The 58,658-nt window shown below is 37.0% G+C and overlaps 6 protein-coding genes, 1 non-coding gene and 2 pseudogenes across 12 annotated transcripts; 4 read left to right on the top strand and 5 right to left on the bottom strand.

Annotated features, from left to right (window-relative positions):
• Window positions 1-10,391: 10,391 nt before the first annotated feature.
• On the bottom strand, window positions 10,392-13,748 carry LOC137714440 (uncharacterized; annotated as a pseudogene).
• A 6,906-nt stretch (window positions 13,749-20,654) lies between these two features.
• Window positions 20,655-22,284, bottom strand: LOC148692218 (uncharacterized; annotated as a pseudogene).
• Window positions 22,285-22,702: 418 nt separating this feature from the next.
• LOC137745701 (WEB family protein At2g38370-like) lies at window positions 22,703-25,856 on the top strand. Of its 2 annotated transcripts, none has more exons than XM_068485697.2 (2): window positions 22,703-23,247; window positions 24,128-25,856. In XM_068485697.2, the coding sequence occupies exons 1-2, from the start codon at window positions 23,065-23,067 to the stop codon at window positions 25,637-25,639; spliced, it is 1,695 nt and encodes a 564-aa protein (XP_068341798.2). In that variant the 5' UTR covers window positions 22,703-23,064; the 3' UTR covers window positions 25,640-25,856. The 2 variants fall into 2 exon arrangements, with proteins under 2 accessions (XP_068341798.2, XP_068341799.2); XM_068485698.2 differs by having other exon boundaries at window positions 22,915-23,247; window positions 24,131-25,856.
• An 855-nt stretch (window positions 25,857-26,711) lies between these two features.
• On the top strand, window positions 26,712-30,470 carry LOC137744762 (uncharacterized). 2 transcript variants are annotated; one of them, XM_068484556.2, is made up of 6 exons: window positions 26,712-26,851; window positions 27,738-27,833; window positions 27,993-28,186; window positions 28,491-28,688; window positions 29,621-29,680; window positions 30,114-30,470. In XM_068484556.2, exons 2-6 carry the CDS (start codon window positions 27,743-27,745, stop codon window positions 30,261-30,263), a joined length of 693 nt encoding a protein of 230 aa, XP_068340657.2. In that variant the 5' UTR covers window positions 26,712-26,851; window positions 27,738-27,742; the 3' UTR covers window positions 30,264-30,470. The 2 variants fall into 2 exon arrangements, with proteins under 2 accessions (XP_068340657.2, XP_068340658.2); XM_068484557.2 differs by having other exon boundaries at window positions 26,793-26,928.
• Window positions 30,471-32,997: 2,527 nt separating this feature from the next.
• Window positions 32,998-35,753, top strand: LOC137744744 (CBL-interacting protein kinase 2). Its single transcript, XM_068484537.2, has 2 exons — window positions 32,998-33,234; window positions 33,764-35,753. The coding sequence occupies exon 2, from the start codon at window positions 34,144-34,146 to the stop codon at window positions 35,605-35,607; it is 1,464 nt and encodes a 487-aa protein (XP_068340638.2). The 5' UTR covers window positions 32,998-33,234; window positions 33,764-34,143; the 3' UTR covers window positions 35,608-35,753.
• Window positions 35,754-35,849: 96 nt separating this feature from the next.
• LOC148692217 (uncharacterized) lies at window positions 35,850-36,296 on the bottom strand. Its single transcript, XM_088681041.1, has one exon. The coding sequence runs from the start codon at window positions 36,152-36,154 to the stop codon at window positions 35,876-35,878; it is 279 nt and encodes a 92-aa protein (XP_088537167.1). The 5' UTR covers window positions 36,155-36,296; the 3' UTR covers window positions 35,850-35,875.
• A 286-nt stretch (window positions 36,297-36,582) lies between these two features.
• Window positions 36,583-36,676, top strand: TRNAY-GUA (transfer RNA tyrosine (anticodon GUA)). The gene is made up of 2 exons: window positions 36,583-36,619; window positions 36,641-36,676. It is a non-coding gene; the product is annotated as a tRNA-Tyr (tRNA).
• An 809-nt stretch (window positions 36,677-37,485) lies between these two features.
• LOC137744785 (uncharacterized) lies at window positions 37,486-42,380 on the bottom strand. 4 transcript variants are annotated; one of them, XM_068484582.2, is made up of 4 exons: window positions 42,138-42,380; window positions 40,285-41,988; window positions 38,841-39,871; window positions 37,486-38,022 (listed from the first exon to the last, which is right to left on the bottom strand). In XM_068484582.2, exons 2-4 carry the CDS (start codon window positions 41,767-41,769, stop codon window positions 37,896-37,898), a joined length of 2,643 nt encoding a protein of 880 aa, XP_068340683.2. In that variant the 5' UTR covers window positions 41,770-41,988; window positions 42,138-42,380; the 3' UTR covers window positions 37,486-37,895. The 4 variants fall into 4 exon arrangements, with proteins under 4 accessions (XP_068340683.2, XP_068340684.2, XP_088537517.1 ...); XM_068484583.2 differs by having other exon boundaries at window positions 37,486-38,019; window positions 42,138-42,354; XM_088681391.1 differs by having other exon boundaries at window positions 40,285-42,354.
• An 11,070-nt stretch (window positions 42,381-53,450) lies between these two features.
• On the bottom strand, window positions 53,451-55,622 carry LOC137744786 (CBL-interacting serine/threonine-protein kinase 14). Its single transcript, XM_068484584.2, has one exon. The coding sequence runs from the start codon at window positions 55,226-55,228 to the stop codon at window positions 53,768-53,770; it is 1,461 nt and encodes a 486-aa protein (XP_068340685.2). The 5' UTR covers window positions 55,229-55,622; the 3' UTR covers window positions 53,451-53,767.
• Window positions 55,623-58,658: the final 3,036 nt, after the last annotated feature.

The raw sequence follows: 58,658 nt of genomic DNA, 5'->3' as shown, positions 1-58,658 counted from the left end.
TAGATGATAAGCATAAGAATCAAAATTGTGGTATCTTTGTACCTGCAAATGTTCCTGGTGCAATTGGGCAAGTGAATTGTTATGGCAGAGTTGTAGATATGTTTGAGGTTAAATATTGTGGTCCTACTAAGGTAGGAGATAGGGGTCGAGCTGTGATGTTATTTAAGTGTGAATAGGTTAATAGTGAAAGTCCACGAGGAATGAAGACCGATCAATATGGATTTACTATGGTGAACTTCAATCGATTGGGATTTAAAGAGGATCCTTTCATATTAGCATCACAAGCATTACAAGTATTTTACGTGGAGGATACAATTGAAAAAGATTGGCACGTAGTTCGAACCCAACCGAGGGATTTGTTTGACGTATTAGAGGATAGTGATGCAATTGATGATTATGCCATACCTGATTTGGATGATCGAATTCTTGATAATGAAAATTTCCATACAAGGGTTGGCGTGGAAGAGACTCATTTTCATGAATCATTACCATTGCCTACTAAGTTCGTTGATCATGCCAATACCTACAATGAGCTAACAGATGATGACAGGGAATAAATATATTAATTATTTTATGTATTTTATGTATTTTAAGTATGAATTTACTATGTTTCAATTCATATGTGACGATATTTTATCGTAAAATTATATTATCGTTTTTTATTACATATTATATACGAGTTAAATTTTATTTATTAAAATATTATATGAGATAACATGAAAAAATAAAAAAAAGCTACTATTTTTTAACTTTGGGTTAAACTTTTTTTTTTTTTAAGCTTGTTTTCTGTCGCTTTTAGCAGACGGCATTTGTCATCTGCGTCGGTTAAATTGAAATATTTTGGGCAAGAATTCTCCCGCTTATTTTGCACGCTGAAATGGATTGGGAAGAGAATTTTCAGTCAGTGTCAAAAGTGGCGTCGGTTTTAACCGACGCAACCTTTACTTACTTTGACGCCACTTGCAATCACAGTCAAGTCTGTTAGGCTCATGTTAGTTTTAACCGACGCAACGTTTTCTTATTTCCACGCAACTTGTAATCATTGTCACGTCTGTCAGGCTCATGTCAGTTTGAACCGACGCAAAATTTTCTTATTTCAACGTCACTTGTAATGACTGTCAAGTCTGTTAGGCTCAACTCGGTTTGAACCAACGTTAACTTTTCTTATTTCAACGCCACTTCCAATCACTGTCAAGTCTATCAGGGTCACATCGATTTGAACCGACACAATCTTTTCCTATTTCGACGCCACCTACTTTTCAGTCAAGTGTGTCAGACTACATGCATTTAAGTCGTGTCAGACTTAGTGCCGATTTTAACCGACCCTAAAGTCCAAGTAGTAAGTCAGTTTGTTAGAGAAGGTGTCAGTTTTGATCGACGTAAAGTGTACATATTTCGACGCCACTTACAACCAATGTCAGTCTTAACCGACGCGAACTTATTATCCATATTTAAACCCCTTTCTTCCCCCATTACTTCCGTGCTTTCATTTCCCTCTCTCGTTTACTTCATCGATTTTTCCCCGTGCATCCTTACTCCATCTTATTCTTCCATTTCAGCCTTACTTCTTCCCCCATTTTAGCCTTACTCCTTCTCTTTCCACTAACTTTTGCTATGGATCAACAAAGTGAGGATCAACTAAGTGAAGATCAACATTCTGAGGAACTCCATTTTGAAGGGGAAGAGTTCGAAGCTGGTTCATTTTTGAATTATTATTAATTTCGGTTTTTGTTTTTTGTTTAAACTAGTATTATGCTTAAACTGAAAATTTACTTTTGTTTCTTAGTTTTTTTTTTTTTTTTTTTTTTTTTTTTTGTATTAATAAAGAGCATCTCAACGGAGGCACAGACCCTTAATTCCCAAATGGACAAAACAGCTTTGTTTGTTGGATTCTTCTAGAAAATGAATTAGTGATAATTCTAGTACTTTTTCAAAATATGTAGCATGGGAGGTTAGAGATTACAGAAATCTCCTGTTGACGAGTGATTGGTGTAAGATTAAGGAAGAAGATGAGGAAGTTTTCTGGAATAGAATAAAGGCATAGATTTTTTTTTTTTTTTTACTTGAAAATAGAAGAATAAGTCAATGATTATCATAATAATTAATTAGCTTGATTTTTTTCTTATGGATGTAGGGAAATATTTTTTTTGAAGATGAAGATGTAGTAAAAATGCCTATGATCTGCCTCATGACGCTTCAAGTTGAGGAGCATGCACACAAAGAGTACAGAAATAAGTTTAAAAAAAAAAAAGGTATTATACTAATAGAGCAGCCGAGGTGCGCAGCCACTTTCCTCCTGATGTGAATCATGCATAGTGGGTTGAGTTGGTGGCATACTGGAATAGAGAAAAAACAAGGCTAATCATTATATAATTTATTTTGTTATAACTTTAAATTTATCAAATAAATTCCCTTATTTTTCAAGAGGTTGTTGAAAAAAAATAAGATTAATCTGTTGTTAAAAACAATGAACCATACAACCGATTCAAAATCTTTTGTAAGAGTGCGGCAAGAATTTGTATGGGTTGTACATTTTTAAGAAATGTTATTGGTTTTAAATTTAATATATAGTTGTTAGAAAATTTATTTTTAATATGAAGTTTGCTTTAAATTGTTTGTTTTTTCATTGACATATAAATAAAACGGAAGAAGCATGGGAAGGAAGCAGATCCTGTTACTTTTTTTCGTGCATGTCATACACGAAAAGATAAAAGTTGGATTGATGAAACATTTGAGCGCACAGGGGTAATTGATTTTTTCGTGTTAGTATTTCATTGTTATTAATTTTTATTATCTATAGCTCATTTCTGTTTATGATTGTTGAATTTTTATTTTTAAAAATTGTATTGCAAGGCAACAATGGAGAGCAATCTTCAAACTTTGATTGAGTCAGGCCAAAAAGATAATGATGAACTTAGGACCCGAGTTTATGTCGATACCATGGGTCCTGAGAGTCATAATAGAGTCAGGCCAAAAAGATAATGATGAACTTAGGACCCGAGTTTATGTCGATTTCATGGGTCCTGAGAGTCATAATAGAGTCCGAGGATATGATCATGGGGTGACTCCTGATACGGTGTCCTATGCACCTTCTTCATCTTCTACTTCAAATTCCCCAAGAAGATCATCCATGAGTTCAATGGCACTGCTAATGACTGAAAACAATGAGTTGAGAATGAAGCATGAAGCTGATGCTAAACGGTTAGCAAACCTAGAGCTTAGAGCTGAACACTCAGACAACCGGCATAATCAGTTGTTAATGTTGTTACTGCAAAGACTTCAACCACAACCACCGCATAGCCCAGGAACCCAACAGTCAGGCCAAAGTCAGCTTCCTCCTTCTGCATATCCGTGCCCACAAGGAACTCAACGATCGAGCCAAAGTCAACCTCCATCTGCATATCTGTATGCAGGCCATAATCAGCAACCTTTTTTATATCCTATGTATCTGATGCCTACGTAGTCCATGACATACATGTAGCATATATATGCAGCAGCCTCTATGTTATACATGCAGCAACCGCCTTATCAAGTGCCATTATATTGACTCGAGATGACTTCTCCTGGTGGATTTTTCCTGACATTCAAGCTAGGGTGTTTTCTGGAATGCTTGCGGGTGCTGGATTTGATGTGGACTTGACGAGGGTTTTTGGATCACAAGGAAGATCTCAAGGAGGAGAAGGATCTGGATCACATTCAGGCTCTAGGCCGGTTGAGTAGTTTATTTGGTTTGCTTTCTTGTCGACTAAATATGACCCTTTGGCCATTCTATCTTTTGTTTTTGTATGTTATATTTGTAATGTCGGATTTAGTGTTTGTTATGACGGATGAGTTTTTGTATATTATGTGGAATGTTGGATATAAAATATTTGTATATTTTGGCACTATTTTTATTGTTAATAATTTTTATTAATGTTTGTTTTGGCTTATACATGAAATTTATTATTATTTTATATAATTTTTTTTAATTACTAGTAATTGAAAACGAAAGCAGAGATAGATCTTTTTACATATTTATTATTAACAAAGGTGGTGTCGGTTAAGACCGTTAGTAATTTGCATATTTTATTTATTTAGTTGTTAGCTGGTGTCAGTTAGGATCGTCAGTAGCTTGGATATTTTAATACATCAGGGATATTTTATATGTTTAATTTTATCACGATGTCGGTTAAAACCGACAGTGGGTTGGATATTTTATAATTTAATTGCTACTTGATGTCGGGTATGACCGCCATCATGTCAGAAGCGCACGTCGCTTTTAACCAACGTAAAGTTCCGTGTCGCTTTTACCCAACTCTGCTTCGTGGCGGATTAAGCGGACAAACCGACATCGAAGTCCTTTCGTGACGCTAGCAGTGGTGTAGCTATTCCAATCCGACATTAGAGTTCTTGTCGATTTTTACTTCGCCAATGATAGCCTTTTTTGTAGTAATGGATTGAAGGAAAAGGGGAAGGCAAATGATGATTACACCACTCAATAGGAAATGGCGACCTCAATGTGATTAATGGTGGAGCAAAATGCCTTTACTGCGGAAGAAAGGAACTGTAGGCATGAAAAACAGGCCAAACAAATATAAGAAGAGATGGATGATAGGAATATGCAAAGGAACACTTCAGATTACAGTCCAATGAGTAAGGCCTATTTTGATCAAAAAAAGAGGAAAATTATGGTCAGGTGGTAGTTGTTTACCTCCGACTATACTCCTACAACGGCGGATGATGAAGATGATGTTGATTATGGACTTTAAATTTTAAGTTGTTGATTTAAGTTTTTTTTTTTTTAAATTTTAGTTGTAGTTTTTAAATATAAGTTATAGTTTTTTTTTTTTTAATTTTAGTTGTAGTTTTTAAATTTAAATAATAAATTATGTTTGGCTCTATGACCCTTTGACCCTCGGTTGGAGATAGTAAGAAAATAGAATTTTAAAAAAAATATGAAACAAATTTTGTAAATAGAAGTTTTTAGAAAAAAAAATGGAATTTAAAAAAAATATATGAAACAAATTTACTAAAATAGAAGTTATAGGAAGTTATAGAAAAAAAATAGAGTTTAAAAATAAAAGTTATAGGGAAAAAAAATTTGTAAATAATAAATAAATAAATAAAACTGTAAAAAAAAAAATCAAAAATAACGAGTGGTTGATGTCAGCTAGCCGTTGCATTTGAAAATTTGGCCTAGCATTCATGTCGGTTATATCCGGCAGGAATGCTCACATTGCTAGCTAGCTGACCGAATTGGGCCAGCCCTTTGGCCCTTTCACATTCTGTGGGGCCCACGAGCCCTCTAGTCTAACCCTCGATTGGAGACGTTTTTCGGCCCTCTGGACCCTTCATCTCCAACCGAGGGCTGGCCAGAGGGCTTGTTTTAGCCCTCTGACCATCTAAGATATTAATATTTTAATGAATAGTACATGGCCATATTTGCCTCTGTCTCCAATCAAGGGCCAAATGGTCATATGGCTCATTTTAGTCCTGTCACAAAAAACCGTCTTCAACCGAGGACCAAAGGGTCATAGGGCCAAACATAATTTATTATTTAAATTTAAAAACTACAACAACTTAAATTCAAATCCAATAACAACTTAAATTTAAAAACTACAACTTATATTTAAAAACCACAACGGTAACTGGCCCAAAAAACCAAAAAAATTAGAACTTAAATTTAATGAATGGTTTAGGTGTTTATAGAAAAAAAAAATTAGAAATTTTAAGGATTTTAAAAAAAAAAAATGGCCCAAAAAACCAAAAAAAAAAATTGAATATAACGGCTAGTTAGCTAGCCGTTGGATTCAAAATTTTTTATAAGCATTCATGTCGGTTATTTTTTGTATTTATGGCCAGGTGTAGCCAGCCCTTTGGCCCTTTCAGATTCCATGGGGCCCACGAGCTCTCTGGTCTAGCCCTTGGTTGGAGACGATTTTTGGGCTATTTTCGACCCTCTGGCCCTCTGGACCCTTCGGTTGGAGATGGCCTTAGGGTTTAGCGATCCCCTCCGCACCGTATGCATATGCACTTTTTTTTCTTCATATATTGATTCACAAAAAGTAAATTAATACTATTATTCTCATGAAAAATGGGAAAGAGATCCCTCCACTCGGTTTACAACACTCCTCCTTGAGTCTATAAATACTCAAGGTAGATTTAACATCATGCAGAAGTTGAGGAAGTCGACTCATCGGTACTGATTCTAAGGAACAACGCTTATTCTCAATAATGTAGGAACTTGCATAAGTACTAAGTCTCACTAAAAAACCCTAAGGCTATGGCAAAAACCCAAGTAGGGACAAAATCCATAGTCTAAGGAAAAATGTGTGAGAAATGCAAAGTTAAAAGAAACGTCTATGAGACGTCATCAAGGATATGACCAGCCCAAGGTGGGTGCCTCGTTAAAACATAAATAGGTAGCAAAGTATCTTCAGGATAGTGAAAAATGCTGGGTGCCTAGTGGGAAAAATGCTCCTAATCGTAGGGAAAAATAGTACATTAAAATCAGGCAAGTATCTTCAGGATACTCCCTCTGAGTTTGACACAGTTCCAAAGAGAAATAGCAAAGTTACAACTCATAAAGTTTACGCATACCAATTCCATGAACAAGCTTATGAAACGTTGTCTTCGATAGTGATTTGGTGAAGAGGTCGGCCAGATTGTCTTGTAAACGGATTTGCGTGACTTCAATCTTCTGATGCTCTTGTTGTTGATGTGAAAAAAAGAACTTTCAGCACAATATGCTTGGTGTTGTCTCCTTTGATGTAACCCTTCTTGAGCTCTTCGATGCATGCTGCATTGTCTTCAAAGATCATCATCGAGACATCAACGGCGGGATAAAGATCGCAGGAGCTTCGAATATGACCCATTACTGCTCTCAACCAAAAGCATTCCCAGGTTACTTCATGCAAGGCGAGAATTTCAGCATGATTAGACGAAGTGGCAACTAAGGTCTGTTAGTTGACCTCCAAGATATTGCAATGCCACCGATGGTACAGACATAAGCCATTTGAGAACGCGCTTTGTGCGGATCAGACAAGTATCTTACGTCGACATAACCAACAAGGCGAGAATCGACTCGAGAAGCAGAGGGTGCAACATCACTCGAGGATCCCTAGGGATAGAACAAGCCCAAATCTGTAATACCCTTAAGGTAACAGAAGATGTCTTTCTCTTCAGTCCAATGTCCACATGTTGGTGCATTATTGTATCTTGCCAAAAAATTAACAGCGAAGAAGATATTAGGTTTAATGCATTGAGCTAAGTATAATAAAGCGCCTATCGCACTTAGATAAGGAATTTCAGGCTCCAACATCTATTAATCATCCTCTTTCAGACAAAAGGGATCTCATTTTGCATCTAACGATCGAACGACGATATTAGTGCTCGAAGGCTTCGCTTTATCCTCATTAAAACAGTGCAACACCTTCTGGGTATAGTTCGATTGATGTACTATGATTCCATCCGAACACTACTCTATCTCAAGACCGAGATAGTATCGAGTCTTACTTAGATCCTTCATCTCAATTTACGACTTCAGGTGCGCGGCAGTTCTCGCGAGCTCTTCAGGAGTTCCGATAAGATTCATGTCATCGACATATACTGCAACAATCTCACATTCGAAATGTGACTTCTTAATGAACACACAAGGGCATATTTCATTGTTCACATATCCCTGACTAGTTAAATACTCACTCAGACGGTTATACCACATTATTCCATATTGTTTCAAACTGTAAAGTGAACGCCTCGGCCGAATTGAGAGCGTGTTCTGGGGTTTGGAAATATTTGAACTAGTTAATGTAAGTCCTTCAAGAACTTTCATATAGATTTCTATTTCAAGATCTCTATAAAGATACGTGGTTTCTATGTCCACCAGCTGCATATCCAGTTTTTCGGAAGCTACCAAACTGATAAGGTAGCGAAAAGTAATCACGTCCATAACGGGTGAATAAGTTTCGTCATAGTCAATCCCGGGGCATTGTGAGAAGCCTTGTGCAACAAGACAATCTTTGTAACACTTAATTTTGTTCTTCTCATTACGCTTCCGAACGAAAACCCACTTGTAGCCAACGAGCTTCACATGTAGAGAAGTAGAAATTACAGGTCCAAACACCTTACATTTCATAAGAGAATCGAGTTCAACTTGGATTGCTTGTTTCCAGTTTGACCAATCAGTTCTACTTCGACATTCATCAACGGAACGCGGTTCAATGTCATCACTCAACATGATCTCAATAGCTACTGCATATACTAATGCATCATCGACAATCATCTTATTTCTACGCCACACATCATCTAAGCTAGCATAATAGACATAAATCTCATGATTCTCGAGATGAGGATTCATCTCTTCAAGGACGCTTCCATAATCTAGAATTTCCTCATGAGTTTGATAGAATGAGTAAACGATAGTCGGATTCATGGTAGGCTCTTCGGGACCTTGGGATGTGGATTTCCTCTTCTTGGGGTGTGAATCCTTTGAACCAAGAAGTCTACCACGCTTTTGTGTAGAGGTAGATGATTGGCTAGCCGCTAATGTACGTGGATCACCAATATTGGTGTCATGGGCCTCCAAAAGAAAAGTCCGTCGTACATTTGGTACATCCATCTTTGTAGGTGTATTCGCAGCTGGAATATGTGATCTTGTCATACGCTCTAGATCGGTGAAGGCATCTGGCATGTTCTGAGCTATGCTTTGGAGATCTAATATGCGCTACACTTCAGTTTCAGACTGAGCGGTATGGGATATAAATGAGACAAAGTGGGAGTCATCCACAATATTTTGCGTCATTCTTCAGGAACGTTGACGTTCTTATCTTCCCTTAACGACGGGAAGACTGTCTCATAGAAGTAACAATCATGAAAGGAGCAGTAAACAGATTGCTTGTCAAAGGTTCTAAGTAACGAATAATCGAAGGAGAATCATATCCGATATAGATTCTCATCCTTCGCTGAGGCCTCATTTTTGTACGTAAGGGCGGCGAGATCGACCCATATACCGCACAACCAAATACGTGCAGATACGATATATCGGGTTCATATCCAGTAACCAACTGAAGGGCACTAAATGGTTGTGTCGCAACAGGCCTTAGGGGGACCAACTTTACTGCGTGCAATATTGCATGGCCCCAAGCAGTGATCGGGAGCTTGGTACGTATAGCCAACGATCGAGCAATCATTTGTAAACGCTTAATGAAAGGCTCTGCCAAGCCATGCTCGTTGTGAACATGGGGTACAAGGTGTTCAACTTCAACCCCAACCGACATACAATAGTAATCAAAAGTTTTAGATGTGAATTCTCCAGCATTATCTGATCGAATAAATTTGATCGGATAATCAGGTTGGTCAGCCCTAAGCTTGATAACCTGAGCCAACAATTTGGAGAATGCAGTGTTCCTTGTGGACAACAAGCACACGTGTAACCAACGTGTGGAAGCGTCAACCAAACCCATAAAGTATCTAAATGGTTCGCATAGAGGGTGAATCTGTCCACAAATGTCCTTCTAAATCCGTTGTAGAAAAATGGGAGGATTCGAACAAATCTTGTCATAAGAAGGCTTAGTAATAAGTTTTCCCATTGAACATGTTTGACAAGTGATTCCTTGGATCGAACCTAAACTTCAGGTTAGTGGATGCCCATGTGATGATTTGAGGATACAACGCATCGCTATTCATCTAAGATGTCCCAAACGATCATGTTAATGTGTAATTTTATGAGCGGTCCCAATAGTAGGGTCGGCCACATAGTGACACTCTATGGGGCGTATGGTTGTAGTATACATACCACTCGAGATACACTTCATCTTCTCTACAATACGCTTCTGGCCATACTAGTAGGAAGTTATGCACAGAAATTAAACTCCGTTTTCTACATGGGTTTCAGCGTGGTAATTGCTATCTCTAATGTCCTTGAAACTCAACAATGTTCTTCGAATGTGGAGAATAGAGTGACTCATAAATGGTCAAGATTGTACCATTGGACAACATTATACGTGTCTTACCGTATCCTTCAATCAGGTTAGATGGCCTTGAGAGGATTGTCAGATGTGCATTCTCAGGTATAAAGTTCGTGAAATAGATGCATTCACACAAAACTGTGTGCGTGGTTGCACTATCTGTCAGACAACTAACTTTCCCGCTAGTCATACCTAGAATGAAAAATTAATTCGAATTGGTGACATGCATAAAAGTTCTAAAAATAAATATCAATTCAAAATAATTTCATTTATTCAAGGATGGTAATTAATTAAAACTTAATATCCAAAAACAAACCACCAATAAATAATCCAAACATAAAAGGAAAATTGTTCAAAAATCAACCAAACACAAATGAGGGGTTCGGCCACTAGGTGAATTCAGCCCTATTGTCTTATTTCAACTAAAAAATAAGTCTGTCTAAGATTCTAATCTTCCATAGGGATGGTATCCTCTTGAAAGTCAGAAACCTTCATCTTTGTAGTCTTCGGTTCGCCCACTTGCACGAAGTTTGATTCAAACTTCTTACGACAAGAATGATATTCATCTACAACCTTCTTGGGAGCTTGGCAAACACGAGACCAATGGTCCTTTGAACCACAGCGATAACACATAAATGAATCCATGGTTTTAGGTGTTTTGCCATTATTCTTGAAGTTCGAGGCCTTAGGAGCGAGGTTTGGGCGCTTCTGGGCTTTGTTTCCTCCCTTGGATGGGCCTTGACTCTGTTTACCTTGGTGGGATAGCTTTTGGCTGCCCCTACCACTCCTCTTTTGGCGTTTTAGGCATTGATTTGTGTATAATGTGCTTTAGGCATAGCAGTCGCCCTAGTAGGTCGAGCTTGATGATTCTTCATCAACAGCTGGTTCTGCTTTTCAGCAAGAAGTAAAACAGAGATCACATCTGAGAACTTAGTAAACTTATGAGCTCTATATTGTTGCTGCAGGACAATATTAAAAGTAGAGAATGTCGAATATGTCTTTTCCAAGAGATCCTATTTGGTCAAAGTTTCATTACAAAACTTAAGAAGTGATCAGATTCGACAAACTTCATAATTATATTCATTCACAGACTTAAAGTCTTAGAAGCGCAAGTGCTTCCAATCATGTCTTGCTTCAGGCAAGAATATGTCCTTTTGGTGATCAAAAAGATCAGCCAAAGCAACCCATAGTGCACGTGGATCCTCCTCAGCAAGATATTCAGTTTGCAGAGCATCATAAATATGTCTTCGAATGAAGATCATAGCAGTGGCTTTTTCAGCTTCGCCAACAGGGTTGTCTGTCTCTTCTTCAATAGCAGGATGCAAGTTCTTGGTAGTGAGGTGGAGCTTCACATCTTGGACCCACTTGAGGTAGTTTCTTCCAGAGACCTCTAAAGCGGTGAAGTCGAATTTGTTCAAATTCGAAATGTTCCTATCACAAAATAAATGGACAAGATATGGTTAGTGTAATGGAGAAAAATTGATCCATACACATAAGAGTAGAACATACAGGTTCTAATAGACATGTATTGGTTTAATTTTGCATGAAAAAACTTCAGGTTTTCATGGGTGATGTTTTTAAGTGAAAATCTTCAGGTTTTCAAACAACGCATGTTTATAAGAAACTTCAGGTTTCAAAATAATTATGAACTTCAGGTTCATATATTCCTGGAGGCAAACACAAATATATACACAGAATTATGCAACAAGAATATGCAAAATATAACTTTAGGTTTATAATTATAATTGAATTAATTATTTGGACTTCAGGCCAAATTAAAGTGTGGGTGAAAAATATAAAACCCATTGGGCCTAAAATAATTAGGCGAATAAAACTTGGGGCCCAAAAGAAAAAAAATAAGCCCACGGGTGGCTTAAAAAAATTTGTCCATGAGACCTAGGCGGAAAAAATTGGGTTGTGAGTCTCGGGTAAGACTGCAAGTCCACGGGGAAGATTGGGCAGAGGAATAAGCTGCTTCAGGCAAACCCAAAAGATTTTTTAAAAATAAAAATAAAAATTCACGCTGGCCGCTTCAGGCTAGCCCAAAAAAAAAAAAAATCTTTTTTTTTTCCTTCACACAAGGGCTGGGAGAAATGGTTTGGGCCGGGAAAGCTCCAAAGCCCAATGGGCTGGAGCAAGATATCAGCAGAGGGCCGAGTAACAGAGCCCAATAGGGCTCGGGTTTTGGAACCAACACCCCAATGTGTACTGGGTGCATTTTGCCGGGGAAGAACGCCGAAATTAGTGGATGAGGCCGTGTCAGATGGCGTTTCCAAGGTCGGGGCAAGTCAAGGTTCGTCGAAGATCCAAGTGTTTTTCGATGGAGATGAAATCTCAACATCGAGGGATGGAGAACCGAATGAATTCAATCGAATTCGAGAAAAAAAAAATGAAATTCTTCTGGAATTTTGAGAAATCGTTGTAAAAACGATGGGTGTCGTCCAATTTTCACGACTGACGGTCGTGTTTCGTCGAGAAACCGATATGTGAGACCTGCGCTTCAGGCCGTGGGTCGGGGCGGTGGTGCATCAAGCGCTGTTTCGGTTCAAAGCTTGCGGCTTGTGTTCAATGTTGGGTTGGGCTTGCATGGTGTGGCCCATCGCCATGGATGGGATAATGCAGGGCACGAGTTCAAAAGAACCCTAGCTTTCCCAATCGCAATAGTTTTTTTATTTTTTATTTTATTTTTAATTCAATTCAAATATAATTCAATTCAAAGCATATTCAAAACAATAATATGTTAATTTAATTCACTTTGATAAATATACAAATATATTTGATTCAATTCATAGCAAATATCAAATTCACATAATTTAATAATTATGAATATAATGCATACACAATTTATGTAGAATCTAAAATTCGAACAACGTAAAGAAGGGTCATGCATTATGGTGAATGTTCATGCTATCAGGGCTACAAAAAATATCGAGATAAAAACTGTTGTTTTGAAAGAACCTGATTGCGTGATGATATGGATGAACTGGTTTGATGCAGAAAAATTCTTCAACGTCAGATTCCTAAGCGCAATGGTAGGAGCGTACTAATAACGTGTTGTAGCCTATTTATCTGACAAGGTTAGGGTGGAAGGCGGCAAGGAGAAGAGAGAGTGAGAGAGATGTGTTTGTAGAATTGTAGGAGAATGTATGTTATTATCCTTCCTACATTGTGCCTTTATTTATAGTAGTAAAAGAGAGAAGATATTCATTCTTCCCCAAGTAATACAAGTTGTAATAGGAAAGGATAACTAGAATCAAATCTAATCTAGGATTTACACAATCACACTTAAACTAGGAATGTTTACAACATGTATTTGCTTATCTAGTTATTTTTATACGAGTTGAATTATGGACTACCATTTGGCAATTTCCAAATAAAATAAAATAAAATAAGTAAAAAATTCTACTTCCATTTAAAAAGGGAAATGCTATCAAAAAGAAAACACAAGGTATATCAAACTTATATAAAAAATCGAACAATTTCTTGGAAATCTTACAAGATTCATTCCTTTTTCTTCTTCTTTTTTCTCATGGTTCACCTGGCCTTCGGTCGCCAACTCCCCTGTCATCAGGTCACCAATTTCCTTTGTGAGTTCGATATGTTGGGGGTGCAAGGCAGTTACATTTTCGGACTTCATTACTACTTGAAGAGTTAAACTCGAATAATAATCATACAATGAATAGAAACAGCCTTAATCAGGACAGTGTCAAGGACCACAAACAACTACCGATTTGTTAGTTCACACTTCACAATCACTATGATATAAGGACCATTCCCATAGAGGCCCCAAGGCCCCAAATGCATAGCATATCCATTGCAATAACTAGATATGTCATATATATGTCTTAATTATCATTATTTCTTCTTATACCAACCATATTAGGAGTGAATACTCGAATATAGGACCTCGAATATAAGCTAAACATTCTTGATCAGTTAAGAAGCGTGCAACAAAATTCAAGGATGTTAGTTAACGGATTTTTAGTTCAAGGATCAAATAAAAACTAGAGTGTAAGTTCAGGGACCAATATTATATGTTAAACAAAATTTAAGGATGTTAATTAACGAACTTTTAGTTTGAGGATAAAATCTAAACTAGACTAAAAGTTCAAAGACCAATTCTATAGTTTACTCTAAATTATAGGCTCCGTTACTGCATTGACGTACAAACGGCACCATCTTCTCGCTAGCGACCCGCGATTAGCATTCTATAGTAGCAGTCAAGCATGTGTTCAAGTCATTCTTTGATTTGTTAGGAAAATAAACAAGAGACAAATTTAGATTTTAAGAAACTTCAACAACAGTACGAGAGATTGAACTTGTTGGAGAGAGGTAGAAAAGCCAACCACTACAATGTGATTCCAAGGGCCTTGAGACCATGAGCCGGGGCCTATCATTTCTCCTTTTTAATTTGGCTACCATGGCCGTTTAGTTGGGCCTATTCCTAAGAAAATTACACTCCAAAATAGTAACAGAGGGTCCAGTAAGCATGTGGTTTACTTATTTTATGGTACAGACAAAATTTTTTTTGTTAACAAAGGATATTAGTTACACCCACGTGCACCCCCAAAAGCCGAAAGAAGCCCTCCATTTCCTCTTCTCTCCTTGGACTCAGCCTCGCCCCCTCGCCCCCTCGCCCCTCCCCCAAAAAAAGGCTTGGAATGCTTCACGGCAGTTTGATTTCTAACGACAAGAAGATTGAAAGTTAAAGCTTGTTGCCATATGTCATAATCTAGTGCATCTGATTCAAACAAAGTGTGATAAACCAACTGCCTGGATCAATTTGAAGGTAAAAAAATCAAAAAAATTCTAAACACACGTAAAATAAAAACACTTAACAAACTTACAAATAGAGAATTATAATTTAAAGAATAAACTTATAAGTACACACTTACAAGGCATAAAGCATAAATATATATATTTGTGAATAGTAGTCGTCATTGTCTTTGCCCTCTATCAACTGGTGGAGATGCTCTTACAATCTTCTTCTCTCCCCTCCTCTCACACTTAATCATAACTGTTTAAATAAAAGAGGAGGGAATGAGAAAGAGATTAAGAGATGAGAGAATCATACTCCTAATCGGTTAATGCAAATACAAATGAGTCATCAATGAATGAAAAGTATGAAAGGGAACCTTTACATTGATCTTCCCATGTAATTTTCATGACTTTCGTAACAGTCGCCCTTACTAAACAATGTATGTAATTGGGATATAACCAGTCAAACAAAAGGATACAAATCGACCATCAATAAATGAGAAGATTGGAATTCCAAAAACAATTCTTAAACTTCGAACTTCTTTTTTTTTTTTTTTTTTTTTAAATAAACGATATTATCTACACTAAATGGAAGAGAGTAGGCTTAGGCCGTCTCCAACCGAAGCAAGGCCAGAGGGCTCCTTTTAGCCCTATAGGCCTCCAATAAATTAATATTTTAATGAACAATGCCAGGCCATTTTTCTTACCATCTCCAACCGAGGGGCCAGAGGGTCATATGCCAAACATAGCCCTGTGACAAAAAATCATCTCCAACCGAGGAGGTCATAGGGCCAAACATAATTTATTATTTTAATTGAATTAATATGGTTACTTAATTAAACTACCTCAATAATTTTTCGATATGGAATGTCAATAATTTTTCGAGTTGGAATCTCAATAATTTTATATCTCGGATTTCGAGTGTCATGTGTCGATATGTGAGTAACTTTGCAGATTTCTTGTCAATAAGGAATCTTAATAATTTTACGTCTCGGATTTCAAGTGTCATGTGTCGATATGTGAGTAACTTTGCAGATTTCTTGTCGATAAGGAATCTCAACAATTTTACGTAGTTATAGGAAAAAACTTAGAATTTTTTGTTTTATTTTTTTTAATTTTGTCCCAAAAATAAAGATTAAAAAAATCAAATCCAACGGCTAGCTAACGCCACTCTAACTTCAACTAGCTGTTGCATTCAACTCCTGGACTAGCCCTTCGTTGGAAACTGTTTTCATGTCATTTCGTGCTATTTTCAGCCCTCTAGCCCTTTGGTCAGATCGGTTGGAAATAGCCTTAGCCTCACAATGGGCTAGCAATAATGTAGTTCAAACTCGCATTTGACGAGAATCGAACATAAGATATCTCACTTACATTATTAAACTTCAACTTAATAATGTATAAATACTTTGTGCCTCGAAACTTTAACTTATTTATAAAAATGACACTGCCTCTTTTTTTGTTCTTGCTATGAATAAAAGTTCATTAAGTGTATTTCATTAAATATTCGTTATGTTAAACCATTTTCAATATAAAAAAATCTATTATATATGATGTATAATTACAGTAAAACCTCGATAAATGAGTATTCTATAAAATAATAACATTGGTTAAATAATAATTTCCGGTCTCGACTAGGGCCAGTGTACTAAGACAATAATCTTGCTAAATGCATAAAATAATAATTTTTCTTAAAATCATTGAAATGATGGCCCAACAAATATATAAATTAGTAATTGACAAAATACATAAACCAAATAACATATAGGATTTTTATCACAAATAATCCCTGAAATTGACCATCACCATCAAGATGGTCCCTAAAATTAAAAATCAATCAATGTACTCCCTGAAAATAGGTATTGCAAATCAATATGGTCATTTCGTTACAATTCTGTTAAAAATTCTGTTAAGTGCTGATGTGGCACATAAATGGGCTTCACAAGATTTACGAGTTTTTATCACAATGGTCTCTAAAATTGACCCACACCATCAAGATGGTTCCTGAAATTGACCCACATCATCAATATGGTCCCTTAAATTGAAAATCAATCAATGTAGCCCTTGAAAATAGGTGTCGTAAATAAATATGATCCTTCTGCCACAATTCTATATAAAAAATATAAAAAAAATTGTTATGTGCTGATGTGGGTTTAATAATTAATTAAAAAATTTGTCTAAATACATTTTTGCATAATGAAATATTTGTTTTTCTTATAATAGGGTCTACTCTGAAGAGAGATCTCTTTCATAAATTCTCAAAGACACGAGGCTTAACCAAGGCCTAAGAGGGGGTGTGGAAATAGTTTTCAACCAACAATGGATGCACCTCGGTTATAACCTCATTATCTCAAGGCAGACCTCGTCATTCTTTGCATCACCAGACCATCAGGGAAGCGCCGAACAAGCTCTCCAAGATTAAGGTTATGAGGATGTTGATCACCTAAATGTTAACGGTGATGTCCCAGAAGTAGTTGTCAATGGGTCAAGCTGTCACCAAAGGTAATCTCGATCCAGGTTCAATTCGGTGAAGAGTGTTGAAGTGTGTAAAAATGGGTGTATTGAGATTATTTTTTAGAGAATAGAGAACAAATGAGGTATAGAAATGTGGACTGGGATCGGAGGTGATTGCAAGATTGGGTTTTTGGGTTGACAATTTTTTTTATTAACTATTAAATTATTAAGCCTATTTGTAATTTTTTTTTTTTAATTTAATTAGACTTGTATGACCTATTTATGTGTCACATTAGCACATGACAAAATTTTTTACAAAATTGTGACGGAATGACTACATTGATTTGAGACACTTACTAGCGGGAATACATTGATCAATTTTCAATTTCAATGACCATTTTGATGTCATTGGTCAATTTCAAGGACTATTTGTGGAAAAAAAAAAAAAAAGGGACTTATGGGACCTATTTATGTGTCACATCAGTACTTAACATATTTTTTTAACAGAATTGTGACAGAATAACCACATTGATTTGCAACACCTATTTTTAAAGACTATGTTGATTGATTTTCAATTTCAGGGACCATCTTGATGATAAGGGTCAATTTCAGGAACTATTTGTGATAAAAACCCTAAGACGTAAATATTCATATAACATGTGGAACCATGACTTTCAAACCATCAGATCATGGTTGTCAGAATGACTAAGATTGGCTGATACGATTCAGGCCATGTGGTTCGGAACAAATCAGGCTTAGAGGATGAAGATATTAGGGTATATTCCAACATAATGAGCGCTGATTTAGTGGGCGAGACTTATCTCATAGAGAGTCAATACTTGCTCTACAAGATATGAGAACCCTAATTATAATTGGTTTAGGAAATATTACATGATATTTCGGAGATCCCTCAACTAAATGAATGGTGTGTGCCATAAGTAATAGTAACAAGATCCATAGATTTCCTCCTCTAGGATTCTTTCACCAGTTAATGATGGATTTCTATTCTCATAAGAACTCCTCTCGACTAGTATAAATACCACATATGGGTAAGCATCCAAAGTATCACATAATGTGCTCGCTTGCGTACTGCTTGAGTTCTAAAATCTTTACTAGCTTGATCGTTAAAGAGTCCATAGCCCGGTACCACACCAGTGCCAAGGATCTTCACAATCATTCTTTCTTGTTCCACATGTTCTTTGACGAGTCATGCGTCGTTCACGAATTTAGTAATCTTTTTACTTTAACAAATTCTATTTTCTAAATTGAACTCTTTCTCAAAATGTGCTTCTAAAGTATATTTTATTTTCTAGGGCATTAAGTTTGGAAAACATTTTGATCTTTTTAAGTTCTTAAATTATCTTTGAGGTTTGAAGTCATATGTGTATATTTGTTATTTTTATAAGATACATGATTTTTTTTTTTTTTAACAAATGATATTATCTACATAAGGAAAAGGGATGGGCTAAACCTCACAATGAACTATTAATAATGTGATTCAAATTCGCCTTTGACGAGAATCGAACATAAGACCTCTCACTTACAAGTGAAGAGGAATACCACTAGACCATAGTATTAAGTGGCTACATGCATCTTTGTTAAAACAATAATTTTAATAAATGAACAAACCATAAAATTATGTTTTTTTTTAGTACATCGGTATTTTTACACTAAGAGAAGGGAAGTTCGGCTAAGCCATACAATGGAAAGCCTAATTTGGTATTAAATTCGCCATTTACGAGATTCAAACCTAAGACCTCTCACTTCCAAGTGAAAAGAATATCACCAGACTGTAGTACTGAATGACACCATAAAATTATATTTAAATTAATAGATATTCTTTTATTGATAAATTAATAAATTATTCATTCATTTATAAATAATAGTTTTTGTTAGTCCCAAAAGTTTTCATTTATAGAAGGGATTTTTAATCAAAATAGTCTTTGAGATTTGCACATATTATTTTGGTCATAAGATTTGAAATCAATAGAAGTGATCCCTGAAATTGTCCACCATAAATCGTTTTGATCATTCCATGCGAAGTTATGTTAAATAAAGATCAAAATGACAAATATGCCCTCAATTTAATAAACAATAGGTAAAAATGATTTGATAAAAATTAAGGTATTTTGTTCATTCTATTCTTATTTAATGGAGATTTTTCAAGGAATGACCAAAATAATTGATGGTGGACAAACTCAGGGACCAATTCTATTGATTTCAAATCTTAGGGACCAAAATAAGGAGTTATACAAATCTCAGAAACCATTTTGGCTAAAAACCTTTATAGAAGTTTCACTGTATATTTATGTAGGGTAAGCATAAAAAACAAAAATACTATATCATTGAACCAAAATGATTGAAAAAAATAAAAATTAAAAAAACCCGAAGAAAACCAAGCTGACCAAACTAGATCTAACTCTAATCGAAAACCGAACCAAATTGTGTAAGTGTCCTTAGTTCAAGACATGAACCAAATGAGTCGAACAAAATAAAGGCACTTCTAATAAAAATATTTAAGGAAAACCAATGAAAATGACTTAAAAACTTTGAGTTTTAATCAAAATGACAAAATTGTGTTGTAAGTGAATAGTACCATGAGTGACTTTTTAAAGTAAAAATGTCATTTTCATTAAAAGTAAACAATACTGGAAGTGTTTTGTTAAAACTCCCAAATATTTATGACGATAGTACTTCCGGAAGAAAAAGAAGTTTTGGCAAAGGAACTAGGATTATTTCCCCTCCTTTTTCCATCCTCTTCCATTATCTCATCTCACACTCTTTGTTTTGTCTTTCTCTTTTTATAAAAAATTAATATAAGACGTTGATATGGCTTAACCGTGGCCGTTCAAATAGAAGAAGAGGGAAGGAGAGAGAAAAAAAGAGGAAAGAGAATCCTTCTCCTTGGCAAAGTGTCTGGAGTTTTTAGAGCAACTCCAACGTTGCAAAGGCCCCCTAAGGCAACTCATTATTGAATAGCATTCAGTGTGTTGTAATTGTCTTTAATGAATAGTAATTGCCTTTTGCATCTCCACCCCTAAACTGAATAGTCATGACAATAGGCAATAAAATATTAATATTTTTATTTTATAAAATAATACAAAATAATTTTATTTGTAATTTTGAATAAACTTTTTAATCATTCTCGTTACGTCACGTGTCATTATCCGAAAAGACAAATTTTGGTGATAGATTTCGATAAGATATTTATCCAATGTCGTCATGCCAGGTGTCGTTACCTTTTCAGAATCGTTGAGGATAGATTTTCGATGAGATTTTTAACCAATCACGTCGCGTCACATGTCACAATCTGTTTACAATCTTTGAGAGTAGATTTCGATCAAATTTTTAACAAATGACGGCATGCCACGTGGCATTATCTTCAACCTAATCTTTTCTTTTTCCTCTATATAACCCACTATCCATCCTAAGAAATCACACACCAAAATCAAAATCTTTATCATTATTCATAGTTTCTGTTTCCGATTAAAAACAAATTCCCTAGTCCCTTGTGAATGGAAAATCATCACCTAACCAATTTGTGGTGCTAAGATCATCTCCTCTTGTGGTGCTAGGACCATCTCCTCTTACTCTCGCTTCCCTTGCATGCCTCTTTCGCACCGCGTCCGCTTTCTCCGAATTTCAAAAATATTTAGAATTCAGTGACTTCCCTTCTACTGGCTCATTCATAATGTCACGATCTTATTGAGCCTTTCTTTCTTCTTTAAGCTCTTCCCTTTCTTGCCTAAGTAGCTCTCTTTCTTTCTCATTAGCTTGAAATGATCTCTCAACAGCTGCAGCTTTTGCCTCCTCTCTAGCCTTATCAGCCTCAAATTTAGTCATTTCCCGCGCCAAAGTCAATTCACCTTGGCGAGCAAGTTCTTCTATATATTTTGCATAATCATTCTTGGAAGCACTTCATTTTCTCTTTGAAGCCTTCTTACCTTGAGGCGTAATTGGATAATGGGTCGACCCCGACGATTGTTCAGGGGGTGTTTCCGACACTTCTTTTGTGTTGGTTTCATGAACATGCGAGTCATGAACGAGCATAGAATGTAGAGGGGTGCTGTTCATGACAATTTCTGGACCGATAAACACAACTCTGAATTTAGGATAATCTTTGACAATATTCCAACATTCCCACTAGGTGAATGATTTGTTTTTGGTTTTGGCATTATACCAAGCTTGTGCTTGAAGTATCTACATAATGTGGGAGAAGAAATAATTATAATCAAAGTAGCTAATGTAAATTTGGGTATAATACAAACAAATAAATAATATATTGTTACATGATCCACTAAATTTTCCCCACTTCGAAGATTAGCACTAGCTTGTGCCAAGACATCTCTCCAAAGACTAAACGATTGGCTGAGTATTCTCCAACGACTGGACATCGATTCTTTGGTTATTTTCCCACCAATTTTCTTAAGATAATTGGTATGAATAAGACTCCACATTTCTCACAACTGCATCTCATTACCCGTAATCAGATCATAAGTAACTTCAACCTAGTTAGAACACAACGTAACATCTTCAATAAGCGTCCAATTCGTACCTGCATCATTAGTCATTTTGTTGGAAACCAATTGGATTAAAACTTTGAGAGAAATATTGGAATGTGGTTGAAAGTATTTGAGAAAATATAAAATTGTGGTGTAAGGTATAAGATAATGAGAAAGTATTTATAGAAAAGTAAAATCAATTTTTTTTTTAATTTTTTAATTTAAAAAAAAAAGGATTTTTTTTTATTAATTTTTAACATTTTTTATTAACTTAATTAATTTTTGCCGTTAGATTAAAAAATTTTTGAAATCCAACCATCCAGATTATGCCACGTGGCACAACGGTAATATTTCAGAATTTTTTAATGTGAATTTTTTTTTTAATTTATAAAGACGAATAACATGGACCGTTGATCTCAAATCCAACGGCTGATATTGGGGAAGGTTTGATTTTTTTTTTTTACCGTTGGAAATTCAACGGTCCAGGAAAAGTAACTGTCGAAATCCAACAGACGAGAAAGTGACACCTGGCCACCAACAGTAACATTTTTGCAGTCTGAACCGTAGACCCCAGCGCCTGAAATGTTGTCAGGGACGTGCCTCCACACGCACGTGCTGTGCACGCGCATGACGCAAAAATAATGAAATAGCGGCTGACGCCATCCTGACGTCAGCGTTGCATCACTTGGCCCTTGGGCTCTCGGGTCACCGATTCGGGCCAGGACTCTCACTTAGGTCCCCCTTCCTGCCCAATCACCCTCTGGCTGGAGCTTGCAGCTCTTGCTATTGGGTTGGTAAAGTCGCCAGTCTATCGGGCTAATTGTCCCGGTGAAGTTGCTCTTCTGAACGTTTGATGGCCATGGATAACATAATTGAGTATATCTGTGGTAGATTCGCATATCTCAAAAGCCAAGAGTGCAAGCAAAAGTGCTTTTCTTTAACGCACTTTTATCATTACCCAGAAGGCAGAAGCCCGTTAGGTAGTACTATTGGCTTTTGTTGCCGTTGAAAAAAACCAACGACACTCGATGCCCCCACCAAATTTCAAAAATCAATGCGCACATCACTCCATCCATCTCTCCTGTCCTACGTGTCATCCGACCCATCTCCTCCCATTCCCATAAGCCCCATAAATCCCAGCACTATTTCCCCTCCTCTAACCCTTCCTTACCCGTAAAAATCTCCATCATTCAGGGGTATTTTTGGAACTTCAAAAAATCAAACGTATACTTTCGTTTGTATTAATAGCCTTGCTGCTTGGGGTTGTGTCTGTCGAAAGACTCTGAACTCTGTCTACTCAGAAACCAAGCATCATTAATCTACTCGCTAAAGTGTTGTTAGGTTTCTGAGAAAGTTTCAATCTTTGTATTCGTTTTGTTGGGATTTCATTTGGGTTGTCGGGTTTGGACATGGAGACCGGAATAATCGGAGTGTCGGAGTCGGGTCTGGATGTGAGGAAAGAGGAGAGGGTTTTGAGGGCGGAGATCGATACCTCGGCCCCCTTTGAATCTGTGAAGGAAGCGGTGAGTCGATTCGGTGGAATCGGTTACTGGAAACCCTCTCAGCTTGCTAATAAGCCTTCTGAACCTCTGGTAATTCTCTCTCTCTCTCTCTCTCTCTCTCTAAACAAATAAAGATTGGTGTTTTCTTCTGTGAAATGTAGAAATACGAATAGGGTTTTTTTCTTGAAAGGAGAAAGATTACATGGATTGAGATTTATGGCTTTGGTTTTTGGGTTGACGATGAAGTTTTAGTTTAAAATGTATGTTTGTTGTGTTCTTTAATTAATGTTTGAAGCTGGTTGTTGGCTGACATTGTAAATTATAATGATCCGATTGCTTTTTCTTTGAAAAGTAGTTGAAATTTGTGAAGGAATTTGATGAACGTCAGTTTCTGTGGAATTGTGTGTGTTGCCAAATGCTATTCGTTATCTGTTTCTGCCATTTTTGGGAGTTTCTGGCTTTATGACTGATGAGCATCCCATAGGATCATCGTTTTAGTGTGGGGAAACCGGGCGTGTAAGTTTTCGATTGAATTTCAAAGCAATTGAAATATATGAAATGTGTGTCAGCCTACTGCAAAAGCGGAAAGGTGATTTATGTGTGTGTTGCTGAGTAGGAGACTCGAGGGTTTTGGTTTGTTCCGTTGGGATTGTGTCCTGATACATCTTGTCATATCTTCCGTGTTGGTTGCACCGAACTGTAGATTCATAAGTTGCAACTTTTGATTCATTTCTTGTTAGAATCATTCTGGATGGTACCCGTTTCATAAAATTACTGAACCATGACATCGTAAGACCCTGATTCTCAATAAATTGTTATCTACAAATGCACCAAAGAGAATGAATGTGTTTTTTCTTACTGTAGTTAGCGTTTTAAAGTTCAAGTTTACTTTTATTTTTTTGGTGTTTTCTATTGCTTACCAAATTGCTAAACACTACCTTATAATGTGGTGACATATTTCTCTTCTTAGCAGCGTGACATTGAAGATGTTGACGCTGCAAAACTCGAGGAGCAGGCTTTAGAGTTGGAGAAGGATCTTACATTGAAAGAAAGGGAAACGCTGGATGTTCTAATCGAACTTGAAGAAACGAAAAAGACAATCGATGAGTTGAAAAAGAAGCTACAGAATGAAGTATCTGAAGTGAATGTGACCCTTGAGGCAAATGGAGGTAACGAATACGTGACTCCTGTGGTAAATGAAGAGGATAAGGAAAATCATGGGAATGGGTTTGGTCGTTACGATTCGAGGGGCGGTGTGTGCCCCTGCCCTTCTTCAGCTCCAGGTTTAATCTTGATGGAGCTGAAACAGGCGAAAATGAACCTTACAAGGACTACTAGCGATCTTGCTGACATTCGAGCTTCTGTTGAATCATTGAACAAGAAATTGGAAAAAGAAAGAACCATGCTTGAGAAAACCCGTGTGAGGCTTACTTCAAATTCTTTGAAAGTGTTGTCTCTTGAAGAAGAGCTAAACCAAACAAAACTAAAGCTACAATTGGCAAAGGATGGTGAAACTAAGGGTGGTCCTGCTTTAGATATTTCAAAGGAGCTTCAACGGCTGAGTTCTGAGACCGAGCAGTTCAAACGAATGGCAGAAGCTGCAAAGTTAGAGGTCTTGCGAGCAACGTCTGAGATTGAACAGACAGGAACTAAGATAAAAACAGCTGAAATCAGGTTGGTTGCTGCAAGAAAAATGAAAGAGGCAGCTAGAGCAGTAGAAGCAGTGACCCTAGCGGAGATTAAGGCTCTATCATACCACAAGAGTTCATCTGGAGATTCATTTCAGAAACGCAACGAAGTAACTCTTTCATTCGAGGAGTACTCAGCATTAACCCGCAAAGTTCGAGATGCGGAGGAGCTTTCTAAGAATAGGGTGACAGATGCTATGCTTCATGTTGGAGAAGCAAATGTATCAAAAATGGAAATCTTGAAGAAGGTAGAGGAAGCAACCGAAGAAGTCAAAACCAGTAAAAAGGAACTGGAAGAAGCTCTGAACAGAGTGGAGGCTGCAAATAGGGGGAAACTAGCAGTTGAAGAAGCACTTCGCAAATGGAGATCCCATCACGGTCAAAGAAGACGTTCTTCTGTACACAACTCTACGAAGTTCAAAAATCCATGCCCGTCTAATCACGGGAAAGATTTGAAATTACGGGATGTGAATGGTCTGAATCTTGTTAGTGACGGGCCAACGCCCGTGTTGAAGCCAACTTTGTCGATAGGACAAATACTAAGCAGGAAACTGCTTTTGCCGGAAGAGGTTGAAATGGAGGTGGCCGGAAAAATCCCTGTAAAACAGAAGGTGTCGCTGGGACAAATGCTGCAGAAACAAAATGGCGATCTACCCTCTTCTGGGAAGTCCGAGCGGGAAAGCAATCTCAAGGACTGTTCTGCTAAGAGAAAGAAGTCTGGATTTGCTCGATTCTCGCTACTCTTGACAAAGCAAAGCAGGAAAAAGAAGAAGCCAACTCCAAACTTGAAGTAATTCGGCCTATCAAGAACTGACTTTAGTTGTATGTGCGTGCGCGTCTGTTTTCGCTCTCCTCCATCTCTGATTGTTCTTGCTTAAGAATTCGTTGCGTTTAGGTTGTAGTTGTTCCCAGACTATTGCATCTGTTTATTATATATGTAAACCCTTTGTGTGTTGGTTGTGAAGAAAATGTACCTACCTAATGCTAAAATTCTTCTGGAGTGATGTTTAATTTTCTTCCCGAATATGTTTGTGATACACAAGAACTAAACCCTTCCCCCGAGGTCCTGTCTTTGATTCCCTTGCTTCCAATATCGCTCGATTAGTAAATCTTACTACGAGAGATGAAGCCAATTGTGTTTTGAATGGATTATATTCAAAAAATGGTGCCAATATACAAACATATGGCTGGCAATTCACCGTAAAATCAATTGGCTATATGGAAAGTGGTCCAATTTACTTATAAGCCATGTAAAGCTCGTCATCCAATTAACGTGGGATTCATTCTCAACATGCCCCTTCATGTGTGGCGAATTTTCAAACGTAATACGTGGATAACACAACGGGGACATGGCTGTTTGGCTTCACACGTGGGACAACCTGCTCTGATACCATGAAGAAAGTTGGGGTTCCATCATACAACCAATTGGCTATATAATTAAGGAGTACCCCAACTTACTTATAAACCATGCAAGGTCTCTCCTCCCATCAATGTGAGTTTCATTCTCAACAATCTCATACGTGTTTTCTATACTACGTGTTTAATCTTGTACGTGTTTTCCATATAAACAAGAACAAAGAGAAAAAAAATCTCAAAAAACAAAACAAATCCAAGCAGTTTTTGTTTTTTTTTTTTTTGAATAAACGATATTATTTATATTAAGGGATGGATTAGTAGGTTAAGCCTCACAATTGGTTAGGAATAATGTGGTTCAAATTTATTTTTAACGAGAATCAAACCTAAAGCCTCTCAGTTACAAGTAAAAAGCAACATCCTTGTTACACGTAGGAAGGAGTCCACGTCACATGTTGCTTGGCACACACAAGCCCAACCCAGATGGGCAATTGGGTAGCTAGTTGTATAAAAAAAAGGAGCAAGGCAAACGACCACAGCCGACAATTCAACGCATCTCCCAAACGCGCACCCCCAACAAAGAAAGAAAGAAAGGAAAAATTCCTAGGCATCAAGTTTTCCACTTCTTTCTTTCTCTCTCCTCACAATCGCAGGTAAATATCTATCTATCCATCTCCGATTGTGCGGGATTTCGATTCCGGTCGTTTCTGTTCTTCCCACATCGAACATCGTAGGATCTTTACAACTTGAAACTTGTTCCTTATTTCGTTTCCCACGTTTTCTCAGCACCAACCCCCAAAAGCTGAGATTTTTAGGATTGACTCGATATCTGTCTGTCTATGTTGTTTGTTATATGTTTTTTTTATGTTTCTTTCTATGTTTTCGGCATATGCTGGTAGTTTATGTGGGTGGTTTTGCTTATTATGTTCTTCTGTTTCTCTGTCGTTGACAAATTTTATTGCTTTTGGTCTCTGATTAAGGTTGTGTGTTTTTTGGTTATTGATGTTATAGATATTGCTTTTATAATTTCAATTGGGAAAATCATCACAAATATCATTAGCTAATCCGAAGAGTATGTGTGAAAAAATCAAACTTTGAACATGTTGTAGACTTCAACAAGATTTTACCTTGCCACGCTTGGCTTGGTGAATTCGGCTTGATCAAAACTTAGGTAGGTGTGTTACAGCTCCAGTCAGTAGCGAATGGAGGGTTAGGGCCCTGACCCTAGTTGATATTAGCCTTTGCTATTCAATATCTAGCGACGCGAGACAATAGTTTCAAGCCTTTATTAGGTTAATAGGTTCAAAGTGTATTTGGGATGTAAACAGAATGGAGTCAGTAAATTATTATATGTTCTTGAGTCTTATTTGCATTTGCAGCTTAAGCTCTCTTGCTACAACTTTATAACTATATCATCGCCACTTTCTTTGTTTTTTGGGAAACTACAACTATGATCAGTTATGGTTTGTTATTGCTTTTTTTACTATGAACCCTTTATCATTGCGGCTTTCTTATGTTGTCCAATGGTTGCAACTTCAGGCACCATGGACGTGAGAGTTGGGGTTTTGTTTCTTTTTGTGCTGGCAGCTAGTTGGGCTTGTGATGCTAGACAACTGACAAACCTTGATCTCTCAGGTAAGAAAATTTACTGCCCAATGATAATGAAATATTAACATGTTTGGTCCTATCGTCTTTGAAAATCTAGGGTCCCATTTTCACCTCAATCTTGACAAGTAATTGCGTTCTTGTGCTGCAAACATAATTTTTAACTGATAGTTTTACTCTCTGAATCAGTTTCAAAGTCAGACCACCAGTTGGAAACTCAAACTTTCCAAGTTGAAGAAGTTGTTGGGAATGATAACGTGTGCACATTGTGTGAGGAGTTTGCTGAGCAAGCACTTGAATACATTAGTGAAAACAAGACCCAGGCGGAGATCATTGAATACCTACATCAGGCTTGCCATCAGTTGCGCTCATTCAACCAGCAGGTAGTCACCTTTTCTAACTTTCTAATTTTGACATAAGTTTTGTTGGAAACTCGTACACTGAAAGATGCTCTGCGTGGACAGTTGAACATGTTATTACAAATTTACAAGAAGTTTATTGAGTATTAATACACTATGAAATATATTGCCCTGAGAAGCTTTGTAGAGTTATGATGAGCTATGACGCATTGTATCTAAACCCTAAACCAAAATCATTTGGGGATGTTTAACACTATTTTTGTTCTCCCAACTCCTCTACTTTAGGAAAGAACTTCCTGAACGTTTTGTCATTTTTTTTGTGGGACAGTGTGTCACTTTGGTGGACTATTATGCTCCTCTCTTCTTCTTAGAGGTTACCTCTCTACAACCTTCTGAGTTCTGTCGGAAGGTCAATCTCTGTCAGCAAGTAGCTTTGTTTTCTTCACAATTCAAAGAGGATAGCTGTGGATTATGCCACCGTGCTGTTTCAGAAGTGTTGGTTAAGTTGAAGGATCCCGACACGCAGGTTAGTACTTGCAGTACTCTTTCAATAATAAGATGACACAATTCTGAACATATCAGATTTTGATGTGTAGAAGTTTATTTTTACCTTTTTGACCTTGCGTATCCACAGTTTTACATGTTTTGTGATAAATTATGGTTACCACTATCCTTTTGAACTTACAAGATGGAACCCTGTTCATATTATTAGATCCTCAACCTTAAGAGAAAACTTGGAGCCCTCCATACATCAACGTAAATGCATGTGTCATTTGATTTATTGCTGATATTTAGTTTGTTTGCAAAAGCTCAACAAGCTACTGCATGTGATTTGAACTTAATCATTTACCATGCATGACCCATGTTAGACTGCTGTGGTTGGGTCTAGTCCCAAAGAAACCTACCATTCTTTCTATCTACTTATTGGGAGCACTCTGCAATTGGCTTCGTGCTCTCTCCACGTCTTGGAGAAACTTTAGCACCATGCCTTACTAAAAGTAGAACGATGTTATATACTATACAAAAGAGGTAGAAACTGACCAGATATGACTTGTTAGACAAACAGAACTAGTTGAATAACAAAGCTTAGAGATTACAGTTGAAGCTTTTGAATTATTGTGTTGAAAATTTGTCGCAATTTGGGACGTACGTGTTCAGAAATGCTGCTCACTGCAAACATAAATGAGATATCAATACATTTTGTAAATAGGAGTAACATAGTAATGTTGCAAAATAACAATGAAAACTTAGGCACTCTTTACTTCAAACATTAGCAAAATAGACAACCAAGATTTCTCGTGATTGTTATATACTTATTACCTGCAAGAAATTCTTATTATTACTTATAGCTCGATACTTCTTGTGGAGATCCTTCGTCCCACTGAGTTTAGAAATATTTTATCCAACGACGCTTCATGCTACCTAGACAACTGAATTCTAATTTTTGTTTTCTGTCAGCTGGAGATTATTGAGTTACTTCTGAAGGCATGCAATTCGGTGGAGAACTATACCAAAAAGGTGAGGAAAATTAAGAATTTTAGTCGGTATCCATAGATTGTGTGTTTTACTCCAGAAAGTTGGTGTTATTTGAAGATGTGTGAGCCCCAAAATGTTGAATTAGGATATAGAAGAGTAATTTTCATGAACGGCTGATCAAATCGAAAATTTATGTCATATATGAGAATTTTATCCCTGCATGCACTAACAGATTAATCACTTCTTTTACTTATCATGGCCCTTCAAAATCTTTCCGGGGGATTTTATATTATTTTTGTTTACGACATATTTGAATAATAGCCATATAAGAGAACTATATTGGCCGGTTAAGGTTGATACAATCGGAAAATAATAGGAACGTTTCTCTCACCTGAGCTTCAGATCAAATGATATTCCTTGTTTAAAGTAGTTTTATTGCTTTAGCTCTCTTCTGATATGCTTGGATTTTTGACAGTGCAAGAGGCTCGTTTTCGAGTATGGCCCCCTCATTCTTGCCAATGCAGAGCAATTCCTCGAAACAACGGACATATGCACTGCGCTTCATGCCTGTAATTCGAACAAAGCTAGCATTACGGAACACATATCCAATCTGTCCACCTCTTAGAAACAAAGAGATACTGGACCGATGAATCCATTCCGTCGTGGCAACAAAGATATAACCTGTGTCCACTTCTTCCATTTGTGTAAAAACACTCCCAGGTGTGCCTGCCTGTGCTATATTCTATTTGTGACAGGAGACTCGACTAAACATTTATTGTAAAATATGTGCGATAAAATTCAACTGCTTTTATGAAAATGTTTGATCCTGAAACTTCTGTACCGCGTTATCTTTGACGAATTCAAATCTCTTTATCTTGGTTGGTTCTAAATCACGTTTAGATTTCAAAACAAGGAAAGTTTAGCAACTTGATAATGCTTGATTGGCCTTGGATACTGCAACAATGGTGGTAGGTGCTACGAGTATTGCTGGTTTTAAGAATGAGTAATTGCCCTTCTTCGATTATTAATGTCCAACTTGAAAGCAAACAACTGATGCGGTCCACTTATTGAATAGGGTTATATGGTTTGTCTACGACCACTGAATGTCGAAGGCGTCCATGGATAGATCTCGTAGTTCCTACGGGGTGGAGACGATGGGGTCGTTGCTAAAGAAATTAAAAAGGATTGGTCGGTTGGTTTCATGAAACTTCCCCAATTCTAGATTTCTCCTACCATTTGTTTCATATGTTAGACTTTGAAGTCAAATCATTTTCTCTTTAGATTATAGCATTCTAACTTCCAACCGACTAAGCACAATTACATTTCCATCCCTGTATATTTTGGCTCGTTTCAGCTTAGGAAAACGATTTCTTTTTCTCCCTATACACACACACTATTCATTCATGTCGATTAATATTGATTTAATTTATTCAATCGAAAAGTCAAAATTAAACGAGCTCATTAAAAAAGAAAATGAATTCGTAATTTCCCTCAACTTCTCCTCCTCCTCTTACTTATTCTTATGGGATTTTTTTTAGAAAAAAAACATAAGGACAATTCGTGACAAATTAAGATTATCCATTATTTTTGAACCCGAATGATGGTTGGAAATTTCACTCTCATCGTAGCCATGACTTCATAGAAAGCTGACGTTGGCACGATTCACTGAATTGTCGCAATTTCCTATCCCTGTGGTTTGAAATGCTTGGTTATTCATGGTTTTTGTTTATTGAAGGGACATGCATTGATTTTGTATGGACCAGCGCGCGGCCAACTCCAACACCGGAGACGGTGGGGCCCGAGGATGGGCAACCGGACGCGTGGGTTTGTGACAGGCAATCGCTGAGCGGAACGTGTAAGGTTGGCAGCCGTCGCAGTTGAAACCTGTAAGTGGGTGGACTTGGCACGTGACCTGAGGAAGGCCAAACCTCTGCTAAATACCAAAAACTGGAAACTAATTCATTAATTCCGACAAAAAAGAGAATAACAAATTAACAACAAAAACTCCCACTGACTTTCGGGTTGTCGTGTGCTGATTGGTTGCTGGGCGACACCTGCAAATGACGTTCGAACCATGAAGCTTCACATGGCCCCGCCCCCGACCTACCCAAATTGTGTGCAACTGTGCATTGCATTTGCACCCCAAAATCTCTTATTTTACTTTGATTTTTGTCGCTTAAATCTTGTTTTAATTTTGTCGTGATTAAGGCTTATGGAATCAAATTGAGTTTCTCATTTGGAGTGCTTCTCGTATTAAGAAGAATATTTTCAATTTTTTGAAAAATGCGTTTTTTGACGTGTTTTCTTGACAGCTAAAAGCGTCTATGTTTCGAAGACAAAATAAAGTGGTTGTACATCGTAAAAGAAATACAAAAGAGACTCTCTCAAAGTGGGGCTCTACATGAACTCTCCGCTACCTCATTGTGGTAGCAAAAATTTACCATGTTCAGTCTTGACGAATTTATACTACAAAACAAATAACATTTTTGATCAAGGACCAAAGCCACAAGTCTGTATCCCTGAAAAGGGTTTGTAAATGTAGCCTTCAACTTTCCAAGAACTAGTGGAGATGGGGCATTCATAGAGAGGAGAGGTGGTCGGCCATGGTAGGGTTTTGCCTACACGTGGTGGGTTCTGATTGGTCAATGTGAGTTATTCGTAAGATGGATGATGAAAAAAAATCCCAAAAATATTAATTAGGAGATAATATCTTGAGATGATGAGGTAGGTATCCTTGATTGATTGTGATAATGATTACTTACTTGTTTGGGCTGATTTTTAATCCGAAATGTATTAAAAATAAGATTTTGTAATTAATCATATCTTTAATGTCATTGACTTTTTCATGCCACGAGCATGAGAGCTTAATGTAATTGTAGTATGCTCGAACCTCCAGGGATGTTGAACTGCGTGGGAATATTTGTGGACCTTGCCTATTTAATGAGGGTATTCTTATTTAAGGAATAAGTTCAAATATCGTTTTTTGGATTTTTTTGAGATTCTTTTTGGCTCCACACTTATTTTTTTGGCATAATATTTATAATTTTAGCACGAAAATTAACATAAAATTGTGAATGACAAAGGGTTTCTGAAATACTAATATCTATCGTGTTACAGTCGTTCTACTTGTGAAGCAATGACGAAGATTCATGCTAAAGCCTCCAATTAAGATAAGTTGACTAGTGTAATGGCAGACACAAAAGTTCAGAGACATGATTAGCGCTTAATGCTTTTCCGTTTAACAGAAACGTATGTAGTTAGCAAAACAAAACAGATATTTATCTAAATTTTACAGATATTTTATCAAAGTTTATGGAAATAATGTTATATAAATAAGAAAAAGGTGGCATTTTGTAATTATGTCCCGGAACAGTGAGGGGCAGTGCTGTAATCTCAGGGAAACAAGAAGACAAAAAAAAAAAAACGAGTGAAAACAAACGATTTGGAAAATTATTGGTTGCCGTTGGAGCGTTAGGCACAGCACTCCACCCTTTTTTTTCTTGCTTTAAATCTAAAAGCCAACCACCAAGCATTTCATTCTCTTCAAATTCTCTTCATTCTTTCAACTGGGGAAGAATTTCTGCTTTAATTTCCAGGTAAAGTTCGAATCTTTTTATTCGATTCTGGTTTTCTTTCTTGTTTCTGTTGAGTGTGAATTTTTCAATTTTGTTTCTTTTTAGGTTGAGGGTTTTTGTTTTGAATCTGTTTACTGTTTGGTTTCCGAGAAAATTTGAGTTTTTTATTTTATTTTCCCTTCTTGATATGCTGAAATCTTGGAAATATGAAGCTGGGAAATGGGTTTTTCTTCCTGGTTCTTTTTGGATGAGTCTTAGTTGAATATATCGAGTTTAAGAGATGATTATGTTGCTGAATTGTGATTATTTCTTGTTGCAAATTAATAAAAACCTGCAAATTATTTATAAATTGTTGAAATACTTGGTGACGTTCACAGCTTTCAAATATGAAAGAGAGAAATTGACAAAATGTTGTCAAATACTAAAGCTTTGACAGGGTTGTTGTAATTCACTGTGAAAACTACGCATTTTTTCGAACTTAGTTGCAAATTATGCACCGAATTTAAGCATGGAAGGGTCAAAGATCTTATGTTTCCGTTGTTTTTCTCAGGTGAGAATCTGGTTTCGCGTCCGGTTGAGTTTGAGCAAGTCATCTTCCTCAGTTTTCTCTTGGTTATCAAAGACGGAAGCCAGGGAATGCTGAAAGATGTGTGTCAAGTTCGAGAACTCTCCATCTCTTATTGATGAGGTTGTAGTTCTGTTTGGGCTGCCCTTGCGTATCAATGATGAGATTGATAAAACTCGCAACGAGTTCAGATTCTATGCTCAAGTGCCCACTTCAGTGAGAAATATAGGCGGGCACATCTTGTCAAAACATGATGTCTATGAAGATGGTTGAACTTTTATATTCTTGAGAATATAGCTTCTGTATTATATATTACGCTATCAGGTAGAAGTAGCTTCTGCAGTGTACAAGAATAGTAGCTGGAAATGGAAAACAAAGGGAGCGTGTTGATGCAGCGGTTTGAATTGGGGCGATTATTAGGGCAAGGAACCTTTGCCAAGGTTCACCATGCGAGGAACCTTAAAACCGGCATGAATGTTGCGATTAAGATAATTGATAAAGAGAGGGTCTTGAAGGTCGGAATGATAGATCAGATTAAGCGAGAAATTTCTGTCATGCGACTGATTAGACACCCGAATGTTGTGGAGCTTTATGAGGTAATGGCCAGCAAAACCAAGATTTACTTTGTCATGGAGTATGTCAAAGGTGGTGAGCTCTTCAACAAGGTTTCCAAAGGCAAGCTAAAAGAGGATGTGGCTAGGAAATATTTTCAGCAGCTCATCAGTGCTGTTGATTACTGCCATAGTCGAGGAGTCTGCCATCGAGATTTGAAACCAGAAAACCTACTGTTGGATGAGAATGAGAATCTAAAGGTTTCAGATTTTGGATTGAGTGCCCTTGGTGAATCTAAGCGCCAAGATGGTCTGCTTCATACAACCTGTGGAACCCCTGCATACGTTGCTCCAGAAGTAATAAACCGGAAAGGCTATGATGGCGCCAAAGCTGACATTTGGTCATGTGGGGTGGTGTTGTATGTTCTATTGGCTGGCTATCTCCCATTTCACGATTCAAATCTGATGGAGATGTATAGGAAGATTGGTAAGGGTGAATTCAAATTCCCGAACTGGTTTTCTCCGGAAGTACGCAGGTTGCAGTCGAAGATCATGGACCCGAATCCAAATACTCGGATATCCATTGCCAAAATTATGCAGAGTTCTTGGTGCCGGAAGGGACTCGTCCAGAAACCTGTAATTGCTGAGGTACCAATGAAAGAGCCAGCCCCTCTGGATGTTGATGCAATTTTTGGAGCTAATGAAGATAGCAATTCTTCTGTGGAGTCAAAGCAAGAATTATCAAAGCCATCTAACTTGAATGCTTTCGATATCATCTCCTACTCAGCAGGATTTGACTTGTCTGGATTGTTTGAGCAGACAGATCAGAAAAAGGAAGTGCGGTTTACGTCCAACAAAACGGCCTCCACCATCATCTCTAAGCTGGAGGACATTGCCAAGCGTCTGAAACTGAAAATAAAGAAGCGGGATGGAGGGTTGTTGAAAATGGAAGGGTCCACAGAAGGCAGGAAGGGGGTGCTGGGCATTGAAACCGAGATATTTGAAATCACCCCGTCTTTTCATCTGGTAGAAGTGAAGAAGTCTAGTGGAGATACACTGGAGTATCACAAGGCCATGAAGAAAGATTTCAGACCAGCTCTCAAGGACATTGTTTGGACTTGGCAAGGAGAGGAGCAGCAGCAGCAGCAGCAACAACAAGAAGAGCCACCAGAACTCAGGCAGCAGCTGCCGCAGCAACAAGAACAAGAGCCGCCACAACTAGGGCAGCAAGAGCAACAGCCTTCTCTGGCAATCCCAGTGCACGCAGTCGCACCCTAGGATTCATAACAATCGAAGAAAAAAAGGGTAGCGGATTCGTTTGTAGTATGTCATAGTATGAACTTTGTTTGTCCATTATTGAGAAACATTAATCATTGTAGCGATTGCAAAGTATAATGAATGCAAGAATTTGAATTTTTCTTAAACCTTTTGCGAATGCAAGAATTTTCCTACAACGTGTAAATATATTACAAGCGAATTTAAAAAAAAAAAAAAAAAAAAAAAAAGAAAAAATCAATGAATAAGAGCTGCAACAAGAAAACACTAATCAAGCTGTGGAAGAAGAAGAAGATGATGAAACCAAAGTCCTCCAAAGGTAGTGTCCGCTTGCCATGTCAACGAACGTCCAAAAACCCTTTCCGGCAGCAGATGAAACCTTGGAAGACAAGGAAGGGGATGCCGATTGATCTTTAAGCGAACTGAGCAGTTCCTGGTGATGGTCAGCACAAGTAGTAGAATCTTGGAACAAGTTGTCGAGGTTCCTCAAAGCCAAGAATCCGGCGAGCACGGCGGACAAGAAGATGAGTATGAGCCTCAGCGGACACATTCTTTCCTTTCCTTCTTCTTTCGTGCTTTCTTAAATTCTTTCCTTGTATCTTTGTTAACGTTGGATTTAGAAGTTAAGAAATAAGAGCAACTATTTGAGAGAGATGTGATTGTGGCTCTGGCTGTGGCTGTAGCTGCTTAAATAGGCAATCTATGCTTCTCCTATTACAACTCAGATTTGGACTTAGAATGCAAAGTGGATGTCGAAATTTTGGATCAGTGGAGGTTTTGGGATTACCGAGTGACTGTTTATATTTATTTTATTTTTTTTTTGACCAAATATTTGACGCGTAGAATGTGTAAAAAACAACCTAAAAGGTGGCAAATGCCGCCTTACTCTTCTTTTTTTTTTTTTTTTTTTTTTTGTATTTTTTACTAATGGGATGCTACAACGTATAATAGGAAAAACTGTTGATACAACTTCAACAACCGACCTTAGCTCAGTTGGTAGAGCGGAGGACTGTAGTGGGTAAAAAGCCTGTCAGGCATCCTTAGGTCACTGGTTCGAATCCGGTAGGTCGGAGTTCCCTTTTTGTATTTTTATTTTTGAAGCATATCTTTTTCTAATTTTAGTCAAGACACCTGTCTTGTTCTAACACTATCTAAACTAGTTACTCAGGATTGTGCGGTACCCTATTGAATTCAAGTTCGATCTTCTTCTCCATACACTGGTGTAACTAAAATATTGATTCATCAAAATAAGAATTCAATAGTGTTTGTTTTCTTTTAACCTTGATGATCTTTGAGAGGAATGACCTTTTATGCATCGCAGGATGACGTTAGTCATGTGAACATGTCTCATGAGGCCAGTCAAAAGCTGGAGTGCAATGGTCTTTTGCCACATGACACTTTTCTAGCCTTCTGATCAAATGGTAACTTCAATCCAACATTTTTTTTTTTATGTAAAGTAAAAAATGATAAGAAAACCAGAAAATTTTGAAAAAAAATAATAATAATCCATTAAAATTTGACGAATGTATTTAAAATAAAATAAAAAATCCCTTTTGTTTTTTGTTGAAATAAAATTTGGACACCGCCAACTATAGCAACCTATTCTTAATTCATCTCATCTATTAAATAATTATTAAGTAATTGAATCATACGTTAAAAAAAATTAATAATCATTGCCAATGGTAACTAACACGTCTATTACTATTCATAACTGAACCCCTATAGGAGCAAAATCCACCAAAATAAACAATCCTACCACCGCATTAACCATGGTTAGGTTAGATGAGTGTCGTTTGTTCGATTCTCTAAACCGCTTATTGAACAGGGAAGCAGGTGTTGAACAACTCAGTTGTCAAAACCCCTTAAAAACGACCAGGAACAGGCGGAAAACAACTATATATAGGAATGAAGGGACTCCTTGGTTCCTCTTGCTAGTTAGTGTGTTACAAGACATCCAACATTCATATCATGGTTCAAGCAAAGAGAGAGTGAGGGCAAATGCAGCAGAATTCTCAGTAGAAGAAACACCCGCCCCTTCGCCGGGAGATAAAAAAACGAAACAAAAGAGAATCAGAAGAGCGACATAGCTAGCTGATACCTGAGCAGGAAGAAGCATGCACGTCACGCGGTATTCCTATCCAAGCTAATGTTAAGCAAACATCAACCTCCCTTATAAAGAAGAGCAGGAAGATACAATGCGTCCAGTATTTTCTAAACTATCCGCCAAAACAGGCTATTTGACCACTAGTACAGGAGGCAGACTGTTTCTCATTTTCTGTTTTCAATTCAATTCACCAAAGCGGCTGTACATTCGGATTCGGGGTGGGATACAGACCCCTGACAGGAGGCCTCAACACATATGGCTTTCCAACACCGTCCCCTGCTCCCGTCACAGCGCATTCATCCCATTCCTTTCTGCTGGAAAACAAAAACCAAATCAGAACAAAAATTAGATCACCATTATCAACTGGAAGGCATTCTCAAACAACGAATTCTATTTAACACTGAAATAAATAGCACGACAGAATAGCAAACCAAGAAAGGACTCCATGACTTGGTTAAAAGCTGCATAAATCTACTCGTTGTCCAACCATTCAAAACAAACTTATACTAGCTATTATTCAGTGACAACTTTAATTGAGTTCCAGCTTTGGGGTTGTGCCTATGGCATCAATGAAAACTCTTACCAACTTCCGTCCATGACATGGTACATGGTCAACTTCATCCAATGACAAGGTTTGGCAAATAGAGGCACCAAAACAGACAAGCCATTCAATGAAGAAATTACTCCCACAACAATATAACTAAAACATCAAGCTTTATACTGTGCACATCCAAACCCTGTCTCAGCACATTAGAACTCCAACGTCCACCCTAGTGCTATACAGGATTACATTGCAAGAACTGAAAAAAATAAGCGTAGACGTTTCCACTTGCCCTTCCTGATTCATTATTGATTCAAACGTCCACCCTAGTGTTGTACTGAATGGATTACATTGCAAGAACGGGAAAGAATTAAAAAGTGTAAACATTTTAACTTTCCCTTCGTGATTCATTATTGTTTCTAGTTGACATTCTTCGCTTCAGGCAAGAACAAATATCCCTAACCTTTACACACCACTATTACAGAACAGTAATCCCACCATAATTAATCTATAAAAGCTCTATGAAGGACATAAAAAGCAAGTTTTAGAAACTAAATTAGAAATACAGAGGATGAGGTGTGATGCACTTACTCGGACCAACCATTCGCTTGAGGCAGCTCAAATGGATGGTTCCCAGTAGCTCTGATGGGCCTCCCAAAAATCAGTTCATTCTTCGAAGTTTCATCTGGAGGTCTCAGATGAAAATGGTTTTCAGCTGTTGACAATGGAGGAAAAAAGGCTTTCTGCAACCAAGGATCATGATCACCGGAACCAGTAACAGGGCTAAAGGTTCCGCCATTCTGGCCATTTCCAAGGAAAATTCTCTGATTCTTAGGAGATTGAGAGCCAGAAACAACCTGATCTTCTGTAGTAAACAGTGATACTGATGACGGGTGCAAAAGATCATCCTTGTTTGATCTGTTCAGTTCTGGAGGTAGAAACCAGTTTGGAGAGCCACCTGCAAAACCTAGACCTTCCTGACCAAGAGGGCAACTGTTCCACATTTGCCATGTTCCCTTATCATTTGCACTTGCATCATCCAAGGGGTAAGCATGCATATCATGGGCCTTTGGAGTACTTGGGAAGCGACTAGAATTATTAAACTTTTCTCGCGACATTGGTGACTCAATTGGAGATGGCTTGTTCATTTCAGATGAAGCAGGTCCATTCTTCAATGTGCGAGGCCTCTCCAATCCCATGTTTAATTGAAAATTATCAAGTGACTCAGAAACTGGCCCAAGCAAGGATACTGGATCAGGGACGTAACATGGGTCTTCAAAAAGCTCTGGCTCCTCAGTTATAAGTTCATGATGTCCTTCCCCAATGCGAGGAAATATGGGATCAATTGCAGGTGAAAAACCTAAACTGCTGCTAGTAGATCCTTTTGGATAGGTAGTAGATAAAGCGAATGGTGATGGCAGCCCAAAGTTGATTGGATTATCGAATGATTGGATTGACGACGACTGGCCAGATAACTGAGGACTTTGAACTTTTGTCTGAGACTTTGCATTTGGTCTACTTATTACATTTACACTTGATGATGAAGGCACTGGCGATGAACGAGTAAACAACTGCTGCCATGATTTTTTAGGTGCAGTCCCTGACTGTGGTTCTGAGTGAACCTGCATTGAAATGGATCACATTGTAACACTTATTGTATGCATCTAAATGTTGTTATAATACGCCTAATATTATTATCATTTATGAGGCGACAGGAGTTGAAATTAGTGTTTCACTTTGTAGATTTTTGGGTTGAAGTTCCAAGAAGGATCCAGAAAATGTTGAGCCTGAATCTACTTAAGTTACAGAACTGTTGAACTTGATACAATCACATTTTTAAATGCTCAGAAAGTCAAAGACAACCTAATAGATAAACGGCATAATGAACAAACTCAACTGGATCACAGGTATCTATAATTCCCATGAAAATTATTAGTGTATAAATTCTCCCTTAGAAGTTAGGCAGGCTACTGATACACATTTAAAGTTATATGAAAGCACATATTAACAATGAGGTATAAAGCAAGAAACTTACAGGGCGGTGGACACTCTTATCATCTCCATTAATAAAAGGTCTCGCAGCTACACGCTCAGGTGGACATAAGTCTTTCTTCTGGGCATAACTATGGACATGATCTACAGAACTGCTAGATTTGGTTTCTTTTGTCATTGTAGCATTAGCATCCTTTACAAAGAAACTACCTCCACCAAATGCCTTTGAAGAATTAAAAATCGTACCCCTCATGCGGTCCAGGTACCTAGATCCAGCATTTCCCTGAATAAAATTGTTTGCAGATGCATTTTTAATATTATGCCCCATCTCTGTGCTTTGTCCCTTAAGAAAATCTGCCCCTGATTTCAGATGTTCCCGGCGGTCAATGTCACTCTTCTTGTCAAGGTCCCGCTTTCGTTCACTTTCCTTACCTGCTCTCTTTTCCAGCTCTTCTGCATCAGAGTTGCTCTTGCTAGAACCCTTGTCTTTCTCTTTCCTTCTTTCCTGTCGTTTCTTTTCTGCTTCCTTCTTAGTATCTTTTTCCCTCACAGGTGGTGATGATTTCCCATGCTCAGCTTCCTTTTTCTCATCCCTAAGTCTCCTGCGTTCCTCCACCAACCTTGCAACTTCCTCCCTCTGCTTTCTTTCTTCCTCCTCCAAAAGCTCCTTCTCTATCTTAGCCAGTCTCTTCTCTTCAGCTTTTCTGCGGGCCTTTTCTCCTCTACTTTCATTCAAGTTGGCCCCATTCTCGCCCCTCTTGGCCAATCCTTTACGATCTCCGTCAGATGCATCATCTGATGTACTACTACTAAAAAGCTTTCTCCAAAGCCATCTAACACTCAAGAAAAAAAAGGTTAGTAGCTTGCAAGCAAAATTAACAACACCTGAATATGACTTCTCTGCCAAACAACTCTCATCCCCTCCAAAAACACTGCTCCCATCCTTTCTCCAATAACTAGACTTTCCTCCAACAGAACCATTGACCCAATTTCCATTCTCCGACCAATCTTGACCTTGCATCCACCCATTTTCAGACCACGCCTTTCCATTCAATATCTTTCCACCCTTTCCAACTAAATCTTTGATGATCCCAGACTTCGAAAGTCCCATCCCGGGTACCTCAGGTAAGTCCAAAACCGGTCTCTTTGATAAATGCCCACAATACGAACACATAAACCGACCACCACCAGGATTCTGATCCCTATATGGTGTCGAGCAGTTTCGACACCGCCTTGTTGCTGTTTTCCTCAGCTTTTGCAACTCTATTGCCTCAAACCTTTTCCTCTCTCTAAGCATTGCATTCCTCCGCACGCGCCAAGCTGAAAGCTGAGGCATCAAAACCTCATACCAGAAGAGAGTAACCAAGAGCACAACAACACAAGCGAGTCTAGGCGAAGTTATCTCAAATCGGAAAGCTGGTGGTAGAAGCTGAGAGAGACCCCACAGTCCTATTAATGGAATAACTAACCAAGGAAGCATTGTAGCAACCCGGCGAGACCACTTCTGAATCACACAAAGTATACACATTATCCTCTAGCATACGCCTATCTTTCCCCGTCTCGAATTTCGACAAATTAAAAACCCTTAGATTTTCAGACAGCTTAGATTTTCAGACAGCAAACTTCCCCAAGCAACAATGCTCCGAATAGCAAACCCTAACCCTAATTTCCCGCTCAAATAAAAAACCAAGACAACAAATTTCTCCAACGTCGCCAAGAACCCTAGAAGCAACTAAAATCTCGAACCCTTCAAGATACAGAAAAGCATGGAAAAGGACAATTCACCATTAATGTTTGAGCAGCACCCAACAAAGCTCGAAAATTCAATCAAATTTAGGGTTTTCAAGATTCTGAGCTGCACATCAATCAAATGGGTTCAGCGGTTCGGAAACTTACAGATTCGAAGTGCATGCCGTAATCGGAATGAGGGCCCAAGTTTCGGAAGGCTAATTGGAGCCGCCGCCGCCGCTTTGAAAAGGGTTTAGGACTCGGATTCGGGTCGCACCGGCCGTTGAGCTCGTTTTATCGCCTTCGTTGCGAAACAGCACCGAAGTTGAGAAACTGCGATGATGGAAAGAAAGCAGAAAAAGATAAGAGACATGGAGAAGAAAATGAGACAATGTAAAGAAAATAAATTATATGACCAAGCACTGGACCGCCCGGTCGGACCGGGTTCGAAGTCAACCGGTCTTTGAATGGTCGGTTTGGTAAACGCGAATGGAGGGTTGTAGCTTGTAAGGTGTTATTAATACGAAATTTCTACATGTTAACAGGTGATTAGTGCTTAACCCCAAATCTTATTGTTAAAAAGTGGGTTTTTTTTTGACAAAAATTATATTAGATGTGGGTTTAATTTGGGGGTCAGAATTGATTAATTGTTTAAGTAAATAAGTAAATTTAATCAGGGAAATATTATTGCAGTCATTGATGGGTGCTTTTAGGGAAGGCGTGATTAGCATTTGAAATGTCTTTTGCATGCCAAATTAATTAATTACTAACTACGTTTAAGGGTAAAAATTTAGCTTGAAATTTGTCAAAGTGGAGAGGGTCTTTTCTTGTGCTTCAAGGAGGTCAGATTTTGACTAGAATTTGAAGCTCGTGGCAGGTTTTGAGGATAAAGCAAAAAGAGTATGTGAAAGATGATAGAAAATCGTGGGGCAGATATTATGATGTAAGTTTAGGGTAATTGGTAAGTAGAGAATCTTGGGGTCCCTTATTCTTTCCATGCATAGTAAGTCGAGATAATAGGAATAATTCCGTAGTTTCAGTTTAATTGGAGCTTTGGTTTTTGAAATAAAAATAAATTGTAAGTATTTCTCTTTGAACTTGTAATGATATGGAGTAATGATCTTTTGGGCTAACTTTGTTGGAACTTCTATCTATTTTTTGTCATTTTAAACCCTTTATTTTGGATAAAAATTCTAACAAAGTTAGCAGAAAAGATAATTGTTCTGCATTATAATAAGTTCAAGAACCAATACTCATGGATTTTAAGTTCAGAAATCAAAACTCCATTTAGAGACTATTACTCCAATTTTCTCTAATAATTTTTATCAAATAAATAGTTGCTAGGGAGGGTGAAATTATGGATACATACAATTGAGTACAAAATTTCTTGTGTAAAAGTATTTACTTTTAATCATTTAAACTTTCATCTCAAATAATAAAAAATAGAAAGTGAAAAAAAATCACTTGAGCTACAAGTTTTTATTTTTTATTTTTTTTTTATCATAGTTGATTATTAGATGACACATATAAAAGACCACTATACATTTATATTAATTTTTTATAATTCAAATTTTCTTTAATTTGGTTTCTTCCCTTTTTGTGATAGAACTGAAGCTCACGCAGTCGTTCAATTGTTTCCTAAGTGTCAATAGAAAGATTGTTGCTAGCCGCGTGATCCCTTCATATGGTTGTTATTTGAGTTTTAATGACACATTGTACAGAAAAAAGGTGAGCGAGCGAATGGTCATTGTGGAATAAATATAATAGAGAAGGAGAGCGTAATCTTGAATTTTATTAATTTCTAACAAGAAGTACTTGTATGTAGTTTTATTCTTCCATATTCGTTTGCTTCTCCTAAATTAGTGCAAACCCAAGAGAAGATATATAGCTAATTAACCAAATCTTGCAAATACTTATATTGTATTATTGTCACACACCCAACTCAAGAAAACATGAAATAAATAGTTAACCAAATCTTGCAAGTACTTATATTTCATTATTGTCATAAACCCAACTCAAGAAAACATGAAATAAATACATGAACTAGTTCATTAGTTGGTTGTTGGTCACGTGCCACTCTTCTTCCCAAACTGAAAAGACATTCCAAGTTCGAATCTTCTCTCTCGTACTATCCAAATTTGAATGACAAATCCGCTATGTTTTTTATCTTTACTACAAATTTATATTTTAGAAGCTGCCTATGCGGGCCAAAATAGTCTGAAAGTATCTTGCCATGGTTTGAAACTAGCAACGCAAAATAAAAAAGAATTGGTCGACGTTAGTTCAAATTGATTTTATATTAACAAATAATCTAGTATCTTCGTAGCCATTGGCCCACCAAACACAAAAACAAATTATAGTTTGTTAGAATAAATGTTGAACTCGAAATATTAATATTTCCTCATCGAAGTCAAATTATTCAAGAATATCCTCAAGAATAAAGTTTTGGCTCCTCAAAGATTTGTAGAAGTTCCTCTGCAAAATATTTTATGGTTTCATAAACATTATGCTTATGATCAGAACTATTAATATTATAAACTATTATATAAAATTTATTTTTGTAAAAATTTAATTAAAAATAAGGTTATTTAATCAATAAATTGTAGCAAATAGATAAACAACTCATAATGCTTTCACCAATTCAATGCCATCTCATAAATTTTTTTTTTTTTTTTTTTTTTGCAAACATGTTCTTTACACAGTAATTTATAGGGAATTTTAACGAAAAGTTCACAGTACTGTTCACTTTAACGAAAAATCACATTTTTACATTAAAAAGTCAATCCTAATACTATTCACTTTACCATTTATTTTATCTATATTATTAAAATTCAAAAATTTTAAATCATTTTTATTAGTTTTATTTAATTTTTATATTAACAGTTTCGATCATAAGAAGAAAAAAAAGTTTTGTAGGCTTATCCACCTCTCATGTGAACCCATTACTCATTACTTTCTTGGCCCATGATCATATATTTGCTTTAATGGGCTTATATCTAGTAAGTTATTAAATTCTTGTCTTTTTGGTATAGTTCTCGGAACTTTTCGATTGGCTGCAACTCTTACCGTAGCTAATTGATTTAAAGAAAAATATTAGAATTTGTTTGGAAATATTTTTAAAATGATTCAAAATGTTCTTAAAAAAATCTTTTTGAATTTCAAAAGCACTTAAAATGTTTTATGTAAGAAGTACCAGTTATATGTTTTTGCTTGAAACACTTTAAATGCTTTTCTACGATTCACTTGCATTTTTACTAAAGATTACTTTCAAAAACATTCTCACCAAAAGTACATTTAGCTACTTTAAAAGCACTTCCAGACGAGTTATTAGTTAGCTTCTTTTTATTTAAGGTTTTTTTTTATACACTAAGGTTTTAACGAGACCACTCTTCGCATCCTCATATTTGTAATATTTCCATTATCAATGATATTTAATCTTACGACAAAAAAAAAAAAATCATTGGCGAGGCTATATGATTCATCAACAATTAACAATGCCACAATCACACCCACATAAGTTGTAATTTGTTTTAACTTATAAAAGAACAAACAAGTTAACTAAAAGATCGAGGGTGTGACAGACAAAGGATCTCTGACCACCACTGTATGAACAGACAACCATGGGAATATTACTGAAACGAAAATTAGTTTTCCACCGCCATTGTATGTGCAACACGTGTGTGGTCGGTCCAAAAGGAAACAAAAGTGCAACCAATAATGCAGAACTATCGAAACCAGCCAAAAGGCATGGAAATGGATATTGCCGATTGAGCATCTTCAACGGATAAGAACCAAGAGAAAGGGATGAGGCCAAAAAGTTTATACAGTGGTGCTTGTAAAAAGCATATGACACACAAACACATATACAGAATATACAGGATGAAATATTGATTTAGTTCTTGAATAATCATGAGTGAAGAACCTTTTTTTTGTGAAAAAATTTCATCAAAAACTGCTAATTCATTGTATTATTATATTCATATTCTATTTATTGAATTATATTTATTATGTGGTTATTCACTTAGGGGTCGGTATGCAAAATAGAATGAGTTCGGACATTCTCTATGTAAATTTTAAGTTTATAAATACGCACTTTAATGAGAATAAAATGACACCATCATGGAGCAATATCATGATTCACGTCATTGTATTCCTTACCAGGCGATGTCAATGCGATTTACCATTTCATCTCTGCTTTGTAATTTCCGCAAACGTAATACACTAATATAATAAACCTTCAAAGATTTAAACCAGATAGTTAGCAAACGATTCAAAGATTTAAACCTAAATCGTAAGAGAAAAGAGAGATCGTTCTTCCCTTCTTGTGAAGGGATCACCAATAATGAACATGTTTATAAATTAATGTAGATTATAGAATTAACTTACTAAGTGCCTGCATCATGCAAGATGACTTTAAAATTGCATAAAAAAATGACTTTAAAATTGCACGAAAATGACCTTAAAATTGCATCCTAAAAATTAGAAGAACTTAGGTCTACCATACCGAAGTAATATTTAAGTCGTCTGGTCCAGATAGGAACTTCGCCCATAAAAGTCGCTTTATTTAGCGTACAAGGTATCCTGGAATGACGATAACGTAGGGTATGGTGGACCATGTGCTGTATTCGTCTTGAGTCTTGACATGACCCAGCCCAAATTATTTTTAATTTCTTAGGTTGTGGTTTTATAACAATACAAACCAACCCGTATTGTCGTTCATTAATCATAGCATATGGTTTTTGTCTGCTTTTGCTACATAGAATTTAGTTTCTTTTTTTTATTTTTTTGAAGTTTCTTTTTTTGGAAGCATTTCCGCTCGCCCACGTTAATTTAGGTATATGCGTACCATACACTTTCTTGTTTGCCATGTGTCTCATCTTCTAATTATGGTTAACATCTTTATTTAATGTTCTTTTTATTTTTTAACAGTGATTTAAAACACAAATTAAACAAAATTAAAATAAATCCAGCGCTTCAAATTCCCCACCCAACGAGCCCGATAAACACCTACCCACGTAGCCGCCGATGACCAGATCTCCGTCCTGCCGCCGGAAAAACCATATGGTCACTCTCTCCCTCTCTTCTTCACCCTTCTCCCGTCTCTCTCATCTCTATTCTTCACCGGTCCTGCAAGTCAGCAACTCGTTTTCTCTAACCTGTGTGGTCCGGTGAGTTCGAGAACGAGTTATCCGAGTCGTACTCATCACTGACCACTGATGCAGTAATCTAAGTTCTGAAGAAATTGGTTAAGGACCCATGAAAGGCTTTGGATTTTTTTCAATTGGGCATGTGAGAAGAAATGGATTTAGTTGAGTTCTTCGGTGGGTCTTTATCCATTGATGTGCAGTACTCATGTTTTGAAGAAATTGGATAAACACCCATGAAAGGCTTTGGATCGATCTGAGGCAAATGACGGAGAAGGGCTTTTCCATTGATGTGCAAACTTCTGCGGTAATTATAGAACAGTTGAAAAAGGGCTTTTCCATTTCAGGCATTTTTATGACAGCATGATCAAAGATAATGGGACGGATGATGTTGTGAAGAGCGTGGTAGATGTTGTTTCGGGGTAAAAGTGGAGTGATAGGTTGATAAGGAATTAGGTTGAAATTGGTCGCCGCCGGCAGTGGCAGCGCGGCTGCGTGTTTGTTTGGGTTGGCATGGCCGGGTAGAGAACTGTTTTGTTTGTATATATTTTTGTTTTTATTTAGTCAACATTTTAAATCACTTTTAAAAAAATAAAAAGAACATTAAATTGAGATGTTAACCATGGTTTGGCGATGAGACACATGGCAAACAAGGAGGTGTATAATGAGTATACATTAAGGTTAATACAGATGGGCAAAAATGCACCTTTTTTTTTTATGGTTGAAATTAAAATTTACTTTCTTTTTTGATTCGAATGTAGGAGTGGTTATATTGACTAGAGTCGACTAGTTCAAATAATTATCCTTGTAGTTTAAACTAGTTCAAAACTAAAGAGAGGAGAGGAAATATCGAACTTAAATTGTATGAGGAACACAATGTTGTAGCTAAACTAGATTTGCAAACTTACTTTCAATACCTACTTGTTGGAACTAAATTCACGCACTGTCATGAAGGGTGGAGATGCATAAATTTGTGTAACTGGTAAAGGAACAAAAAACCGTGAGTTAGCCAAAGATCAGGGGATGGTGTGCCGGTCAAAGGCTTTCCTACAGTCAAGTTAATAAGCAATATAAAACTCAATCAATGGGTAAGAGAATAAGTATGTGATAATTGTGTTACCAGAAATTAACCTTAAAAGGTGTATTTATACTAGTCGAGGATGTAATCTTTTAGGATAGAGAATCCGTATTAAACGGGAGAATCGATGAGGATATATAAAAATAGATATTGTATCGTCTTAGAAGTGTAATTTACTTGCAGTGCACGTCAATCCTTAGATGGTAAGGAGTCAAAGATTATAGAAAACCTGATAATTCCTTGTTGGATTGGATTTCTGTATCTTACGGAACAAGCATGGTCAATCTTAGTGAAGTCTCATCGGATTTCACCCACTAATTTTGAACTATGATGATTTTGGCACAAATAGACTTCTAAGCTGTTCATATTTTGATTTATCTAACTCCAGTCCTGGACTCTACTAACAACCCAAAAAGAATAAATTTAGGGTTATTATAGATCTGTACATCGATATATACGTAATCCTGATTCATGCAATCGAATAGTGTGCAATCATGCATGTATATAATTGCATGGTGTACCATTTGGCATTTGCTATTAAATATTGATTAACAAAGTTGCATAATGCAGTTTGTGATGGACCCTCTTGCATTTGTTTATTCATGATCTGACGGTGGATTTGGAACCCGATCACCACTACCCCATGTTGCAACTGCCTCCAAAGGATTTGGAAGTGACACAAAGAAAATTAATTAAAAATATTATATACTCATCAGAAAACAGTGCCTCAGACGCAAATATGTATAAAATCAAATCAAATCAGAAAAAAATATTTAGTTTAAAGGGGCGGTGTGTTATTGCAGTTTGATTATCTGCTGCGGCTAAGGCAGCCAGAGCAAGTGCAGAAGCGAGTGAAGTTGAGATAACAATATGTTGGATACAAGCGAGATACTGAGGCAGCAGAAACCGGTTAATGTGAAGTAATTTTTAACTTTGTAACTTATAAAAGAACAGACAAACATGAGTTAGCTAAAAAATCGAGGGTTTGGCAGACAAAGGATCTCTGACCACCACTGTATGAACAGACAACCATGGGAATATTACTGAAACGAAAATTAGTTTTCCACCACCATTGTATGTGCAACACGTGTGTGGTCGGTCCAAAAGGAAACAAAATTGCAACCAATAATGCAGAACTATCGAAACCAACCAAAAGGCATGGAAATGGATATTGCCGATTGAGCATCTTCAACGGATAAGAACCAAGAGAAAGGGATGAGGCCAAAAAGTTTATACAGGGGTGCTTGTAAAAAGGATATGACACACAAACACACATACAGAATATACAGGATGAAATATCTATTTAGTTCCTGAATTATCATGAGTTAAGAACTTTTTTTTTTTGTGAAAAAATTTATCAAAAATTGCTAATTCATCGTATTATTATATTCATATTCTATTTATTGAATTATATTTATTATGTGGTTATTCACTTAGGGGTCGGTATGCAATATGGAATGAGTTAGGGCATTCTCTATTTAAATTTTAAGTTTATAAATACGCACTCTAATGAGAATAAAATGACACCATCATGGAGCAATATCATGATTCACGTCATTGTATTCCTAACCAGACAATGTCAGTGCGATTTTCCATTTCATCTCCGCTCTGTAATTTCCGCAAATGTAGTACACTAATATAATAAGCCGTCAAAGATTTAAACCAGATAGTTAACAAAAGATTCAAAGATTTAAACCTAAATCGTAAGAGAAAAGAGAGAGATCGTTCTTCCCTCCTTGTGAAGGGATCACCAATAGTGAACATGTTTATAAATTAACGTAGATTATAGAATTAACTTACTAAGTGCATGCATCATACAAGATGACTTTAAAATTGCATAAAAATTTGACTATAAAATTGCATGAAAATGACCTTAAAATTGCATCCTAAAGGTTAGAAGAACTTGATTTACCATACAAAAGTAATTTTTCAATGTATCACATTGTGCCGTCATTATTGTTTTACTCAAATTATAGCAAGTGAATTTGTTTTTTTTTTAACAATATACTCTAAAAACATTATATAATAATTAAGTCGTCTGCTCTTAGTATAACACATAAACTAGTACGAACATGGCTTATGTTCTAGTAAAATGCACATTAAGATTTCTCCAAATAGGAACTTCGTCCATAAAAGTCGCTTTATTTTGCGTACGATGTATCCTGGAATGACGATCACGTAGGGTATGGTGGACCATGTCCTGTATTTGTCTTGAGTCTTGACATGACCCAGCCCAAATTATTCTTTGGTTGTGGTTTTAGAACAATACAAACCTACCCGTATTGCCGTTCATTAATCATAGCATATGGTTTTTGTCTGCTTTTGCTGGCTTGAATTTAGTTTCTTTTTTTTTTTTAAATTTTTGGTTGACGCATTTTCGCTCGCTCACATTAATTTATGTGTAAGCTTACCTTCTTGTTTGCCATGTGTCTCATCTTCTAACTATGGTTAACATCTTTATTTAATGTTCTTTTTATTTTTTAACAGTGATTTAACAAAATTAAAATAAATCCGGCGCTTCAAATTCCCCACCCAACAAGCCCGATAAACACCTACCCACGTCGCCGCCGGTGACCAGATCTCCGTCCTGCCGCTGGGAAAACCATATGTTCACTCTCTCCCTCTCTCTTCTTCACCCTTCTCCCTTCTCCCGTCTCTCTCATCTCTATTCTTCACCGGTCCTGAAAGTCAGCAACACGTTTTCTCACTGACCACTGATGCAGTGATCTAAGTTTTGAAGAAATTGGATAAAGACCCATGAAAGGCTTTGGATTTTTTTTCAATTCGGCATGTGAGAAGAAATGGATTTAGTTGACTTCTTCGGTGGGTCTTTATCCATTGATGTGCAGTACTCATGTTTTGAAGAAATTGGATAAACACCCATGAAAGGCTTTGGATCGATCTGAGGCAAATGACAAAGAAGGGCTTTTCCATTGATGCGCAAACTTCTGCGTGTTTGTTAAACGTAGGAGTGGTTATATTCACTAGAGTCGATCTAGTTCAAATAATTATCCTTGTAGTTTAAACTAGTTCAAAACTAAAGAGAGGAGAGGAAAAATCGAACTTAAATTGTATGAGGAACACAATGTTGTAGCTAAACTAGATTTGCAAACTTACTTTCAATACCTACTTGTTGGAACTAAATTCACGCACGACTGTCGTGAAGGGTGGAGATGCATAAATTTGTGTAACTGGTAAAGGAACAAAAAATCGTGAGTTAGCCAAATATCGGGAGATGGTATGCCAGTCAAAGGCTTTCCTACGGTCAAGTTAATAAGCAATACAAGACTCAATCAATGGGTAAAAGAATAAGTATGTGATAATTGTGTTACCATAAATTAACCCTAGAAGGCGTATTTATACTAGTCGAGGATGTAATCTTTTAGGATAGAGAATCCGTATTAAACAGGAGATTCACTAAGGATATATAAAAATAGATATTGTATCGTCTTAGGAGTGTAATTTACTTGCAACGCACGCCAATCCTTAGATGGTAAGGAGTCAAAGATTATAGGAAACCTGATAATTCCTTGTTGGATTGGATTTCCGTATCTTGTGGAACAAGCATGGTCAATCTCGGTGAAGTTTTATCGGATTTCGTCCACTAATTCTGAAATATGATGATTTTGGCACAAACAAACTTTTAAGCTATTCATATTTTGATCCGTCTAACTCCAGTCCTGGACACTACCAACAACCCAAAAATCATGCATGTATATAATTGCGGAGGCAGATTCTCTGCCCTCTCACTTCCCGTGCCCTCTGCTTTGTGTGGTCACGGTTAAGCCACGTCAACATTTTATATTATTTTTTTATAGAGATAATAAGACAAAAAAGAATAGTAATATAAAATATTGATGTGGCTTAACCGTGACCACACAAACAGGAGGGCATGGAAAATAAAAGAACGGAGAATTTGCCTCCGTACAATTGCATGGTGGACCATTTGGCATTTGCTATTAAATATTGATAACAAAGTTGCATTAGTGCAGTTTGTGATGGACCCTCTTGTATTTGTTTATTCATGATCCGACGGTGGATTGGAACCCGATCACCACTACCCCATGTTGCAAGTGCCTGCCTCCACAGGATTTGAAAGTGACACAAAGAAAATTTATTAAAAGTATTATATATTCATCGGCAAACAGTACCTCAGACGCAAAAATGTATAAAATCAAATCAAATCAGAAAAAAATATTTAGTTTAAAGGGGCGGTGTGTTATTGCAGTACGATTCTCTGCTGCGGATAAGGCAGCCAGAGCACGTGCAGAACCGAGTGAAGTTTGAGTCTGATTTGTTAAAGATAGGACACTAACTGCAATTTTTGTCAAGCTATACCTACCAATCTGCATCACGTTCATATTTCTCCCACGATCCCACACTGGATTTTTAATCAGATAACATGTTGGATACAAGCGAGATACTGAGGTTACCGTGAAGTAATCCAACTATATATTCTGTTTTTTTAATTTTGTAAATTTTTGATACGATACAATTTTGTACATTCTGACAATATAAATTTGACTTCGAGTGCGTAAACGAATGCTTTTAACCTAATTGCTGCAAGCACTTTGCAATGAGATGAGTCATGGGACTCTCGTGGATATTGGTAGATGTCTGAGTTACTTGAACCTTTTAGGTAAGATTGATCGAGTACTTCACATGCTGGCATGCTGCATCTGGAAGCAATATGCTATTTTGTAATAATGGGATTTTCTCTAAGAACACTTTGCAAAAATGGATAATGTGTTAATTATGACAATTTCTTCCCCATATAAACTTGCACCAGAAATTTATATAAAAACATATGATTTTATGTCAAGCATTAAATCATAGTCTTTGATTTAGATTTAGTTCATTTTTATTTTGATACTCCTTCTTGTTCAATTAGTTTTATTTGTGATGATCGACTTAGAATGTCCCAGCATGTCTACAAAGGAAAGAATTTTGTGGCGAATAGTTTAGAGACCTATAGTCTTGATTTAGATTTAGGTCATTTTTATTTTGACAATCCTTCTTCTTCAGTTAGTTTTATTCGTGATGATCGACTTGGGATGTCCCGGTCTAGATTTATTATTGAGCAGATTTGTTTGGGCTCGCTTTTAGCCCCGTTTTTCAGCCAAAATAAAAAAAAATTGACGGTTATCAAACGAGCTTTTAGCTTTAACAATAAACAATGCTACTAATTGCAATCTCTTGATATTTGCTGCACCTTACCATAGATTTAATGAAATGAAATTATGAATATACAAAAGAATATAAGAGCATCTCCTACAGTCCATTCAAATGATGTTTTTTGGCTAATTTAACAAAAATAAAGCTCCAACAGGCTAGCTATTCATTTGGCTAGTTACGATAACAAGAATTTAACTAGCATTATTGAAGATGCTCTAAAAAAGTTTCCTTTGTCTCTTTTTTGAGATTTTCGAAATTAATTCCGGCCAAAAACAAAAATACAAGAAAACCCGGACACTGATATTGTATTGTTCCCTTTTTTATTTTTAATATATACCCCAAACTATCAATTTGTATGTACCACACCTCAGATTCCTGGACAGTCACCGGTTTCTGGGGTCCTAACAGTCACCGGCGACCGGCTCTCCCGGTCGGTACATCAAGCAGTTAAGCTGCGGCCTCAGCTTATCTATCCATATTTGCGGCCCACTTTCAAATTCTCTTTGCCTTAAATTCAACTCCACCACGACCAGCTTCTCCGTTAACCGGTAAATCCCAACTATCACGACAAAATTCCCATTCTTCCCCGCCAATTTCGCCCCCCAGCTCTTCTTCTCCGTCACTGACACGTCCCCCGCCTTCGCCACCTCCTCCACCTTCTCCATTATCCTCTCCGGCGTCTCCGCCGACACGAACCGCTCCCCGCAGTCAGATATCCCGGACTTGCTAAACAACCGCGAGATATCGAACCCGGACGAGAACGAAATCAAATCAAACGCGTTCAACGACGACGTTTTGTCGCTGTCCCCGTCCCGCATGTCCTCCAAGCCAAAGTCCTCGAAGTCGAATTTAGTCTCCCGGTACCCCTTCTCGAACCACGGGTCCTTCACAATCTCGCCGACGGTTATCCGCGTCTCGGGATTCGTGTCGAGGAGCCGAGAAATCAGGTGCTTCAGTTCCGGCGACGTCCATCTCGGAACCCGATAATCTCCCTTGTAAATCTTCCGGTACATCACCATGAGATTCGGGTCGTTAAAAGGCAGGTAGCCCGCGTTCAGAACGAACAAAATGATGCCGCACGACCAGATGTCGATCTTCGCGCCCTCGTACCCCTTCTTCGCAAGAATCTCCGGCGCCACGTAGCCGGGGGTCCCGCAGAGTGTGTGCAGGAGACCGTCGGACCGGACCTGCCCCGTCACGGCGCTCAGCCCGAAGTCCGAGACTTTCAAGTTCCAGTTCTCGTCGAGGAGCAGATTCTCGGGCTTCAAATCGCGGTGGTACACTCCCCGTGAGTGGCAATATCCGACGGCGGAGATCAGCTGCTGAAAGTACCGACGGCTGAGATGCTCGCTGAACCGCCCCTTGGTGATCTTCGTTAAGAGCTCGCCACCCTTGGCGAACTCCATGATGAAGTAGATCTTGGTCTTAGTCGCTAAAACCTCGTTGAGCTTCACGATGTGCGGGTGTCGAAGACGGCGCATGATAGAGATCTCCTGCTTAACGTGCGCCGCAAACCCGCCCTTCAGTACCTTTTGCTTGCTGACGGCCTTGATCGCCACGCTCTGCTCCGTGTGCACGTTCCGCGCGTGGTACACCTTCGCGAAGGCCCCGCAGCCCAGCAGCCTCCCAACCTCGTACTTCCCGAACAGGTTAACCTCGTCTGCGCCGGAGTCGTCGCCATTGTCAGTGACGACGTCGATCTCCGGCATGGCTCCCGAGAGAACGGATTTTTGAGTTCGGAAAGAATTGAGAAACAATTGTGTTTTTTTGGAAAAAGGATTTTTGTCGCTCTGTCGATTGGAGTTGTTGGTGCTATATAAAGTCGTTGGCTCCCGTTTTAACAACGCAATGCCACTTTGCATCTACGTCGACGTGGGAACCAATTGTGACCAGCCACGTGTCCAGGTCCCTGAAACAGCGTTCCGAAGTTGTAACTTGCGTACGGTGCTCCGATGAGCGTTGATTTCTGAAATCCTGTGCAAGGATTTGAATCCGAGAGTCGTCGCGCGTTAATCCGACGGCGGTTAAAACCGAGTGTGTAAAAGTCCGGTCGTACGCAGTCTGGAAATACTTTTCTTGGATTGAACTTTCAGTGGAGCCGAGAAAATATTAAAAAAGTAGGATTTGAGTAGGCACCAAACCCTAATTACATTTGGAATAGGTAATTAACAGAAAACGGGAATCCGTAGCTGAGTTGGCCATGTTTTCCGTACCAAGCAAAGTCATAAAGTTATGTATTTTCTTTTTGCAAGAGTATAAAATATGCCTTTCTAGTTCTTTTCTTATTATGTCTTAATATCTAGTTTTTTTTTTTTTATAAATAAAATTCAACGAACTTCATTTAATGGTTAGGATGTCTTTTGGGGTTTTTTTTTGGATTCCACGCGATGATTCAAAAGGTGCCCAAAAGATCCCTCTACAAGTCTTTAGAAAGGGTTGTGGTATACCCTGACTCTAGAATAGGGTAGCCTCCGATTCGCTTAGATTTTTTCTACCAAAAAAGAGTAATGTGACTAAAGAAACAAGAAATAAAGATTTTAAAGTCGTGCAAAAAGAAAGTTTTAAGAAAAAGGAAGTTATCATGAATCACAATTTGATAGCAAAAAGAAAGAAAGTTCTACGAATAATTCACTAGTTTTTTTTGGTAATTAGTTCAATCGATTTTTTTTCATTAATTAGGTGAGTGTTTTGAATAGGGGTGTGCAGTGTGCTATCCACACTCATTTTTACTTCTCACACACTTATTGTTAATTTCTATTATTTGATCTTCTTCAATACATCCGATCTAACGACAAAAAATTAAAAAGGTGTGTGAGAAGTAAAAACGGGTGTGGTTTCATATATATATATATATTCACTTGTTTAGAGATTATAATTGCTACTACAAAAGTACCCAATAGTGTCGCTTTAAAAAACAACAAGAAAAACTCATTTCTGTCGGATATTAGGAAAAATCTAACAGAAATTCATGTAATGGTGCATAAAAGAACCGACATAATTGCTAGCGTCATAAAAATATTTTTTTGTCGGTTAGTTCCCTTAATCCACCAAGAAAAAAAAAAAAGCATTTTAAAATTAAAAAAGGACAGTATATCATCCCTAACCAACACAACTAACCATTAATAATAAATAAATAAATAAACTTAAAAAACCATTAATCGCCCATAACTAACACCAGTAACCATTAATAATAATAAAAATACATAAAAACCATTAATAAAAGATAAGAAACATCAATTTTCTCTTGTATACTACATATATCATCCAAACATTCAACATCTTAATAGCCACTCAAACAGTCAACCCAATTATTCCTCTTCAGCACAAATGAAAATTCATACCTTTTTTTTTTTGTCAAATGAAAACTTCATAAAAAGACCTGAAGAGGTGCAGCAAGTACAAATAAAGGCTATGATAGCCCAAAGCCAAACCCCAGGAAAAAGAAAAAAAAAGAAGAAAAAAACTATAGTCAATACAAACTAGGCAGTAGTGGAATACAGCCTAGACAATTAGATTAAAATTAAAAAAAAAACCTGGTGCTAGATTAAATATTCAATTTAATCCCTTGAAGAGTGCTTTCATCAAAATTTACATTAAATTTTTGTTATTTAATGTGTATTTTTATTTAATCTCTCTATTAAATTTTAATTTTATTAATATGCACATATTTACTTTTTTAATTATAAATGAACGTAAATGAGAAAATATTAAAAGACATTTGTGATACAAAAATATATAAATACATAAATGTACAGAAATAACTGTGCCGAAATATATAAAATTGACTTTTTTGTTCCGAAATATTTGTACCCACATGATTGTACCGAAATATATTATAATGAACCTAAATGTATGTACCGAAATGTATTATATTGAATTAATGTACCTATATGTCAATACCGAAATGCATGTACCAAAATGTACGTACCAAAATGTATGTACTAAAATGTACGTACCTAAATGTCAATACCGAAATGTATGTACCAAAATGTACGTACCTAAATGTATTTACTGAAATATAATCTATTGAATTAATATACCTAAAAGTCAATACTCAAATGTGTGTACCAAAATGTACGAAATAAAATGCATTATATTGAATCAATGTAATTACATGTTTGTACTGATGGATATATCGAAATATTCAAATATATTAATGTACCTAAATAAAGAACATACAAAATTGCTATCGGAATATAAATTATAAAAGAATTAGTTACCTAAATGTAGACATTAAAATATATTATGATGAATGAAATAAAAATTAAATTTAAATGTAATTGATACATCAAAATAAAAATAAAAAGATAAATAAAACATCAAAATATAACTAATAAATGATATGATTAAATGTACTAGGGACTAAAATTGGATTTTAATCTTACACAAGATTAAAGTCTAAAACTCATTTTTTTTAAGAATTAAAATGAAGTCTTTTATTTATTTAATTCAAAATACTAGAAGAAAAAAAGGAGACGAAGTGCATCGGAAACAAAAAGTGTGCATCGAAAAAAAAGGGAGGTCGTTTTCTTCTTGTGAACCAGAAGATTATGTGGAGTAAGTAGTGGTCGTCTCTTTTGTGAGTAATTAAGTCACATGGCTATTTGCATGAATTGTCATAGAAAATGATCTTTGTGGTTGTTGACGTGATGCATCGTGCTTAAAGAAAATTAACAATTAAGTATATACAACTATGATATAATATAGATCTATGTGATTGGGTTATTCGTAGTATGATTGGACATTGGCTCGTGCTTCATGACAATGACATATACCCATGTATTTTGTAGATATGCTGAATCATTGTAGATGGCTTTCACGTGATGCAAGCCCCACTAGCAAGCTTGATACAATTATTGGTTATTCCCAATTTACTGTGTGAGCTTGGTTGTTTTTTAGTTGGAAAGAAGTTGAAAGAAGTTTCGGTAACAACGCTTAACAACTTAGATAAGATATGCATGCCAAACGTAAGAGTACAGAGCAAATTTTACCGTGAAAAGAACAAAAAAATCAATGAAAAAGATGTACGACGTCACACATATCAAAATAAACACAACGCACAATCCCATATTTACAAACTCAATTATAATGTCTAAACACAACAGACTCCCATCAAACTAACATGGATGATAATACTTACGAGGACTAAACTTGCAAGCCGAATAACTATTGTAAATGTACCATGAGGAATGGACCACACCACCCTTTGGTCCACCAGTCAGCCTGCTTAGCACTACCATGCTAGTAGATGACTAAAGGACTTTCTTCCCTGTAGATAGCTAAGTCATACAA

This window comes from Pyrus communis, chromosome 12, assembly GCF_041283825.1.
Source record: "Pyrus communis isolate YQ-2024b chromosome 12, ASM4128382v1, whole genome shotgun sequence".
NCBI classification, from domain to species: Eukaryota; Viridiplantae; Streptophyta; class Magnoliopsida; order Rosales; family Rosaceae; genus Pyrus; species Pyrus communis.
Note: the sequence above shows the minus strand (reverse complement) of the source record. Positions and strands in the feature narration are given on the sequence as shown.

Coding starts and splice junctions, on each gene's coding strand:
- LOC137745701 (XM_068485697.2), top strand. CDS start 23,065: ATGGAGACCGGAATAATCGGAGTGTCGGAGTCGGGTCTGGATGTGAGG. Junction 23,248..24,127: donor ATAAGCCTTCTGAACCTCTG/GTAATTCTCTCT, acceptor TTCTCTTCTTAG/CAGCGTGACATTGAAGATGT.
- LOC137744762 (XM_068484556.2), top strand. CDS start 27,743: ATGGACGTGAGAGTTGGGGTTTTGTTTCTTTTTGTGCTGGCAGCTAGT. Junction 28,689..29,620: donor TGAAGGATCCCGACACGCAG/GTTAGTACTTGC, acceptor GTTTTCTGTCAG/CTGGAGATTATTGAGTTACT. Junction 29,681..30,113: donor TGGAGAACTATACCAAAAAG/GTGAGGAAAATT, acceptor GATTTTTGACAG/TGCAAGAGGCTCGTTTTCGA.
- LOC137744744 (XM_068484537.2), top strand. CDS start 34,144: ATGGAAAACAAAGGGAGCGTGTTGATGCAGCGGTTTGAATTGGGGCGA.
- LOC148692217 (XM_088681041.1), bottom strand. CDS start 36,154: ATGTGTCCGCTGAGGCTCATACTCATCTTCTTGTCCGCCGTGCTCGCC.
- LOC137744785 (XM_068484582.2), bottom strand. CDS start 41,769: ATGTGTATACTTTGTGTGATTCAGAAGTGGTCTCGCCGGGTTGCTACA. Junction 39,872..40,284: donor ATAAGAGTGTCCACCGCCCT/GTAAGTTTCTTG, acceptor ATTTCAATGCAG/GTTCACTCAGAACCACAGTC. Junction 38,023..38,840: donor CAAGCGAATGGTTGGTCCGA/GTAAGTGCATCA, acceptor TTTGTTTTCCAG/CAGAAAGGAATGGGATGAAT.
- LOC137744786 (XM_068484584.2), bottom strand. CDS start 55,228: ATGCAAAGTGGCATTGCGTTGTTAAAACGGGAGCCAACGACTTTATAT.